At 37.5% G+C, this 72,089-nt stretch overlaps 5 protein-coding genes across 7 annotated transcripts in view; 3 read left to right on the plus strand and 2 right to left on the minus strand.

Annotated features, from left to right (window-relative positions):
• Positions 1-1,456: 1,456 nt before the first annotated feature.
• On the plus strand, positions 1,457-31,261 carry eya2 (EYA transcriptional coactivator and phosphatase 2). Its single transcript, XM_056750386.1, has 16 exons — positions 1,457-1,716; positions 13,521-13,574; positions 14,477-14,517; positions 14,643-14,758; positions 14,842-14,958; positions 17,321-17,397; positions 18,201-18,381; positions 19,066-19,205; positions 19,984-20,067; positions 22,372-22,461; positions 24,647-24,705; positions 25,779-25,939; positions 26,235-26,349; positions 28,318-28,439; positions 28,522-28,622; positions 29,717-31,261. Exons 4-16 carry the CDS (start codon positions 14,653-14,655, stop codon positions 29,795-29,797), a joined length of 1,434 nt encoding a protein of 477 aa, XP_056606364.1. The 5' UTR covers positions 1,457-1,716; positions 13,521-13,574; positions 14,477-14,517; positions 14,643-14,652; the 3' UTR covers positions 29,798-31,261.
• Positions 31,262-48,523: 17,262 nt separating this feature from the next.
• LOC130425264 (1,25-dihydroxyvitamin D(3) 24-hydroxylase, mitochondrial) lies at positions 48,524-53,989 on the plus strand. Its single transcript, XM_056751460.1, has 12 exons — positions 48,524-48,967; positions 49,352-49,542; positions 49,633-49,726; positions 49,813-49,906; positions 50,128-50,219; positions 50,477-50,588; positions 51,072-51,217; positions 51,363-51,529; positions 52,615-52,693; positions 53,023-53,220; positions 53,317-53,428; positions 53,561-53,989. The coding sequence occupies exons 1-11, from the start codon at positions 48,728-48,730 to the stop codon at positions 53,425-53,427; spliced, it is 1,524 nt and encodes a 507-aa protein (XP_056607438.1). The 5' UTR covers positions 48,524-48,727; the 3' UTR covers position 53,428; positions 53,561-53,989.
• Positions 53,990-58,572: 4,583 nt separating this feature from the next.
• On the minus strand, positions 58,573-61,351 carry nat8l2 (N-acetyltransferase 8-like 2). 2 transcript variants are annotated; one of them, XM_056750811.1, is made up of 2 exons: positions 61,267-61,299; positions 58,573-60,179 (listed from the first exon to the last, which is right to left on the minus strand). In XM_056750811.1, exons 1-2 carry the CDS (start codon positions 61,268-61,270, stop codon positions 59,500-59,502), a joined length of 684 nt encoding a protein of 227 aa, XP_056606789.1. In that variant the 5' UTR covers positions 61,271-61,299; the 3' UTR covers positions 58,573-59,499. The 2 variants fall into 2 exon arrangements, 1 of the variants encoding a protein (XP_056606789.1); XR_008906987.1 differs by lacking the exon at positions 61,267-61,299 and adding an exon at positions 61,316-61,351 and having other exon boundaries at positions 60,054-60,179.
• Positions 61,352-66,234: 4,883 nt separating this feature from the next.
• LOC130424911 (N-acetyltransferase family 8 member 3-like) lies at positions 66,235-69,622 on the minus strand. The gene is made up of 2 exons (XM_056750896.1): positions 69,385-69,622; positions 66,235-68,555 (listed from the first exon to the last, which is right to left on the minus strand). Coding segments are annotated over exons 1-2 (681 nt in total). The 5' UTR covers positions 69,386-69,622; the 3' UTR covers positions 66,235-67,875.
• A 1,897-nt stretch (positions 69,623-71,519) lies between these two features.
• slc12a5a (solute carrier family 12 member 5a) overlaps positions 71,520-72,089 on the plus strand; it is a 98,116-nt gene continuing 97,546 nt past the window's right edge. Inside the window, exon 1 of one of the 2 annotated variants that reach the window (XM_056750381.1) lies at positions 71,520-71,653. In XM_056750381.1, coding sequence (XP_056606359.1) covers positions 71,536-71,653 — 118 coding nt within the window. In that variant the 5' untranslated portion in view covers positions 71,520-71,535. The remainder of the gene's footprint in view (positions 71,654-72,089) is intronic. The other variant, XM_056750382.1, reaches the window with a different exon arrangement.

Raw genomic sequence — 72,089 nt, forward strand, 5'->3', positions numbered from 1 at the left:
ACACACATCTGAATCAGCTCTTATTGTATCCAGATGACCATCCCTGCTGTAATGTTTCTTTTAACATGAACAGAGACTGAACTTGATGTGACCTTCAGATATTGTAGCTCCTCGAGTTAAAGGTGCTGCCCCGTACCTCATTGTGAGGATGATTTCTGTGAATCTGTAGATCTGGTGTGGAGGCAGCGGGGCAAGTTGTCGCACTTTAACTTCTGTGCGTATTTCAACAAAACGGTTCTACTGCTGTTTCCCTGAAAAAAGAAGAAGTAGAGTTCATTCAACACACCTTGACCTTTGTGAGAATGTGGAAATAAACATTTAACATTGACAACATTACTGGATAGTTGACACAAAACTCTTATCAGATGATTTAGTTCACATTTCACACATGTACCGGAATAAAGGGAAGTATGATGAACATAACTTGTCGGACCTGAACATCTTGTTTTTCATCATAATGTGTATCAAACATAAAACCCACAGCATGAAATGTGTTTAAAGTGCATTTGTTTCCGAATTAAAATCACTTTGCAGAAAAATAGATGACATGTTTCCATATGCAAGAGTGCTAGACAATAATGTTTTAAATCAGTTTGCATGTCAGCTCTTCTGATTTTCTTTGTTATATCTCAAAACTGTTCATATTAAAGGAACTTCTTAAAACAGGAAGAGAATGTGTGTTTCGCACTTCATGTCAACATCATGTTGATTTGTATTTGATATGCCAGTTTGCTTGAGTCTGAGGTACAGTAACACAAGCATTTCAATCCATGCCTTGATATTAAGAAAACTAAATCATAATGATTCAACATCATTTGGAATGACGTTAAAAACAGTCACAGGGTCCAAAATTTCATTTAAACCACTGAAATGAACAACAGACAGACAGACAGACAGACTTCCAACAGGACTACTGACCATCATTTTTAGAATCCAAAAAAACATTATTGATGTGTAATTGAACCATTGAACTATAAGCATAAAGGAAAACATTTTTTATGTTTAGAAGTATTTCTTTTTAAATAAATTAAGCATTTTCACTTTTGGGAATGCATGTCCAAATCAGTTTTGTAAACAAACTATTACTGATGTAAATGATGATGTAGTTTTATATTTTATTATATATCATTTCATTTTCTTTTTATTAAAGTTTTACATTTTCGTTTTATATTTATTTCATTTATATATTTATTAGCCTATACTATTTTTATTCTTTCTTTGCATATTTTAAACGAGTTGTCCCTGAATGTCCCCGAAGGAAAGTTTTTTTAGATTTAGCTCACTCCTACACTGACACACACACACCTTTCTCTCTCTCTCTCTCTCTCTCTCTCTCTCTCTCTCTCTCTCCCACGCGCACAGAGAGTTGGACACGCGTGTGCACGAGGAGGCGGATCTTCAGCGCGCTCTTGTATTTCTCGTGTCTTCACATTAACGCGCACTGTAGTGGGCACACACCGCGCACGTATCTCCACAGCTGACAAGATATTCAAAATCTATTGTGATAACTCGTGATAACTATAAACATTATATGTAACCATTATACGTGAAGGTCGTGAAATCGGGATGCGTGATTTTACCCACTGATGAACACAGCTCCAGCTCGAGATAAAGACTTTTCACGGGTTTATTATCAGTTTATCAACATCACAGAGGATGGAGAGAAATCTTCTCTGAACTCCAGCCTGACTTCATCATTCTTTTGCTTCAGATATGGTAAGTGAACACTCGTTCAGTTTCTAGTTTTTATATTGTATTGATATTCGATACTGTAAAAGCTTAAATATCCGACATCTTTATGTTATTGTCTCTACTCTTTTCCATTCATTTTTAAATAACGTTTTCTATGCATAAAGAAGCACACAATTAAAATACTGACGTTTAACAATTCAAATAACAAAATAACGCAAGGCCTGAATTTAGTGTATTCTTATCTAATTTCAACGTTCCCAGCAATATCTAATCTTTATTTTGCATCACGTTTTAGAATTTGCTAGACACATTCAGCAAGCTTAAAAATAAGCAATTAAAATGACAAAACTACAGTTTAATTTGAACAGCCTATTTTTTTTAAGTGAAATATATTGTTAAGATTGTTAAGTTTGGCAGCACACACAGACGCTTGATCTGATTATCAAGTGACACCAGAATATAAAACATACTTTGCCTTTAATATTGAAGCTTCGTTTTTATAAGTTTGTGAGGACAATTCAATTAACAGAGACAATAATTGTCTTCTAATTTCTGTAAACAAAGAACAGCATTGCCAAATAGCCCTTATTTATATTTATGACATAAGGCAGAAGCCCTCTACAAATGAAAAGTAGTTCCATTTAATGAAAATTGTATTGAAACCAATTCATTTAAATTCAGATGTCAATGTAAAAGACTCAGCTTTTAGATTTTACCATTCATTTTTATTAATTTTATTTTTGTTTACATCTCTATGAATGATTTGAGTCATTAAAATTCAAATATTGTTTGGGTGGATTACCTGTTATTTATTGTCTAGAAAAGGCCTCAGAAAGTGTTTTATCTTAGTAAATATAATCGTTTTTAATTTTAATATTCAAGTGAAATCATTTTTGTTAAGTACTATGGCATTACACTATAAAAGCAGATCTTGTTAAATATTAGTAGTTTATATTAATAATTTGAAATTAGAAGCATACTGACCAAGAGATCCTTTATACGGAGTGCATGAAATTATTCCTTTTGTTTAACATTTTCCGCCCTACACTTTCACATCATATAGAAAAAAGCAACTTTCTACAAAAATGTTTCTGAAATCTGGAGCTCTTAAGAAGCATTGTCTCATTCCATTTTGTGCTCATATCATTTTAAGTAGTGTGAGTTTGTGTGAACACACATTCTCTTCTTTCAATCATGGTTGAAATTCTGGTTGTTTTGAGCCGATTGATGCAGTATTTGGTGAGGTGGATCATTACTCTGTGAAGTCGCTGAAGCAGGAAGCTAATGAGGTAATTTTAGGGTTCCTTGCTAAGCATTTTTCAAAGAGATGCATTCATCGACTAAGAGTTTCTCACACAACCCCAATCTCAACACAATCCCCGCTTCTTCACAACATCTCGGGACACTATTCAACAATTCCAGCGTTTTGCCAATCCACAGTGAAGAGATCTCCAACTAGACACTGACATCGAAAAAATAGTTGTTCAGAGCTTTCACTTCATATTTCAATATTTATGTATTGGAAACAAAAGCACCACACCAGTCCAAAGCTCAACAGACTCAATTGTAATGACATTGATTGAGCAAATTATTTCTATTTTCTGGGATTATTTTCTGGATTTATGTTGCTGTAGGGGACATTTGTGGAGTTTTGTGAAAGAAGCTACTATGTCTTTGCTAATTGAAAGTAGATGTGCACGTTTGTTCTAAAAATTAAATTGTGATTATTTTGGCAAATGTTGTGAAATGATACACAATGACATCTCTTTCGCTGTTGCTTAAAAATGAAGGATAAAAAATCTTAGCTCTCGTGAAAAAAAACTGGTACGTTTGAAACCGATGCCCGTCGTCTCCAAATGAGGTCGTCAAGAAAACTTAACGTCAAAAAAAAGTCAGTTCTTCGTTTTTTTAAGCAACAAGTAATTCACAACTTTTAAACTAAACTTCAAATGTTTTTCCTGCACATTTCTTTTCGCAAAAAATATGAAGGCCGTGTGCACATCTCACCCTCTCTATATATGTCTACATTAACATCATATTAAGCTCCTTCCATCACACTAAAGTCTCTGACCACCATGGCTTTCATTACTAACCCCATCAATTGTGAATAAGCTGAATGATTCCTGGTGGAGGCAGAGGACGGGTTGAGTTCAGCCCAGACACCCCCTCCTAAAAAAACACACATTAATTCCTAAAGTCCTCTGTAGCCAAAGGCTTGTGGAATGATAAATATTTTCGTAGGAAGCGCGGTTCTTCCTGAGCTTATCGTGGCGCGTTTCATTGCGGCCCGGCCGGCGTTAACCTCTCACATTTAGGGCGAGGCTGAAGGCCTTGAACCCCGCCTCTGCTTTGAATAGTCAAGCGATCCCGAGGTTCCAGGCCCCAGATGGAAGATAACCTTGCTCGTAATGAGCAAAATATTTAGCTAGCGCCCATAGAGGGATTCCCAAACCTCCAGAGGCTCACGTAACGTGATCGGTAGCGAGAAGCCCTCGTCTGACTTCAGATCCCTGCCACATCATCAGAGAGTCATCAGTCCAAACCACAAGATCCAGAAATTTACTCCGAGGAATTTAGGACTGATCAAGAAGAAAGAATAGACGAATAAACCGGGTTAAAGAAACTGGATATATTCTGCAAATAATTATATCAAAAACAAAATAATATTGCCACAAAAATGAGAGGTGAGTTTCTTTCTTCTTCGGAATACAAAAGAAGATATTTTGAAGATTGTTGGTCTAACAACACTGAAACCCATACACTTCCATGGTATGAACACAAAACCCCTGAGACATTTCTCAAAATATCTTCTTTTGTGTTCCAAAAGAATTGTTTTGTGTTTTACAACCACATTAGGTAGAATAAACGACTACTGAATGTTTTTTTTTATTTTTGATATACTCTTTAAGGAAAGCATTGCATAAGCTAAACTAAGTATTAAACACATAATACATTACTCATCATTTGTGCACAGGACACAAAACCAGTTTCACTGCGTCTAAATGTGACATTTGGTTGTAATGAAAGACGCGAGTGCTTCAGTGTTTGAGTTTGATCAAAGCGAGGGGTTTGTGGGGGGCTTCACTCATCACTTTGAGCCCCTTGACTGTAACTGTGTCCTTTGAATAAGTCATGAGAACCTTCAGAACAGCACTAGTCCAGATCTATAGACATAAGTTTGATCATGTAAATGTAACCCAGTGATGCTAAAACATTATGGCTGATTGCCAGGGGATTGCTGGGGGTTGCTAAGGTGTTGCGAGTTGCATAACAGCCAAAGAGAGCTCACCACAAAATGACATTCTGTTCTGTAGATGTTGTGTTTTCCATACACTTTTTATACAGTACAAACTGTATCCTGAAACCCCCACCATGCCCTTAAACTTCAACATGACACAAACCTCTCTGTATTTTTCATTTCCAAATAATGTCTGAAAAACGTCCTCAAAAGGTCCAAAATTATCATTTGAGGTACATTTTTGGGGATAACACAAACACGCACACAGAGTTGAGGACTCTCTGTCAACCCCTCTCCATAGTCGAATTCTTTCACCAAACAACAGCTGCTTCTTTAGCTGTGGACACACACGCACGCAATCACACACGCATGCGCAAACACACTTACGCATGCGCACACACACGCATGTATGTGCACACTTGCGCACACGGACATGTGATGGCAATTAAGGGTGGCTTCTATCACCGAAATTGTGTATTAACACCTCCTAATAATAATTTAATATCAAAGTAAAAGTATCACAACATTTATGGAAAAAAGGTAAAATTCCACTTAAATTTAATACTTTGCAAGTGCAGTGTACTCAAACTAATTCAATCATTTTTAAACTGTAATTTAAGTTTGATGTTTACATTCATGCATTGACAGATGCTTTAATCTAACAAGAGCATATTCAAGCTATATATATCATGTGTTTCTTTGGAAGCAAACACAGTACAAATATAAAAAGTATTAATTGAATAAACAGAAGACTGACAAGAGTAAAACTAGGATTATAAAACACGTCTACCCATCCTAAGGCGAAAGTTCAAATGCTCTCTAATTTGTAAACTCATTTGGGTGAATGCATCTGATAAACAAATACATGTGATGTAATGACAGTAAATATCATCCTACATTGCCACCCACACATTTTAAAAATGATTTTATAAGGATTTTCACAACTATATTTCTATGATCTGCTCTGGAAGCGATTGAAGAGTTGCTTTGATAAACTGAAGCGTCGGTCTCACACTAAACATCTCAACATCACTACATCAGAGAGAATAACCCCGTCATTATCACTTCATAATTATGAGATTTTTAAGAGATTAACTGCGTTCTCTCTCAAGATCATTTGATAAAGTTAACGTCTGAAAACTTGGATCTCAGACAATCTAAACAAATTGAAAAAGAACATAATTTGGTCTTTCTGCTGCGCGAGCAGGTTTTTACACGCAAACCAGCCGGAGGAAAGAGAAGCAGGACATTTTTTAACAGCTTTCCTTGATACAGAAATGTATTTCGTGATTTTTACAATGCAAGCCAGGAAGTCAATCGTGAGCAAAGGTTGTCTGAACACTGAAAAAATGTTTGAATAAAAAGGTTCTTCGATGCCGTAGAAGAACCTTTTGGTTCCATAAAGAATCTTTACCATCTAAAGAACCTTTCTGTTGGTTCTTTGTTGTGAAAAAGGGTTCTTCAGATTATAAGAAAGCGAGAAAGAGATGATTCTTCAAAGAACCTTTGGCTGAATGGTCCTTTGAGGAACCAAAAATGGTTCTTCTAGGCATTGCTGTGAACAACCTTGAGTACCTTTATTTTTAAGACTGAAGGTTGAAAGATCAGAACCAATAACAGATGATAAAATGAATTGTACCAACTACGAACCCAACTCAACATTTATTTAAACGTATATTTTATGTTTAAATATGTCAATGCAACACATGGCTTTAGTTCATATTTTTCGTTCGAACTCAAATAAAATGAGTGAAAACAAATGTGAAGGTGAGATTAAGTTCCGCGAAGATCAATGCAATGAACCCCCGTCGTGGAGCAGATGTGTTACCTGGGAACTGAGTTCTGTCTGACCGAACATCTCAAGTCTTTTCTCTCATACGATGACTTCTGGGAGGTCTGCCAGCTGTCCCCGCTCGTGACCCGCGTCTCGGGGCACCGCTCCAGGGGTGAAGGGTCCGGCGGACCTGGAGGGCGGCGATAGAAGCGCTGGGGGATGGGGAGGATGGAGAAGTTGGGAGCTGATGGGACAAATATCTGAATGAAGAGGGTGGATTACACATAAGTCTGGGGATCCTTCAGTACAAGCTGGCATGAAAAGGTGGCCTTCTCTTCTCAGAGGCCATCATGTGGAAAGTAGAGCCCACCATGTCAGGCGGTTTGTGTTACACACATACACGGTGGCCAAGAACACGCAGTCGAGCCTCTTTAATAACGTCGGCCAATAAATTAAAAGTCTATCTGGAGGATAGAAAACTGATAGCCCAGCGTTCGAGATGAGAGACTTTCCACGCGTGCACATTTCTTGTGTTTGTCTCATCCGAACAGAACTTGTAAACTCATACTATGTTTAGTTTCTTCTTGTATAAGAAATTAAAATCACAGATGTGTTTAATATCTCAATTCATTCGCTTGGACAGTAAGGAGATTAAATCGAAAGCTAATGGAAACATTTGTTGAAGTCTCATTTGGGTCTCAGATGTTTCTCCTGAGAAAAGGAAAGAAACATGTGTCTGACAGAGTTTGAGAAAAGATGTCAACATTGTGTTAAACTGAGCTCAGATCTCAATATCAACTCAAACATTTCTCATCAAATCTATCTGATTTGACCTCTACAATCTACATTCATTCACACCTCTAGACTCTTCAAGATGCACCGATAGGATGTTTTTTGGCCGAAACCAACTATCGTCAGATTCCGACATTTGTTAATTGCATAGTTCTTTACAATACTAGCTAGTTTTTTTTTCTGCATTCAATTAATTGGACGGAACATGAATTGGATCTATTTAACATTTTAAGAGAGGCGCAAGTTAAGATAGAAATACATAAGACAACATGACAATCTTCAAAGGTTATTTTTGCTATCCAATATTTAGGTAACACTTTACATTAAGGTTCCCTTTATGAAGCATTTATAAATGTGTTCATTAATGATTAGCAAGTCATTTACAAATTATAAAGCAGTTATAACTGCATGAATTAAAACAGAGATTCTAATGAAAAACCTGCCAAATAGAGAGCATGTATAAAAAAACAATAACACCCTACAGTGTCCAGTCTGATGACCTATATCGCAAACAACACAACATTCGAGTCAAGTAAATAATGAATAAAAAATTGTATTAAGCGTTTATAACATGTGAGTTAAAAATGGCTCTATTGGGCAGGTACTACATTTGAATCCCTCTTTTTATTCATACAGTACTGCTTTATAATGCATTTGTTATTAACTTATTAATCATCAATGAACACATTTATAAATGCTTTATAGAGGGAACCTTAATGTAAAGTGTTACCAATAACTCATATTTGACTTAACATTGAACGTTTCTTAAATTAACAAAAAACGTGGGAATATTCAGACATGCAGTTAATAAATAAACTATTAATAATAACTGTTAAGTTAATTAATAAATAATTAAACTGCCTTTTTCATGCTATTGCCGATTTGCCAATGCCGTTAAATTGATCCAATATCGGCCAATTAATATCGGTTGCGATATATCGTTGCGTCCCATTAAAGTCTTATTTGTCTTTATGTCTCATGATTTATTACAGGACAAAACATCTGAAACTAACTTGAAACACAAATGAGAAATGAGAACAACATCTGAGCGATAACCATTTGTAAATCAATGATAAGAGTTCTCCTGCTGTGCTTTTGCAGCGATGAAATCTCTGGACGGAGAGATCCGTTCAGTCTAATCTCATGGGGTCATTACTAGACTCTTATTACCCGCCATCTCTCCATTAGTGAACTAAAGAGCAGACGCGTGTGACCGGCCCTCTTTATTTATGACTCTACAGACCAGCACGTCCCCCAACGGCAAGCGGCCGCAGACAAGCTGTTCGTGCATGTGTGCGTTTGAAATGAAAATCAGTTTATCACATGAACTACCGAAATACTCCCATGACAAAAACAGCCCAGCCCGAGACACACGACCACAATGTGATACAAGCTAACAAGAGCAAAATTCATGTTCGAATGCTTTCCTACTGTGAAACACACCGCTAAACTACGACACAAACTAATAAAAGAGTTTAGCTTTCTACAGTTTGTGAAATGTCTTGACATTCTTATCATAAAACTCATCCGGAGAAAATTAAGAGATCATTACAAATGTTTAATCATTGACACATCAAAACTGTGATAAAAATCCAGATTATTAGATTTTGTTACTTTCCTAAATACATATACTATATAAATATGACTGTTACTTGAATATGAACTTGTTGGTAAGACTTTGCTTAAAGTATTTAGGCGTGATGTATTATTAATGGTTATTAAATGGTGTGATGCATTACAATGTTGTTGTAAAGAATTATAACCCAAATAAAAATGCAAATCGATAAGTGATAATGTATGAACCGTGTTTACAATTATTTACGAGACATTATAAAGTGCATTACAAGGCATAAATAACACATTAAAACAAAAATTTTAATGCATTATAAATATATACACATATAAAAAATACATTTTAGGTCTGAAAAATACAGAGTATGTTTTCTGTTATTTTCACCTGTTTCTACAGTTGGGATTTTCTGCAAACAGAAATGATATTTTTGTTTGGAATTTGGGAGAAATATTGTAAGCAATTCACAGAACGAAACAACAAAATGATAATTTTACCTAAACACATACTGTACATTTTAAAACCAGAAAAAAACGGAGTTTGAAATGGTCTCTTATATTTTTCCATGGCTACAGCTGATTTGAGACAAATGCTCCTCTTTCCACATCTCTAAAACATGTAACTTTATATATTTCTTTTGTGTACTGAAGGTGAAGTGTGTCACTTCTCAGCAGACAGATCAATAACAGCATCAGTCTGCTCAAACAACGTTTTGCTAACATGACCGTTTTTTACTCTTCGGAGGAGGAGGACAAAACTTACTCACTTCACTCGCATTTAAGTGTGAATTAATCTGAAAGAAGGAGATCTGTTAGAATGGTGAAACTGATATTCTTTCTCAGAAACGGAGTACCTGTCAGCGTGAGTTTAGAGAGAACTGAGGGCAGATGGCTGCGAGAGAGTTGAAATGTGATGGCTGGAGAAGTGCTGTATTGTTGTAGAGAGGTCACGCCGCCTCAACGTTTCCCTTCAGGCAGTGTGACGGTCACCAGCGAAGCCATCGCCCCACAGAAACAGCACCATATGGGAGATAGCCCTCAGCTACCGGTCACTGGTTTTGATTGAATGGTTTAGATCACAGCTCGCTGTAGATCACGCAGACATATGGCAAAAGCTACGGCTGGTGATTAGTTTCAAAGCTAGCCGACCTGCTCCTTTAACCCGGACCCTTTTGCTTCCCATAATACTCCTGTCAGGACACGCAGAGGTCTTCATTTTCATTCTCGACCGGCTACACAGAACCGTACATTTAGACATCAAGTGTCTACTACAAAACAATACAGACAAGATTGTAAATGCAACAACAGCAGACAACAGGAGTTTTCAGATGTATTTGATTTAAAGGGACACTTCACCCAAAAATGAAAATTCTGTCGTCATTTATTCGCGTTCGAGTTGTTCCAAAGCTTAATGTAAATCTTTGTTCTGATGAACAAAGAGTGAGATATTTGGAGGAATCCTTATAACCAGACAGATTTTGTCCCCATTGATTCCCATAGTAGGAAAAAATTCTTTTTTTGGTTCCATTGAACACAAAAGAAGATATTTTGAAGAATGTAGGACAGCAAACAGTTCTGGGGCCACATTGACTACCATTGTATTAATTCCTAATATGGGAGTCAACGGGGGTAAAATCTGCCCGATTGTAAGCCTTCTTCCAAATATCTTTCTCTGTGCTCATCTGAACAAAGACATTTATATAGGACTCAAAGGCTAGTCAAGGATGACAGAATTTAACTTTCTTGGGTGAAGTATCTCTTTAAGCCTCAACTCGGTCTCAGATGATTCTCCAAAAATTGCTCAGAAAAGATAAAAATGATATCAAATGTAATTGTGTTAACACATGAAGAGCATGAAGGTGTAAATGAATGTAGATTGTAAAGTTTAAACTATCTGATTTGATGAGAAAAGTTCATATTGAGATTTTTTATAATATTGACTCTTGATTGATGACTTGACAAACTGAGCTCAGTTTGACACATTGTCGATATCTCCACTCAAACTCTAATGACAGACACATTTGTCAGATTTCTGTCTTGTTTTCTCAAGAGACTTAAGCAAAATTTGTCCATTTGCTCTCTATTTAATCTCACCTGTGTCTAGGAGAAACGATTGAGATATTGAAGAGATCTTATCCGTGATTATAAATGTGTTACAACAAAACAAAAAAGGGTACATTTTTCGAAATTGAGAATTACACATCATCTTAGAGCTGAATAAATAGCTTTCCATTGATGTTCGGTTTGTTATGATAGGACGATATTTGGACTATTTGAAAATCTGGAAAATCCAAATATTGAGAAAATCACCTTTAAAGTTGTCCAAATGAAGTTCTTGGCATAGCATATCACTCACAGAAATAAAGTTTGATATATTAAAGATAGGACATTTACAAACTTTCTAAATGAAACATGATCTTAACATTCCAAAGATTTTTGGCAGAAAAGAAAAATCAATCATTTTGACCCGTACAATGTATTTTACTAAAAGTGTTCCACTGCTACTTAAGACTGGTTTTCTGGTTCCGGGTTGTCCGATCCTCTGTTGTCCTGTCTAAATTTCCTCTTGTTTAAAACAGTTGAGAATCTCATTGATTTATTCACGCTCAAGTTGTTGCGAAGAAATACATTCTGGGTAAAATGAAACTCGCATGCGTCAGCGCACACTGATGCAAGCGCAATACGATAGCCGTGAAAAAAGCAAATGCTAGCAGAACAGCGCTGAGGCCAGGTGAAGCGCCGAGGACGGGCCGTGCCTCGTCCGGGGTTTGTTTAAGCTCACTTTACCTCTGTGAGAGGGGGTAGAGCGTTCTTTCTCATGCCCTCTCGCTCCGGGACACGCTCGGCAGGAAACACGCGGAGCATCACAGGAAGTCAGCGCTCCGTGTTTGCTCACTCTGTTTTCCCTTGTTTCTCTGTATTTTCTGGAGAAACATTTTTGTTACCTGTGTGACTCTGTGGAGCGTCAGCGGGTGTTCCAAAATGATCACCGTGCCTTTCTGACCTGGAGATTCTGTTCTCTGAAAACATAAGAAAGTGTGTTTGTGTTTAGACACAATTCGAAGGATGAATCGTTTATCCTCCCCCTCATGTGAATAAAAGCGGGCTGTAGACTTTACAATTCAATGTCTTAAAACAGTTTTGTGTGAGTTTTTAAACAGTAGTTTCAATGCACAAAAAGACCTGTGCATACTTACGAATAATATGTTATTTAAATTTATACAAAAAATTGGGCAATCTTGATTAATCGCATCCAAAATAAAAGTTTGTGCTTACATCATATATTATAATAATAATATATAATATACAGTCTATTGTGCATATTAATTTTGTATTTATGAAAACATACACTTAAATGAATATATTTAAGAAAAATAGAAAATATTACAATTGATCAACTTTGATTTAGAATTTCAATTATTGGTAAATATAAATTAATACAATTAAAATTTCCTAAATATATAGAGAACAAGTATGTGTATGTTTTGTCTTTATAAATACAAAATGAATATGCTCAGTACACAGATATATATTATGTAAACACAAACCTTTATTCTGGATGCGATTAATCGTTTAACAGCCCTATGAATAATGCATGCGATTTTTATTTCATATATTTTTTCCATAGTTTTAATTTTTTATATATTTTTGGTGAACCAAGTGGCACAGAATAACACCTCATCACCGACATTCTGCACCTTTCCTGACACGTTTCCTCAATATTGAAATGATTCCAGCCGTGCTGTCGCAGTGATAGTCACACGATATGTTTTTCATCCGTAAGTGCGTCTGTACGGCAGTGTCATAACTGTTTGCTGAGAACACAGAAATGTTGTCTTTGCTTGTTTCAAACATTCGTAGAGTTCGTCCACACCGCAGACGCCGGGCATTATTCATCTAAACTGTCAGAATAAGTCAAATGAGATCTGAATTTGTGTTTCTTTTCAACTGTTGCATACATTCACATGCCTTCTCTCGTGAGGCTACGTGAGGCATCTAAGGGTCAAAGGTCATTATGAGTGCATGTGTTTCCTGTATATCATTCAGATCCGTTTCTATTTCATGCCCAAAAACGAACCCCTCTCTCACCCGTCTTCTGTTGTTACTGGTTGAAGCGTTGGCACGTCGCAGCGCCTGTGGTTTTCTGTGCCGAGCGACGGCAAGTCGAGAGAGCAGGTTCTACATTGTTGTGTTCCAGGAAAGCGTCCCACCGAGCAGGTTTCTACAAACAAGCGTTTCACTGTTGTCTGTATCTCAGAATTCTAATTATGTGTGCGTTTGGACCTGTCATGCAGAAATGCTGCTAGTTATTCAAGCACCATTAAACAGCGATTGTTCTTTGTGCATTTTCATGTTCACGTTCAGAACATTTCTTCATAGTGTACCTCACGGACACGAGCGTCGTGCTGCTGTGCCCGAGGTGATTTTCTAACAAACGTTTGTGTGATTTTTCAGGACAGCTGATGGTGTAAAAGAGGAAGTGTAACGCCAAACTGCCCTCATTCACAGGTCTGAATAAACTTCATACTTCATCATTTTTTCTGTTGATCATGCACTCTTAAAAATAAAAGTTGGGAAACTTAGTTTTGGATACTTATTTCTTCTCAAGTGTGGGGTAAGTTACTCTGAAAAAATAATCAATTACTAGTTACTTATTAAATATTCAACAGTGTAATTTGAATACAGTACAAGATACTCTCTCCAAAAAGTATTTAATAACCTGTTATCAATAATTATTTTCTATATCCTACATCAGTAGTGATTCACGGATAAACATGAAATGGCTCTTTTTATTCATTCAAATAAATAATATAAAGCTGCATAAAGTAGACTTATTAATTGACTAAAGTATAACAAGTGCGAGAATTATGCATTAAAGCACAAATTTTGATGTCAGTTCCTCTATCGCACACACATATATTACACACAGTATTAAGTTTAATGGAAAAGTAATTCATTACTAGTTTCTTATTACATATTCAATGTTCAGTATAATTAGATTACTGTGGACATGACTCTCTCCAAAACGTATTTAATTACTTATCATTAATTACTTTCTATATCTTATATCAATAGTGATTCAAGGATTGAAATGTAACGGCTCTTTTTATTCATTCGAATCAATAATATGAAACAACAAAGTATTATTATTAAGTGACTAAAGTATAACAAATGTGAGAATACTTCATTAAAGATCCTTTAGATGTCAATTCCACTATTGCACACACATATATAACACACAGTATTCAGTTTAATTACATCAGAAGTAACTGAAAATAAATTATTAAAAAATAAATATCTCTTACTGTACTTTTCGTTTTTAAGAACGTTTTTAACACCTTGAGCATATTTCATGTAGTGCATTCATGATTATTCAGAAAATGAATGATTTAAATATGTTGTGTTCACAGGGGCCACAAGACAAACACATCAGGCAACAATTTTAAAAGAAGTGAGTGACATTTTCCGTATTTTATTTATGCATTAAAACCATTCATTCTCAACTTCAACATATCAATTCAACATTGACATTATGTACAGTATAAAACTCAACCGCGACTTGTTACCTGTATACAGGTGAAGAGATATGGCTGCTTACGGACAGACGCAGTACAGCCCGGCTTTACCGACAGCAGGACCGTATGCAGCATACACACACCCTTCACAGAGTTACAGTATGACATCATCATATAGTGAGTACATGTGACTTCCCTTCCTCCCTAAACAGTGCATACTTCAGCTGCAGAACATGCTCACATGTCTCTCTCATCATCAGATATAAAGACAGAAGACGGTTTGAGTCATTCACCGGGTCAGAACAGTTTACTGGGCTACACGTCAAACTTCAGCGGAAGTCCTCAGAGTCAAGCGCTGTACAGTTACTCAACACACGGTCAGTCTCAACCATACCCCCAACACTAAATTCATTCGTCTTTATTATTTACAAGACAACAACTGAAAAAAACATTTCGATGTCACTTTTCACATTTCTGCATTGCAGCAAGACAGTTTTATAGAATAACACATTTCAGAACTAAAATCACAGACAAAGTATAGAAGTAAATAGAAATAATTGATAGAAAACAGGGTTTTATAGCTTAATTTTTTGGCATTTTTTGATAATTTTCTTACCTATGCTGTGAACACCAAGTGTCCCTTAATACCAAGTGTTACAAAAATGCCAGATTTCTTCTAAATTTCTCAATAAATAAGATAAATGAATTGATAAAACTTTCAAAACAAAGTACATGATTTTGTTCAAAGTTTGTCCACAAGTCTCTGATTGGTGGATGACTGGTGAGGATTATGGTTAGTAGAGAACTAAATGTGACCCTGGATCACAAAAACAGTCTTAAGAAGCAGAGGAACAGTTTTAGTAAAAGACAAAAATACATTGTATGGGTCAAAATTATAGATTTATTTTATTTTATGCCAAAATTCATTAGGATATGAAGTAAAGATCATGTTCCATGAAGATATTTTGTAAATTTTCTACTTTAAATATAAAAAAAACTTTATTTGTGTGAGTGGATGTCCTGTCACAGTGCCTTAGATTAACAACTTCAGAGCCGATTTTATCAATATTTAGATATCTCAGCTTCAAACGGTTGTATCTCAGACAGATATTGTCTTTTTCTAACAACTCATACATCAATAGAAATCTTATTTATTCAGCTTTCAGAGTGTGTAAAAATCGGAAAATAGTCGTATAATATTCGTTGTCCAAGTTCACAAATATCATAGATGTGACAAGTTTATACAATATTCGTAAAAGTTTGTTTCTCTAAAGTCGTTGTGATTTTTCCTCTTGGGATCCAATGGTCAATCATTTTCCGGCTGCGTTTGCATCTTTGCCTGATTTTTGCTACTCAAAGGGAAGCATTACAGACATACAGTACCACCTTGTTTTATGTAACAAAACCTTTAAAATATTTGTCCATTAGTACTGCTGGACACAATGAAATCTCCTCGCAACAAACCCTCACACACACACACACACAGATTTTCAGACGCCGTCTCCGGTCAATGCCCCCCAACACGCACACACACACACCTGTTCCCCATTATCCGCGGTCTGGGGTTCTGGCGTCAGGCGTCTCTCTCTCCACTCGCAGGGGGTCAGAACCTTTCTCCGCTCCCCTCCGGAACGCGCCGGCCATTGGAGGAGCTCGTCTGGGTGGGAGTGATTGAGCAGTCACGCGCCCCCCCTCCGTCCACCGCCGAGCACTTCTGCCCCACGCTCCTGATTTTACCACCGCAGTGTGAAATTGACCGTAACCCTGTCAAGGTCAAAGGTGAAGTGGTGTTAGGCACGCTTTCTTCTTTAAAGGGACAGTTCGCCGAAAAATACAAAATTGTTGACTCACCCTCACGACGTTCCAAAGCCTTCTGAGGCTGAAGACGTTTGACCCACTGATGTCCATAAAATGAGTCTGAATTTGATTCTTATTGTTTTTTATTAAAACTTATCAAACGGGCGACTTCTCAAGTTCTTTTAGAATTCTTTAAGAACGCACAGTGACATTTATTTTGGGTCTAACAGGCCTGATCATTCGGCAGCAGATGATATCATTTATTCTGTATTACAGTGATTTACTGTCATTTCTAGGCGTCTCCAGACATCATTCACTGTAAAGTTGTCTGCTCGTGAAACGGATGGATTTCTAATGGGTCTGGGAAAACGCGCCGACCACATCTCGCGCCATATCTCGCTGGTCTCCTTTGATTTATTGGCGAATTCCAACAGGAGACCTGCTGTAGCATGAAATAAATAACCCGTCTCCAGGTGCCAAAGGTCCTCGCGTTTCACCGCCGCCGAGAAAATCAGAAACACGGCCCCGGCGCTCTCCCCTCCTTCTCTCCGGCCGTTTCTTTGAAGATTTTGGGGTTCGTTTCCTGTGAGATTTCTTTACGTTTTGACAGAGTCATTTTTCTAGGGCAAAAACCAAACAGTCGGGAATTTGGAGGAAAAGAGACGGGGAAGGAGAGCCGGACCTCGGCGACGGCCTGAAAAACGACATTTCCAAAGAAATTTGGATTGACTGTGGACTTACCACCCTACCCTTTTTCACCTGAATTGTTTCCTCAGTAATAAATCAAGCGAGCTTTCTCCGAGCGCTTTAAACTGGTCTATATTTCACAAGGCCCTTCCACGTCTCCGTGTTTGTGTTGGAGCCGGTCTGCCAGCGAAGGCGTCAGGCCCAGACTTCACCGCGCTCACTTCTCCTCAAACTAGCTATCTGCTTCTTTTCCAGGCGGCAGCATTTCTTCTGGAATTTTCCAGGGAGCAAACGGCATCACAGGATCAACGCCATTCAGTCCCACACAGCAGGTAGGTCACATCAGGATAACCAACCTGCAGAACAGACGTCCTATCTGACATGCAAAACCGGACCGTATTACACTGTAAAACTTTGTTGTAGTTTAACTAACTTAGCCTAGATTTAATTTGCAATTTTGTTTGAAACATAAACTTGCCAAGTTCTTATATTTTCTTTCATAAAACAAGATTATATTAGGACACGTTTCTTGTTATGTAAATGTAAGAAGTTTTTAAAAAAATTACTGGAAAACAAGACAAAAATGCTTGGGAAGAACGTCAGGTTTTTTTTTGCAATGTTGCCTGTCTTTTCTTGATCATTTTGAATCTCAACAGCATTGAATTTCTATTAAAGTCATTGATAACAGTGCTAATAGGAAAACAATATTACATTGTAATGAAATCTACTGTAAGTTACTGGCAGACCTTTTAGTTTTAACAAAACATCACAGAGTCATTATTTTAAGAACTTCATGTGATGAAGATATCAAAGTGGTCTTTGTTTGTTTATTTCTATAGCACATTTCAAAACAACCACAGGTTGACCAAAGTGCTGTCCATATCAAATAAAACAAAACACAGAATAACAGATCCTTACAATATGATTACGGTATATAAAACTCTCTTAAAGGCTTTAGAAGGTTGTTCCATAACATTTGATGAACACTTAACATTAATAAAGCGTGGCCCCTTTAAGGGTGTTTGTGTTCATGTCCAAATTGTCAGAAGGTCCCTTTATTTGAAACACATTTGACAAATAAAACTGAGAGTTCATCTTTAGACCATTCATTCATGTATGTTTTTATGCCTATCAGGACTTCTCGGCATATTCAAGCTACAGTCAAAGCCAATATTCACCGTACTACAACACACACTACAACAGTCCGTACATCACAACCAGCAACATCACGCCGTCTGCCATCACCACGGCCATACCCTATCAACACACAGAGCATCCCGCTGTATCCACCAATCACAGCCCAGACTCACACACAGGTAACTCCTTCATGTTCAGGAGATTCTCATTCAAGTCTCAACATAGTCTCAGATGGTTCTCCTAAAATGGCTCACTGTAATTGTTGAAGCACATGAAGGGTCTGGAGGTGTAAAAATGAATGTCAATTGTCTGTATTATCTTCAAAAATATCGAATTTTGACTGCAGACGAGACAAATCTGACCTCAGTTTGACACACTGTTGACATGACACACATTTGTGAGATTTCTGACTCTGTTTCTCAAGAGAAATATCTGTGACTTACGCAAAAGTTCCCATTTGCTCTCCATTTCAACTCATTGATGTCTTGGAGAAATAACAGAGATATTTAAGAGATCTCACCTGTGATTGTCTTTGTCTGTATTGGAGATGCGCGTATTTAACCATTATTTTAATAAGGACCTCTTATTTCAAAGCTTACCTTGAATTCTGTAAAATGCGTGATGTTAAATGCACTTCAGATCAAAGAAGAATATTTAAATAGGCATCGAGATATTTGAGAGTCTATATATACACAACATGTCTGATGTATTTACATATATTTGAATAGCAAGGAGACGTTTGAAAACATTCAGACATATTTTATAACTGTGAAGCACTTTAAATAAGTATTTCACAACTGTTTGCTCTGGGATACAGACTGTACGTCTCTATATATCCACGTGTGTGTGTGTGCGTCTAACAGGAGAGTACCACGCTCCCACGAGTCCTCCGACTCCAGGAAAGGATCAGGACGGAGCTCCCGCTCGCCGCAGCTCAGATGTGAAGCTGAGAGGCCGGAAGCGGGCCAATGACCCCATACCCCCTCTGGACTCTGACATTGAGGTACAGATGCGGCTTTCATGGTGTTCCTTACACAATATCTTTCATTAACATTCCTCCGGCCCGTACCGCGGGGATTTACTTTCACCTCAAACAGACCCGTTCTGCAATAATGTCTGGCAACAACGCAACTTAAAACCGAGAGAACTGGACGAGGCATTTAAAGGAACAGCGCACAGGAGGGAACTAATGTTGTCGATGTCATCATTTGCATGTTGTTACAAACCTGTATGACCTGTATTTGTCCTGTACGTTTCCCACAAATTAGATTGTTGCAAATATATAAAATATATGTGGAACAATATGGTGGTTTTTATACACCACAAGTTTTGTGAAGCCATATGAACAGATTTACAAAAATATATATTGACGTGCCAATGGCTGCTTAAATATTACAGAAAATACAAAAGGGGTATTAAAACATATAAATGAGAGTGAACTATTATATGCACTTGATTTACGAATTGATTTATGAATTATTTCGTCTGTATGAGGTCATGCAACATAAAGTGCAGTGAAATAATAATACATATCATTACAGATTAAGGTAACCGTGGACAAATGTAAAGTCACTGCCTATAGTGTGATGTGAGATAAGGAAGCAAGCTCTGATTGGCTGTCTGCTGGTCATGTGAAATGAGGCTGAACAGACCAGCGTTTCTATCATAAACACAAGATTGAGATCATACACAGTGTTTTGGAGTAAATACAATACTTGACTAGTCAGGATTGTAAGATTTGCATCCATGCTCATGAAGTGTGTGTTTTTGTGTGTACGCAGAGAGTGTTTATTTGGGACCTGGATGAGACCATCATCATTTTCCACTCGCTCCTCACAGGGTCATTTTCCACACGCTTCGGCAAGGTACCAACCAGTTTTCCCACCCTCACACACGTGCTTCAGTTTGTGGATTTTTTTAAACACCACATAAAATGTTTACATTATGAGATTCATAATTCTTATGACAATCGTCTTTGTTTAAGAGAAAATTAAAAACTAGAAATATATTTATACAGACATTCTATATATATATACACTGTGTTCTCTATAAATATGTCTCCTCAAAAATCACTGACTTGACATTTTATTTGAATCTAAATAGGCCAAAAAAATCTGAGTGTTGTTTCCATGTGCTACTCTGTGACCAACGGGCTGGGCTGTTTGAATGGGTTGCCAGATCACAGCTCAAAAATCCTCCTGCAGTGAAGTTTGACAGTTTCCGGAGAACACATTTTTTTACCTTGTTATAGCAGTAAAATGCAATTTTTAAAACGGAAAACAGATTTTGTCGCTACAGTTTAATGGTAATGCACTCAGCAGACACTTTAACGTGGTGGAAGTAAAAAGCCATGAAGGACCTAATAAAGTTCTCGCTCCTCTACGGTCAAGCACATTTCTGTCATTCATACACCCGGTCTGATTGACAGCGCATGAACTTCTACGCAATCTCACAGCGGCTGATGGGAACAACTTCCATGTTTCTTTATCTTGGCCCGCAAACTGTTTGGAATTCCCACGATCCCTTGCGGATTCCACGTGACATATAGAAGACTCAAAGAAAAGCTCGAGTGTGCAGCACTTTAGATTTTCTTTTTGAAGACTGCAGAAATGTTAAGGTTTCAGATTCAGGACATGATAGAACGCTGCGATATAAGATTTTACTTCAGCAGAATTCCACTGCAGGGAGCAAATCTGCATATTGAAGTGAAATTGGTTTATTATTGGCTCGCAAGATAGATACGTACTGCATGTCAAGGCCATAAAGACATCACTGTAGACAACCAGTTTGGGTCGAGCAGGGCCTCAGGCAAACCCCGACTCAATAGAAAACCACTGCGGGTGTGGAAAGACACATGGTTTTTAAATGAGTTTAAAGCTGATCTCAACGCCACAGCGAGTCAGAGTTCTGCTCTCCCATTAGAAGTCTCATTTATCACTGAACCATATGTATAGACACATACCTCAGCGTGGGACTTTAGACTTCAGGCTACGTTTTCACAATCGGATTATTCCTACAAAAGAGAAAAACATACATCACTGTCACACAACACTCAGCTTTCTCATTTTTTCATTACTTAAGCATCTTTCCTCACATTCTGAAATAATCTGCATTTAATTGTCTACAAATAATATCAAATAGTAAACAATAAACCAAACCCCATGCAAAACAAATTAAATTGCATTATATTTGGACGATGTTATCATGAATTTTGAGAAAGTAAATGACGAGTTTCAACTTTTGTATCATATTATCATGAATCGTCAAAAGAGAGAAGACGTTTTGAATTGATTTAGTTTGATATTACAACAAATTCTGAAAAAATAATGCACCAATATTTGGATAGTATTATTTTGCTAAAAAGGAAGAAAAACGGAAACAAAAAAGGCAAAGCTCCAACCCTTTTGACTCTCTATCGCCATCTCTGTTTGAAACAGAAAATTGCAGGTGATTTTACAAACTTAACATCAAATGAAATTCCTATGAAATCATCATTATTATAAACTTACCATTTACTTTTTAGATCATAATAGTCTGGTAACATCTCACATTTTAAATAAATGTGCTACTCAACAGGCACCAACCATAACCGAAACAACTGAAACATTTACACGCAAGAAGTCAACAAAAAATCAAGTTGAGATGATTGAAATGTTTTGTTTATTTCTTCGTTTTTTGACGTCAAAAACACTAGGGATTACAACAGTAATGAATGCTTTCACAAGCATTCCTCTAGTTTAAGACGTTGTATGTTTTTTGTTCTGCATTCGAAGTGGTTCATTGATGTAGATTATGGGTTATTATCCTAATGAAAGCAGGAAAACCCCCTGCGTCAACTTTTGTGCCCACACCATTCACAAACAATGCTGGTTGTTAGAAGAGACGGATCAGAATTAATCTGATGTTAACCTCTCCCTGACACCTGCAGATTGACTGACGGCCAAGTGTTGCCATCAGAACACGCGCCAATGAGCAGAACAGAAAACAGTTTATAAATGCAGAGCTTCTGATTGAAGGCGCTGTGACTGATAATGAGGTGCAGAGTGATTCACATTCCTGCGGTACACAAACCTGTCGTACCACACGCTGACACTCAGAGAAAGATCATGAATTATCACCTGTCAATCATGTGAGCAGGTAACTGGACGTGTTTTTTCCTTCTGTTGCAGGACTCCGCCAAAGCCGTCTCTCTTGGCCTGTGGATGGAAGAGACGATCTTCAACTTGGCCGACTCGCGTCTGTTTTTCAATGACCTGGAGGTGAGAAATGAATTCATCCAACACCACGCTGTCAGGGCTACCATCCGACGATAACGGCAGGTCATTGTGTTGCGGGACCTAGGTTTGCCCTGCGTGGGAATAAAGCGAGGATTAGATTCTTTAAAAGCCCTGACAACGTTTGAGGCTTTAATTATGGGTGTGTGGCCGACGGCGAAAAGAAAATTTGTCCCGGGGTGGAACAGCAGCTCGCAGGGGTGGAGCGCACACACAACATTATTTGCCCAGCGGGTTTTTCTGTGTAAGCGCCACTCGGATTGTCCACGACGTCTCTTAGCATTCAACAGCTGCTTGTGTTTTCTATTTAAAGGCATAAGAAAACGCCGTAGGCAAATTTTCGCATGGGCGTTGAACTACTTCTGCAAGTGATTGATGGTTTAATTTTGCTCATTTTGTACTTTAATTAATCACTGATGCTACAGAGAAAAATTTATATCTGCAAGAGACGCTCTTCACAAAACAGTTTAGAATGTAAACATTTGAACATCTTCCAAACTCGCCTTGAGACGGCATTCACAACGCGAACACTGAACAAAAGCCATCGCAAAAAAAACACTCTCAAAAATAAAGGTGCTACATAAGGTTCTTTGATGCCGTGGAAGAACCGTTTTTGTCTAAATGGTTCCATAAAGAACCTTTTAACATCTGAAGAACCTTTTTGTCTAGCAAAAGGTTCTTTCTGGCGAAAATGGTTCTTCAGATTGTGAAAAGGTAAGAAAGAGATGGTTCTTTGACTGAATGGTTCTTTGTGGTACCAAAAACGCTTCTTTAATGGCATCGCTGTGAAAAACCTTAAAAGCACCTTAATTTTAAAGAGTGTAAGCTTTGTGATCAACACACGTTTATGATACATACACCTTTTCTCCATCAAGATAAAATTCACAAATAAACAAAAATTTTATACATTTTGAAGCTAAAATTCAATCGGCAGAAATAAAAGCTAACATCAGGTTACAAACAAGTTGCTCAACATCAACGTCACCACCGCCAAGCCTTTGACAACTGATGAATTTATGAACCTCCATCCACACTTTTTTGGAATCGTGTCCATTGGGTTGATCTTTAACACCTTCAATATCCTCAAATACGTCTGTAGTCCAATGTATCAAGCCACCACCTTTTCCAAGACATGTAAAAGTAATTAAAAAAACAAAAAAATTGTTTTGTAAAACAAAATATGAGAAATTTCTGAAGCTGACTGTATTATTACCTCATGAGCTCACCTTGTTTTAGGCATTTAAATGAAAAACCTACTGGGACGACGGAACCGAAAGTGCTAAATTGCAAACCTGTTCCCAAGTCTAGGCCTACAGAAAAAGAAAAAAGTAGGATCAGGTTGATATATTAATAACAATGTGAAAATTTTACATTATGTTCCAAAATGGAGCCTTGTGGTTGGAGGGAAGGGACTGATGACATCATCCAAACAGGAAAGTCATTCAGAGGTGAAGGAAGTTGTTGCATTTTGATGAAAGATAACACGGACAAACAGGAACATGTATGAGGAAAGTAAACATTGTTGAATTGGATTTCATGTTGACTTTGAGGCGGTTGATATGTATGTCTTCCTCCTAGCTGTGATCTAAAACACAGCTCGAGAGAACACGTGTAAAACACGCAGAGAAGAAGGACATCCTGTCAAAGAAAATCCTCCATGAGTAATTGTTTTCCATTGATTAGCGTAATTCAGTTTAAACGTCCGTACAAGCCAAATGTATTATCAAATTTGAACGTGTTTCTAAAAGCTTTGCTAAAACAACTTTTGGACAAGAGGACAAGATCATCATGTCAACTAAAGACCAGATGTCGTTCTCATAAATAGGACACATCAATTACTGTATTTTGGCAGCGTTAAGCTCTAACCCAGCCAAGATAAAAGCGGGCGTGAAGCTAATGTGTGGCGTTCATTAGCGTCCGGTATCAGGTTTAGATGTTGTGCCGTCTGCAGTCTCCCTATTTTTCTTTCCCTCCAGCTTAAAAGGCGCCAGGACGTCTTCGCAGTCTATTCTTGCCTTTTTGTTGTTAGACTTTTTTTGTAATATCTCTCTCTCTCCGCGCTGTTCCCTCGAGGCTGAGCGGAGGGTGGACCTGTCTCTACACAGTTCATCACTCTGCCCGGCTGTAACAGATCCATCTCAAACATATCTGCTTTCCTTTCATTTCCCAGGAATGTGACCAGGTTCACATCGATGATGTGGCCTCGGATGACAATGGGCAGGACTTGAGGTACAGTATGACTTTCCTACGTCTAGCAAACACCATCATAATAAAACTAACATCATGAGCTTTAAAAAGATCCTTTTTCTTAAATGAACGGCACGCTGCAAACATGGCGAGTATTAAATGTTGATCATAGTTTAAACTCCAGCACTTGCTCCGGTTTCAGACATTTTACCACGGATGTTAATCTCACATTTTTATGGGATAATAAAAGGTTCTTCTACGGCATCCTAGAACCTTTTTAAGCACCTTTAATTTTAAGAGTGTCCAGTTTAAAAAAAAAGGTTTTTGCAACTAACAACCTTTTGTAAAACATAAAGGTTCTTCGGATGTTAAATGTTCTTTATGGAACCAATTAGACAAAAAAGGGTTTTTCTACGGCATCTAAGAACCTTTTGAAGCACCTTTAATTTCAAGAGTTAGAAATAAAGATGCTCAAAAAGGTTCTTCACAGCGATGCCATAGAAGAACCATTTAGTCAAAAGTTCATTAAAGAACCATCTCTTTCTTACCTTTTGGTAATCTGAAAACCTTTTATCACCATACAAAACCTTTTGTGAAACATAGAGGTTCTTTAAATGTCAAAAGTTCTTTATAGAACCAATGGAACAAAAAGTTCTTCTACGGCTTCTAAGAACCTTTTGAAGTACCTTTAATTTTAAGAGAGTGCATTCTTAAAAATAAAGATGCTCAAAAGGTTCTTCACAGCGATGACATAGAAGAACCATTTTTGTTTCCACAGAGAACCAATGAGTCAAAACCTTTTTCACCACAGAGAACCTTTTAAGAAACATTAAGGTTTTTCAAAAGTGTAAAAATTTCTAGTGGAACCATTTAGACAAAAATTGGGATCACAGAACCTTTCGAAGCACCTTTATTTTTAAGAGTGTACGCTGGTGCTGTTTTTTTATAAGAGAAACATTTTTCGAGCTTCTTCTCACAGTGACAGCTCCGACTGGTTCCAGACCTTTATGATAGACATTAATCACGTTTTAAGAGCGCGTCAACAGAAATATGAATGGAGTTTTGTGTGGCCGTACAGCGGTTTTGAACACGACCGTATGTGTCTGTACTTGCAGTACTTATAACTTTGGCACAGATGGCTTCCAGAGCCCAGCAGGTGGTGGCACGCTCTGTTTGGGCTCCGGCGTTCACGGAGGGGTCGACTGGATGAGGAAACTCGCCTTCCGCTACCGCCGGGTGAAGGAGATCTACAACACCTACAAGAACAACGTAGGAGGTGAGAGCTGAAGTTCTCGGTTATATTTCATTTATATACTGTATCCACGTAGTCTCACACATTTCTCCTAAAACTTCTTAAGAGTGATAAGAAATGTTTGAGTTCATATTGCGATCTTCAGTAATATTGACTTTTGATTGCAGACGAGACAAATCTGAACTCGTTGAGAAATATATGAGACGCACTTGAGACTTAAGCAATCGTTTCCATTTGCTCTCCATTTAATCTCGTCGGTGTCTATGAGAAATAATTGAGATAAAAAAGAGATATCATCTGTGATTTTTGTGTACTGTAGGTTTGTTGGGCAGTCCGAAGCGAGAGGAATGGTTACAGTTAAGACGGGAAATGGAGGTTTTGACAGACCTGTGGCTCACACAGGCACTGAAGGCTCTTGCTCTCATCAACTCCAGGTGACACATCACCACCGCATCCTCATAAATTACCGCAATCTATCAAATAAATATTCCATGTCAGTAAAAAACAAGAATTGATGTTTGATTAACAAAATTTGGGAATCTTACCTGAAGCCATCTCTAAAGGATTAAAGGTCCCTCTACCTCCCCTGCTCCTCTCCCTGAACTCAATTCTCTAGCAGGACATTCAGCTGTTTTATTAATAATGAAACTGAACACTTCAAAACTGCAAAAAATCAAGGTCCACACCATAGCCTACGTCTATTATAAACACCTAAGTGTCGGTTAAGTTTAAGTGCTAATAAGTAAACCAATATCCTTCATATAAGGTATCTTCAAAATAACAGATAAATAAATAATGTTTAATGAAATTAAAAAGTCAAATCTTTTTTTGCACTGGAGATTCTGGTTTTCGCCTCGTTGCCTGCTGCACGTTTTCATGTCACATATAAACCACCAGCGATTGACAAATACCTGATAATGCACTCGCATTCAGAAGCCATGTTAACAAGTTTCAGTAAATACGGGCAAAATCCACAAGATGTAGTAGCTTCAATGAAGAGGTTTGTGAGGGACTGTTTTTTTAGTCCCACTCCCGCCCGCGACAGCCACATTTTATTCCTCACCCACCCGCTCACGCTGAAAATTCACCTGCTATATGCTTAGAATGGTTTTTGTCCTGACCCGACGGATGCCGTTTAATTTAGATCAAGTTTCCAGATCTCACATTTAAGATCTCAAATTTAAATTTCTCCCATAACAAATATAAAATACGTTATACAAAAACTTTTTTTATCGTCTTGTAAAATATAACATCTAACACAATAAGCAAAATATGAACAAACGAAACCCTTTGGCTTATAGCTGGCTCCTGAAAAATGAACCACATTTTTTAACCAAACTATTTATCATCCATGAAAGAAACGTCCTGATAACGTCTCCCCTTTAAAAAACAGGAACGCTCTCTCTCTCTTCTCTAGGGTGCACTCGGCGACCTGCCCGCTCTGTCTGGGGTCTGACGCGTGCAAATTATACATAAAACTGTGTAAGAACTGGTCCACGCGCGCAGCACATCCACAACACAGTCCTCAGATCAAGCTCTACGTGTGGTCAGATAGAAAGATGTCGGGAGTGGGTACCTGTCCAAAGACCCACTACGGTCCATAGTACCAGAGTTTTATCCCAAAACTGCAACCCGCGCCGTAAGAGTCCATATCAGGTCCTGCTAGTCCTGCGGGAGAGCTGCGGGAATCCAGACATCAAAATGCCCTTTAAATGGCAATATTCCTTCTTATGAGGCAGAAATAAACCGCTGCAAAAAAGTTAGGTGCCATGCAAAATTTGCCTACAATGCACAACAATGAAAAACATCTGTCAGTTGTGTTGACTGACATCATTGTCTACGTGACTAACAATTAAAAAGGTTGATGGAATGCAAGAACACATCATGTGTAGATGAAATAGTGACTCGGTTTATAATAATGCAATTAAAATGTCAGTCAAGCAGAGACGTCTTGCCAGACGCTTTAAAAATGACAAACGTTTATTTGTTTGTTTTTGTTCAACTGAGAGATGAGTTTAAATGATTTCTAAACTTCTCAAAATATTCCTTTACCAATAGATTTTTGATACAGCAAGTTACAACAGTTTTCAGTCAATCAGATGGAATGGATTTGGCAAACGTGACCTTTTTCATATAACAGATTGATGATCCTGTCGATTTGATTGTCTTGTCTTGATTGCCAAGATGTATCTGTCCTTCATCCTCAACCGTTTTACAGTTCCTGTCTTTATATCCTAACGGAAAAATGAGTCATGCTTTTTTCAAAGCTCTAAGACTTTCTTTCCTCAGCTAAATCAAATCTCAGAGCAGTTATTACAACATCACCTTTTATTATCTAACCCGGATGAAAAGATGAAAACGTGACCTAATCATTATGTGACATATTTATTTTTACTCCTCAGACCAAACTGCGTAAATGTGTTGGTCACCACCACGCAACTCATTCCAGCGCTCTCTAAAGTTCTTCTCTACGGTCTCGGAGGAGCGTTTCCAATCGAGAACATCTACAGTGCCACTAAAACAGGTCGGCTATCTCTACAGTCTCTGCGTTTCTCTTAAACAGGGTGAAAACTCAAGTGTAACGTGTTTTGTTTTCAATGTCACAGGTAAAGAAAGCTGCTTCGAGCGAGTGACTCAGAGGTTCGGCCGGAGAGCCGTGTATGTGGTGGTTGGAGATGGTGTAGAGGAGGAGACGGTCGCAAAGAAGGTAAAGTAAAATAACAAAAGCTATTAAAGATGTTGAGAGCAAAACACATTTTTGTCAACCCACAAAACAACAAAAAAAGTATATTAGGTGTTTCTAAGAATTTATCAGATCTTGTAAGATTGCTCCATTTTATACCTTTTATTTTATTCAACCTTTCTTCATAAACACAACACTTTTGCTTATTTTTTATTATAATAAAATGAATTGTTGAATAAATAAACAAAGAACAAAAGTTAATCCAAAATAACTCAAATAGAAAAAAAATCAAATCAAATGTAAAAAAGATCAATTTTCAGGAAGTTGGAGTAGATTATACTTGGGCTGTGAGATATTGATGAAAAATGCGATATCCATGGCATGCTAAATAATGCAATATAATGCGATATGTGATACAATAATGGTTTAAGTGTGTGAAATATATATTAAAAACTGAAAATTATATACCTATTTCACATTAATTCTGATTATAAATTATCTTCCACACATCAGACACAGTCTCTCTGCTATACATATGCAAACACTGATACAGAAGCACTAACGGTTTCAGGTTTTCACACACATAATTAAAACTTAAATATATTCGTTTAACATTTAAAAAAAAGGTTCTGTTAGTTGTATTTTGTTCAACCATAGTGCAGTGTTAAAAAACGTAAACAGGGGGTTCTTCAGGACCAGCGTAAGTTCAGCGTTGTTTACGTCATCCAGAGTGGTCTATACATTATGGGGTAATTTTTTTATTATTATTATTATTATCGCAAACTGTTGCTCATTTCGATATGTTGCTCAGGCCTAGATTATACCATTCTGGTACGTAAAATATGTGTCAACCATTGTCTTATTAAATGTATTATATAAATTTAAATCCAAGTCATGCACAAATAAATAACAAAACAAATAGTAGAAAACAAATAATGTTGAAAACTAGGATACTGTCATGCTTGCAGTGATAAAGAAGAGACCAGAACAGAATAAAACTTCATTTGAATAGTATTAAAAACCATGAAAAGAAATCCAGCACTCATGAACAATGTTAATAATTATAAAATGTTTTTTACTGTAAAGGATTAACAAGTTTACCTTCTTGTGATGTGCAGAAGAACATGCCCTTCTGGAGAGTGACGTGCAGGGCCGATCTGGAGGCGTTGAGTCATGCACTTGAGTTGGACTACCTCTAGAGAGCAGCATCTGCTCGCCCAAACTCCACACGCCCGCTGCGTCTCACACACAGAAATCACATGACCAAGCCAAGAACTGCAGGACCAATCAGCAGGGAGCGGCTATCTAACTTGAAACATTTGCTTCAAATCTATCCAAGAAAAACATTTTTGGTCTCTTCTCGCTTTCCACCTGAGACATCTTTGCTTTCTTAGATTTTTTCTCTTAACCACGGCACTGCACTGAAAACAGCGATGTGAGATTCCTCGTAAAGATAAGACCTCAAGGCAATGTTCGGTTCAGCATACTAACATACGACTAGTATGCCATTTGTGAGCAGGATGTGTACGTCTGCATGCACTGACGTGTCTGTTTCACCTAGACGTGCAGTGTACACTAGAGAATACTGTGTGTGATACGGTATCCCATGATGCAAAGCCCTTGACTTGACTTTCCATTTCTGTCCTTCTACTTGGTTTTTTGTTTAGACTGTTAGAAGTCACGTACAAAACTAGATGGAGCTAAAATGACATTATGTGGTCGTGTGATAACAGGGATGCATACTACTGTTTGACATGTTTATTAGCGTTTACGGTTTCACATACTTCTGTATAAAAATGAGCAGTATACAGTGTATACTTGCAGCGTCTAGTAATATTCCATTCTGAACATAGCTGTAGATCAAAATCATATGTGAAAGGTGTGCGTAGCCATTCAGTGTGACTATAGCAAAAGGAAAAACAGGGGTGTACAAAGAGTTTAGCATAGAAAACAAATTAATATGTTTTGTTGTTTTTTACCAAGAGCTATGGGAATCTTAACTAAATCCAAGAGTGAAGAAGAACGTTCATATGAGACTTTAGTGTAAATTAAAATCATTGTAACCGGTTGTTTATTACATATAAATAATATACTAAATTGAATGAATATTTCACTGTACTTCAAAGCAAACCAACGACTGAGTTAATGTTTAGAAATGAAGATATATGCTATTGTACTAAAACCATAGCAAAACTAACCCCACACATGTCTTTTGATGAATACAAAGTATTGTAAATGAAGATTCATCCAGAGAAACAGAAAACCAACCAAAAACAGCCAAAAGCTACTGACACAATTCCATCAATTTAAGCATCTCTCCCATCACACGTCTTTCTGTAATACTGTCTTTATAGACAGATGTCTCTCTCTCTCTCTCTCTCTGTGCCTGGAACACTACGTGGATTTTTACTGGATGTATATTTCTTTTATCCGCTGAGGTTTATATGTACTGTTTTATCTACTGCCCTGATCATGCGTCACCTGTGCGGTTGTTCTCTGACCTGCATGTGCTTGTTCACACAACCTGCTCTTTTACTATGATTTGTATATAAGGTTTTATTGTTGATTTGTTTCTGGGCTTACTATAATAGAATAAAGATAAATTAATTTCATCCTCAAGCTCTCTTTCTTAAAGTGATGTCTGGAATAAAGTGAAGTTTTTAGTGATAGGGATCTCATAAATAAATCATATTTCACACCAAAATCAAAATGGATTTTTTCTTTATTAGCATTATTATTAACTAATAAATCCATCCCTCCTTCAAAATATCATTTAAATTGTGTTAAAATTTCAAATATTAAGGAAAAAAGGTTTATATGTTCCTCAAAATATAATTCCCATTGATTTGGGCTGAAACATAACTTTTCATGTTTTTGACAGGCTATTGAAATTTACTCAGATTTAAAATTATTAGTTTGTTAATAAAACAAAATACAAGAAAAAATGATCAGACTATATCAAGTCTTTAGATACGGTGTTATATGGACAAGTCATAGCAATAAATACAAAATATTCAGAATATGTCTGGGCAATAATTATAAATAATCTTACATGATACAGACTCAAGGCATTAACATAAATGAATTTGCGCCATATGCTTTAAATTCTGAAGACTGAGAAGTCTGGATCCTCAAAAACACATAAACACTTACACAATATGCCTATTCTATCATCCTATCATTATTTACTATTCTTTTGAGTTATCCAGATGATTTACTATTAGAAAAAATAGTACTAAAATGCAGAAGAATCCGTTTAAAGTCACTGGTTGAAAAGTCTGAGATCATGTATAAAATGTAAGAATTAATATTAAGTCAAGTATATATTGTATTAAGATAAAACTGTCTGAATTGGGATACTAACAACGTCAAGTCCTTTGTTCAAAATTTCAGTCTAGTGGGAATAAGGTGGATCAAAAGCTGATCATTTAAAAAAATAAATATTTATAACATTACAAAAGTTAAACTAGAATTTCTACTTGAATACAATTGAATTAGAGAGGTGATCTACTACTTTTGATGAATGTCCAAGAAGGCTTCAAATAAATGTGCAAATGTAGTAGAATGTTTCCAATGTCAGTGCTGCCATCTGCAGGAATTTGAGCCTTGTTGCACCCGCTCGTCTTCATAACATCCCCATTATTTGTTTAAGAACCTCTTTCTATATGACCCTTGACCCTTTGGCTCTGTAATCAGCAGTCTGCACATATGGTCAATGAACTTTTTCACCTTGAGTTTGTGCCACATAGTACAGCACACGAGCCGCCAATAAACACAAGCTGCCCCAGATCACAGTCATTGTGTGCTCAACGCTTATTTGACCAGCTAATGTTGACAGATAATAGGCCGACGCTCCAACAGGAATGTTTGGATGAGCTACGTTCCCCCGCGACCCACCGCAACGCAACCTTTGATGCCCACACTCCTGTTGTGCCCTCCAGTGGGTTTTATCTCAAAGCAAATGTCAACGACTCACCTCGCGGGGTTTGTTTTTCAAGTGAAGGTGTAGCGGAGTTCACCAGGGCTATCCGGCAGCCATTTATACCCATCGGGTAATATCTGCCTTGTGTTATATCTGAATTTGTTTAATACGTCATATGAGACAATGGCCTACCTTAAATTTTATTTAAAAACAAAAACAAGCAGGCAGAGGGATTAGAGAACTTTCTCTGTAAAGGAAACTGGAATTTTGTCTCCTGAAAAACTTGCCGGCAGGATTTTGAAGTTTTTCCCCTCTGATGTATTCGCTCGAATTAAAATTATATTGAGTAGATGTTTTTCCCCAAATCTTATTTTATATTGGAGATTCATTTTTAAAGATTAATATGTGTTAAAACTTTGCTTTAAAAGTCTTAAAGATATGTTTTTTATTAAATCTTCATAATAGCCTACCTATAATCTATTTCTATTCAGATCAAAGTTAAATTTGATACTTAATTTCCTTTGTAGATGTTTACAAAAATCGTATCTTAAAGCAGTTAAAGTGTCTAAATAAAATGAAAAAGGGAAGAAAACAAAAAAATGGAAGCTGTGTTAAGAAATATTCAACTTTCTTAAATTTCATACATGAGAACTTAAATGACCAAAATTATTTTTAAAAGCCATATCGACTCTTGAATTTAAAACCTAGTCATTTATAAATCCATGACATATATTTTTGGACCATTAGTCTAATATTTTTAGCTTTGAGACTACACCAAACATAACAACAACATTTCAATTGCGCATCGGTTTAAACATGTTTATTTGTCTAAACGTGCACATATAACCAGGATCACACACGATCGACTCTGTTGACCCTTGACGTCTTTGTCATCTAGCGTTCAGCATAACAAGTTTATGGATACAAAGTCCGGTGTGTGTCCAGAGTCCAGGTCGAGCGAGACCTTGAGGAAACGTTTCACCGAGGGTTGAAGAAGAAACGCAGAAGCAGCGCTGCTCTTGTGAACTTGATCACCCATCGATTACACAGACACACGGCAGAGAAGACAGTTCACTCACTCACATGGACTTGATGCACTCGACGCTCAGATGACGGACATGTACAATCAATCAGCAGATTTCATCTCATGAATTCACAACACATGCACTCTCACACCACAGGTGTGGCTTGATGCTTAACAGGTTCCTCACAGTGATGCCAGAGAACAGGGCTTCTCAACGTTTTTGACTTCAAGGCCCACCGCTTTATGCAACAATATTCACACACAAAAACTCAAAACTTTTATTTCAGCTGGAAAAGTGCTTATTCCATGTAAATATTGACAAATTATAAACAAATCTTTTTTTGGTTGTTGTTTTAAAATATATTTCAACGCTCGTTTTGTCTCATTTTAAATAAGTAGTCATCCTGAGGCCCCCTTGGTGGTAGGCTGTGGTCCCCTTGTGTTTCACCAAAGGGGCAATCTTCCGGTCTCTCTCTGAAACCAACACGGATGACTGTTCATCGACTGGCCACTAGAGGCTGACTCCAAAACAGAGCAGAATCTCATTGAGCCCCATGTTAAAATGGCAAACTTTACAGCACAAAAATATATGTTTACAGTCTGGTACAAAAACATATGATGGTCTATATAGGTAATTTTGCACATCATGACAACTGTGAGGGGAGGTGAATTTTCTTTAGCAAATTAGGTACGTGGCCACTTGAGTGACAAGTGGTTTCAACATGGCGATGGCCGGCTCCGCCTACTTAAGGCTTCGTTTTTACTCTTCACCAGAGCCAGAGAGTTCTGCCAACGGTAGTCCAAATCGCTGGAGCGTCACGTGATTCATGGAGCCTTCAGATAGTTCCAGGAAGTTATGTTTTCTCTTTAAATGCTTTATTTCTTACATTTTTTTATTCATTAAATGGCTCTCATCTTCAAATGGGCTAGAAGTTTACCTCAGTTGGTCTGTTTAGTCGCAGCTGCATGCGTTAATTGTAACTTCCGGGAACAATTGGAACTGTTAAAAAACTGTTCCATTGGCGTCAATATAGAAGACGCGACTCTCTCTATCATTGGCTCTGCTCTTCACAAACCTTTGTGTTATGTTACGGACACTACGTCCATATTTTATACAGTCTATGCAAATACATCACTTCTAATATCCTCAATTTTTACGTGTACCTAGCTGCAGCGGCAGAGACGGATTATGACTTGACAGGTCCCGGGGCCAGTAACCTCCAATGCTCCCCTCACACAATTTTTCCGTTCTTTCCCTTAGCTGCGCATTCACAGAGTTATAGAAAGTGAAAGTTAGGATCATTTTTATAAGTTAAATTTAATTTAATAAGTTGAAGTAACAAAAAAGCATATGTTGCTATGATTTGTTGATCCTTTCATTTTTTATAGGGTACCCACAGAGGTCTTGTATAGGCTATAGAACCCATATATTAAACAAATATAAAGATTTGTTTTCATTGTTGTTGGGTTCTCTGTACCAAACTGGATGGGGCAACCTTGAAGCTCAGGGTCCCCTCAACTCATGGTAGTCAAGGGCCCCTGGGCACTGGCCCCATTCGTCCAGTCAGTAATCCATCCCGGTGCATAGGACACATTTAAACGACTTTACTTGGACCCATTGTGCGAGCTGTCTCTTCGATACCGCGTGGGTTATACACATGTTGCTACTGATTGGGCTGACATTCTTGACACAGCTACCAAGCAAGAGAAAACATATTACAAACCCTGTTGCAGTCTGTTGCAAACCGTTGAGTTTGAACATGCCACAGGTGCTTTGTTGTCGGAAAAACTCTAGAATCATGCTTACGTTTGTTTAAAGTTTTGAGAGAGTTGTAAATTATGTAAACTGAATTATTGGTCTTCATTTTTAAAAAAAAAACATTTTGTTAACAAAAAATATAAAAAAGTACTTTTCATACTTAAGAACAATTTTTAGCTGATACTCAAAGACTTTTACTCAAGTGACGTCTTACTCAAAAAGGTGATTTTAACTTCTACCAAAGTAGTTTTCTTGCAAGATATTTGTACTTTACTCAAGTATTGATTTGAGTAAAACACAACAAAAACAACAGGTTTACAATTATAACCTATGCTGTGATATAATACTCATTCGCACCAAAGCTTTCTAAAAGTAAATGAAACGCACAGACCTTTTAAAAAAGCGGAAGGTGCGACAAATCACCTGAAAACTGTGGGTTGTAAATTTACCTTTCCCAAAGCTAAACCAACTAATCCTTCCGTTTGTGAAGCATCAAGCGTCTGTAACTTTGCTAATTGCTAGCGGCTTCCCTCCACACGTATAGAAACATTAATACGCTGCGTAGTGACGCATCAAGACAACAACCGGACTAGGCTCATATTTTTATACAAAGTAAACACATAGGCTACCATTTGTCATTTCCACTCTGTTTATAAATCTTTAAACGTTTAAACATTTTATTAATTATTTTCAGGGGGGCACAACAACTCTGTGGGGGGCCCTGGATTTGAGGAACTTGACATATCACTGCAAAACAGTGAAAACAGAAAGGTTCTTTGGATGTTAAAGGTTCTTTATTGAACCATTTAAATAAGTTATTTTATGGCATTGTGAAGCTCCTTTATTTTTAAGAGTGTGAACTCTTAGCACGCATCCCAATAGCACGCATGCAGATTTTCAGCCAGACCAGAGACTCTCCACACATCGGACAAATATTTGATAAACTCCAACAGCTCATAAACCATCATTAATGGAACATTCACAACATTGCTTTCTTTTAATATTTAAAGACATATGTTAAAGGTTAAATGTTTACATTTACATGTAGTCAACTTACAGATGAGGTAAACAATGGACGCAATTGGCACAACATAAGGACAATAAAAAGCATAAGTGCAGTAAAACTTGTCTCATATTGGATACCACAGTTTACAAAGCTACGCTTTTTTTTAAAGATGAAAAATGTAGAAAAGAGATCCAAACTAATCGGTCAGGTGCTGACGTGAGAGATGTGTTTTCAGCCGATAATGATGGCTACAGAATCTGCTCGTAGCGTGTATATTCGAAAACTGCAATCTGTAACTTTTGGATCTCTATCACCATCTCTATTGGAAACATAAAAAAGCAGGTTAATTATGTTTCTTTGTGTTCAAGCCTGTAAAAAAATCTGACTCGACAGCTCAACGTATTTATTGTTTTTATGCACCAAGCTTACCTTTGTGAATCAGGTTAAAATTAGAAAAAAAAATATGTTCTTGCTCAATGACTGATTTTCTTTAGTTTCAATCCAATATTGAAAAGGAAGGAGTTTATTAATGAAATATTTATTTATTGACTTCTACCTATGAATTTACAAGCATGTTGTGCAAGCTTGAATTCTTCTGCATGATAAAAACCAATGTTTGTGTGCTACAGTCAAACAGCACATCTTGTTATAAATGCCTTTGTGAAGTACTCCTACAGTTCCTACAGTACTTAAACAATCATTAAAGCAATATTGACAAATATTGCCATATTTTAATGTTAAGACATATGTTAAAGGTTAAATGTATACTTTTGGATCTCTTTCAACATTTTTATTGGAAACATATAAGGATGCAGGTTAATTACGTTCCTTTTTGTGTTCAAGTCAGCAAAATCCGAACCGACAGTTCAACTTATTTGTTTTTTATAAAATAAGAAAACACTTTTTATGTACTTGCCCAATGACTGATTTTTGCTTAGTTTCAATCCAAAAGTCATAGACTGCAGCTTTGATCAAGTTAATTTTTTTATCTGTCCCCGGGACCATATTGAAAAGGAAGGAGTTTTTTGATAAAAGACTGTCAGAATTATATATTTATTGCCTTATATTCCCGGCAGACTGTCTGGGGTGGTTGTTAGATTGGTATCCAGGGCATTGCTATGCAGCTTAAACTATGCTATCTTTGGTTGCTAGGGTGAAGGCTAGCTATGATGAGTACCGTTTAAATAACAATGGAATTAAAGTGAAATGTTGGATGCATTTCAATGTACAATAGTATACATTTTCATTGTGCAAAACATCCCTTCTCTTTTCCTTTAGTTCTGGGATCACTAAACTAGAATGTGACCGTTTTGGTGACACTCACCCAACCATGATTCATTTTGACACAAGGAATGTTGAAATGGGGTAAACAGACCCATAAAAGAGTACGAGAGGCTGGTATAAGTCACAGGGTGCAGCCGGTGGTGATTCAGAGGTTGTATAGTAGTTGGAGTTTAGCCCTCAGAACACAGGCACTCATTTGAACCCAAACTCTGTTCTTCACCCAACAACAAACCAGCGCTGACTGCTCACACATACATAAAACATCCAGCGCTGATGAAATACAAACATTAATTCAACTAGATTTCAACTTTCTTTTGCTTGAGTGGCGTTCGCTCACTGCCATAGTGCTTTAGTTTGCAAGGGATGCTGTTGCCAAATACTTAGAAGACATCACAAACATGTGGAGACCGTACAACTAAATGATATGGTTAAAGGGATAACGCATCCCAAAATGAGAATTCCTTCATCATTTATTCATCTCATGTCATGTCCTGTGCGAGTTTCTTCAGCAGAAGACATTTCTCAAAATATCTTCTTGGAACAACATGAGGGTGAATAAATGAAAATGATATTTGGTGAACTATCCTTTTAAGTGTTTTTGTTCGAATTTCTAAGGAAAAGCATGAGCCAGAGTAACCGTCCCGCTTGCCGTAAATGACAATGACTCCGGTTAAAACTATGAAAATGACCAACAAAACAACGGGAACATTGACATACCAACGCTTGCCACAATGTCATGTGATTTTCTTGGGTTCCACACACTTGAGAAATATGGTTTAGCTCTGTCGACCTGGGTCACCATCACCATCTCGGTCGTAACTAAGTCATGTTTGAAACCACTGACCATCCCTCTCAAACCACCTTAGCTCTTGGCCAGACCAGCTTGACAAATGCTGTAATGCTTGCTCTTTGAGCGTTGACCACATGCCAGCGAGGCTACAAACCTCAAACCGCCTCTTTCCTGCGTGCATGCCTCTGGTGGAAGGGATTTAATCTCTATTTTTTTCCCGTGGCACGGAAGCAGTCGGGATAACCACACTCTCCATGACCTGTCCCAGTCTGTTTTTTAGGAGGGCTTGTTTTGCCTGTGTTTCCTCAAATGACGACAGAGTTCCCGAGCGTGTTGTGCAAGCGTGAATTCTTCCACATGATAAAAGACGAGGGGAAAGTGTTTGTACGCTACAGTTAAACAGCACATGTGTTGCCAGGGACACTTTGTAATGAATGCATTTGAGAAGTACTACAAGTCCTGTTCTACGTCGTAAAATTAAATATCAAAACACTGTGATGGGATGTTTGGGTTTGCCCGTGCTATAGTTGTACTGTATGTTGCCAGTCAGCTGCTTTGTAAACAGACAAGCAGCTGTCTGCTATGAAAACAACAATCTATTATTTCCCAGCATGCACCAGGTTGCCCTAGATTTGGATGTCTTAAAGCCGTTTAAAAGAATAAAGATTTTATGGCTTGGTAGTTTGGTTAGGACAAAAGTGTCATCTTGGAACTACTGTGTAAAGTTCTTCCGTCTCGACATTTTCGTCGACAATTGAGTTATTCCTATATGCGTGTTCTGTGACAACATATTTACATTTTTTAAGAAGACAACAAGGTTTTATCAAGGTTTTGTCAAATGGAATGCAAAAATTTTGAAGCTAAATATCTCAAAACCGCTCAGAATGCAGATAGAAGCTTATCATTTCGAGGTGGTCATTTGTAAAAAAAATCAGATAAATATAAGGGCTAAGGGATAGTTTTTGAGGTGAGACCAGATGAAAATTGTGGTTAGTATAGTTTTACTACAAAACATTTTTTTGGTAAATTCACAGCTCAATGTCTCATTAAATGATGATTCTTATTAAATTTCTTATAAATTTGATAGAAATGAGTCAATTGTTGACATACAGTAAGAGAAATACAATTCTTCAAAATGATTTGAATAGAATTGAATTAGAAAAATGTTCATATTGAAAACTCTTTTACTTGACCTTTGACTGCAGAATTTGTTGTCTAGCGCCAGACGTTGTTGAGAACTCATCTGAGATTATGAGATAACTGGGCTCTCTTTCTCAAAAATAATAAACGATTACATCCTCGAACCTACTGAACTGATCAAACCCTGCACAACTCTGATACGTCGCAACATATCACATCACAAGATGAAGCCACCAGCAAGTATTGACTACAGTAACAAGCCGGCCAAACAACACGAGATTACAGGTGTTTACGACTGTCGTGAATACAACAGCCCTCATGAGCTCATCATGATGACATCACCAACTGGTAGAAAGCGTTCTTCCTAAATATTTGGATTGCTTTCCCGAAAGGTTAATGATGCATGCGGAAGACATAGGGCTGACATTCATCACCTTTATCTGTTGGGTGCTGAAAGAATTATAAATAGAGCTGCTGGGGTCTCTGTGATGGTGGTCCCGAGTGAGATCACCACCAAATCTGGAGGGCCGAGTAACACTGTCAACACCCGTGTATCAGTGCTGTGAAACCTAATATATGTAAACAACAATAATATAGATTAAGGACTGATTATGCAATGGCATTGGGTACAATGAACAGCAATGTTTTCTTGTTAAACTACACGCAGAGATGTCATCATTCAAATGTTTATGATCACTTATTCGTCATTAATGGTTTCCACGTTTTACAATAATAGTAAACTCAATGCCGGCTCCAATTGGCTGGTTGACTTGGTCATCCGTTCCACTTGTTTTAGTCGTTTTCTTTTGGAATGAATGAAGTCAATGCGTTTCTATTAGTATGATCCTAGATTCAAACATTTAGAGATGCTTTTAGGCCAAATGATTTTTAAGATCACTAAACTTTGAACCTTTGAACAGAAGTGAAGCATAGATTGGACTCTTTTATCTTAGGTCAGTATTTTACCACCTGGCAACCGATCAGAACCAGTTATGGCTGAGCACAGATCCACATTATTAACGTTTTGCAACAGTAATCGAAAGAATTATAAAAATGTTGTACTATTCACCAATAGAATCCAACACATTACTAGTAGAAGACATCATTACAGTTTCCATTAAAACCAATACAATTCCCATTATAACATTACATCAATAAAGTAAGTCTGTAATGGTTTCTTTTTTCAGCTCTTTTGAATTATTAAAGTATTCATGTTCATAATATAAAGTAATTTTGTGGTCTATTTTATAGATTAAAATAGATTATAGATTAATTGTTTTGCAACTCTTGTTACCTTATGCAGGTGTTGAGTTCATCACTTAGGAAAGACGGGATTTACTTTCAGGTTCATAGGTCGATGATTGACTTCATAACGCATTAGTTTGCTTCAATTGAAAATATCTTATTGCTGTTTAACACTAAACTGCTACAAAAGAATGAATGAATGAATGAACTGAACTGTCGAGACTCGAAATGTCTGAAGGTTTGCTAACTGAATCTTTGCTAAGAAACAACTTTTTTTCAGAATTTTCGCGAATAGGACATTGCTTCTGCATCTCATCCGTCGCCAAACACATGACGCTGCAAATTTGGTGAATTATTGTCGCGGTAGCTGTTCAGGTCAGTATACTGAGATCCAACTACTCAAATAAGGACTGGTCGGTCAAACTGTAATGTGACAAGAAAATAAACTATGTACATATTTTACTAGATATATATATATATCTAGTAAAAGGCGAGCACAACCCTGCTCACAACACTTTAGAAACATGGAAAATGTCCTAAATGATGAAAGCTGGTCTCCCAGCCTGGTTTAAACTGGTTGCTGTGAGGGCTGGTGTTAAACTGGTTTTAGCTGGTGGATTCCAGTCTGACCAGCTTAAAAAGTGCCCCAAACCACTCTAAAACCAGGCTGGGAGATCATCTTAAACCAGCCAGCAATCCTAGGCTGGTTTTGGCTTTTTTTCAGTAGGGTTAAACCATCACATCATTTGTGTATTAGGTCTAATTTAATCATATTTATTTCAGTAGAATTTGATGGTTTTCTATTGTTTCCCAGCTGCCAAATTACATTCCACTAATAAAACCCAACACAATACCAGTAAGACCCAGAGGAACCATTGTGGTTTCCATTAAAACCCATACAATTCCTATTATAACATATCAATTAAATGTTTCAATTAAATCATTAAATGTTCTTTTTAGCAGATATGTTGACTTTCTCCTTGTAGACAATGAAACATCTGACCCGGTCCATTTCAAAGGCCTAAAACATCATATTTGACAGCTTATTTGACACCCATTCAAAAATATATAAACCTTGCAGAGTGCATTGAGTTAACTCCATCCAGGTGTCCTTAATTTCTGTGTGATTATGTGAAATGAAAAAAAAGGACAAGAATCCATTGACAAAGTAACTCTTGTTTGCAACGCTGTACGCGAAAGACCAATCACAGCAGCTAGACCAAGAACTAGACAATCTGACCAATCAGATCAGAGAAGCTGACAGAAAGGAAGGGATTAGATGGATGAATGGCCAAACGAATCATTTGCGAGTCAGTCAAGAAGCAAGGTTATAGCTGACTATTATTCGAAAATTCACGTGTTTTGACACTGTGCATGTACGTAAACTTGTTCTTGGACACTCCATAAACCAAAGTAGAATCTTAAAAAATATATATTGACTCTTTAATGGCTCCAGTTACGACAAAGCATTAGTCAAGACAACCTCAGATAGATGCACAGCACCAGTGAACTGCCTGACACAGAGGTTTCTGTGACCTCAATGGCTACTTAAATCCTCAGGTAAATTTGCTGAAGCTCTTGACCTTAGATATGTCGTCCCGTACAGCTCACTAACCCTATCTAGGAGGCAGGAGTTCGGAAACGAGCAGAACTCATGCGGCTCTTATCTTATTGGGTTATGACAGAGTCAACAGATGCAGAAGAGAATGTCAGAGCACATAATCATACAGAAATAATGGGCGTAATAAACTGCACTCTGTGAGGTCTATAGTTTTGAAATGGGTTTGGCCGCTTGAAAACTGTCCTTGTTTCACCATGTAGCGCAAGACTGGTTGCCCGCTGAAGCTAAGAAGAGCTTGGTAAGAATGTAAATCCTACAGAAATGTACAAATATTAGGAAAAAGCTAATATATAGCTCCACCCCTGAAGCTGACTGTCACTGGTGCACATGCAGATCATACCAAACCATAACAATGAGATAAAATTCCTTGGGCACATCATAGAATAGTTATTTATTTAGTTAGTTTTAATTGTAAATCTCATAGTTTATTTCTATTTTTGATTTATTTCATTGTAAACAGAATAGATTGTAGTTGAATTATTCACAATTCAATTTTCAGACCTTATACAATGCAAATGAAAAATGTAACCGAAATTTTTGTTTTTCATTTTTGGGAGTTACTTTGTCAATGGATTCTGGTCCTTTTTTTCATTTTACTTTTGCTAAATTGAGACTCAACAAATGATCATTTAAACGAATAAAAACTTTCCGAAACTGGCCGATTTTCATCTTTTCATCTTTTTATTTGCGATGTGGGCTTTACCTTTAGTACGGGGATGTGGACTTCCCTGGTGGTCATGAAGCGACAGTCCATCATCCTCCATTACAAGGTTAAGTTTATCATACCTTTTTTGGAGGTGTATTCATTTACACTATAAATCGCAATCTATATAAAATCCATGTCTATGCGCGTCTGTTTCCTTTTGCATCACCCTACAGCCGCTCATTAAACGCTTAGCTACAGAATAAAAAAAGTGAAATCTGCTCCAACAGCGGTAGACCTTGGAGTTGAGCTCGCGCGTCCGTTTGGAAAATCCACGGATTTCCAATGGCAGCTGCAATTACTTTAACCAAACCATGGTTCATTTTTACCAGGCCAGAGCTGAATGATGGGTTATAAAAGTTAAACTACCCGAAATGTGAAATCTACATTTAAAACATCCAGTAAGACACACACCCTGGATATCAAGGTGCCCAATTGCTCAAGGGCAGGTTAGTCCACCTCGGCTCGAGTGCAGAAATGTATTTATTTACGTACACATCAATGTCCATGTAAATGTTTGATCGTGTTTATATTATATAAAATGCATATTTAAGACCAAATGAAATGATCCAATGATTTGTGCACCATTGCTGACAAAACTTTTGACTTGAGGCTGCAAAACGGCAGTGCGCACCTAACGAGGAGAACATCGCGTCGCGTCAAGATGCAGGTTTTGCACACCGGACGCGTACATTGTGCTTGCGTAAGATCAACTTCAAAGTCTACTGCTGATACATGTGCCAGATTTCACTTTATTTTTATTCTATTTCAGTTATAACATGTGGCAGTTAAGCAAAAAAATTGTGCGGCTGAGTGCCGCAGACGCGCAAAGACATATGTATATAGATTGCGATATAATTGTTCAAACTTAAACTTGAGATTTACAAAAAAGCATAATAGTAAATCGGTTAGTTTTAATTTGTTTAAATGATGATTTCTTGAGTCATAATTTAGCTAATGTAAAACCATTGAAGAAGAATCCATTGAAAAAGTGTCACCCTAAAATGAAAAAACTTCGTTTCAATTTTAAAAAAATTTCAGTTGCATTGTATGGTCTGAAAATTGAATTGTGAATCGATGCACGGACCTAATTAAGTCCATCATCTAATTATCCATAAAGCCATCACGATTCATATCTTCTTTCTTATCTTTTTGTTTACTTGTTGTTTTTTATTTACTTGTAGAAGAGCCATTTGGGATAACACACTTGTTTTTTGAAGCAAACATTCTGGGACGGACTGTACTTGTGTCGCAGTATGAGTCCTGAAAGAGTCAATAGACGCTCTAAAAGTCAAGCATGCTTTGAACACGCAGGAACAAGATGAGCACGTTTACTCTCTTATATGCAAATATGACAATCTGATTTGGAAAACTGATATTGATTGCACCCGTTGATCTATTGGATCGATCGTAACCCGTTCCTCTCCTGGCTAAAGCAAATCAAGTGTGCATTAGAAAGAAAGAGATTAAGATATTGCATCGAATTGTGAATCGTTTTGAAAGATCTGTGTGATGTTGAGAAACCCATGATCAGACAGCAAAACATGCATAAAAGTATCAGCTAGATTTCATAAGGACCCACGTTTTTATTCACTTTGCCAGAATTGCATTTTTTATTCACTGTGCCAGAATTGCATGTCAGGTAATGCAAACAGACCTCACACGTTGATATTACAACATTTATGATACATCAACATGTCAGATAAAGACAGAATAATTGTCAGATCATTGCTAGTGATCAGTTCCTGCATTTATTATAACTAGTTTGGATTTCGAGTCGGAGGAAAAGACCCTTAACCCTCTCCCAGGCCGGTGACTTGTTTGTGAAGGAGAAACTTCAGTGAGGGTCAGTGAGTTCACTGAGGTATCAGGGTCTGATCTATAAATCGGTGCCAAAGGGTGTCAAAACTCACTGTACATTGACAGCAGAATGGTTGTATAGGACAAGATGAGTTACTCAAGTCAGCGCTGATGTGATTAGAGGAATGACTGACACGTTTTACGCTTCACACACAAACTATTTCAACAACACATTGATGCCTTGAGGAATGCGCGACCTCATTTTGTAGCGTCAGTCATCCCTCCGGCACGAGAAAAGGATGATGGTTCTGGGGCTGTCATCAATCTAGTGCAAGAGTTTGAGAATTTATTCATAAAGCAGAGTATGGTCTCAACCTGTTAACCTGTTTTAGTTAATCCTGTGTGCATGTGTGTGTAGTGTGTGAGTTTGTCACTGAACCCATTGACCTATCATGAGTCGGGGTCGTACAAACTTGAGTCATCAGCTTGGGTTCACTTCAAGGACCTCAGAGTTCAAAGAGTTTATGTGGCGCTTGGTGTAGGAAAACGTAATTAAATGTGAATTTTTTGTGTTTGTTAAGGTACTATCACTATTGTTAATACTAAATATGATTTATTTATATATATTTATATATTTATATATATTAATTGGATGCATAAACATCTCAAAACATTTGTGTTAGATATTCGTGAACCAGGTGGGGTACTTTGCTGGGTTGTGGAAAGTGTGTTTTGACATTTCTAAACTATAATGTAGCCTTCATGTGCTCTCGGAAATTTGATAATTACCTGAAATCCAGACGTTACTTCCGGGTTGAAGAAGGAATTAGCCAATTTCCGTCAGCACGTGAAGGCGCCATTAAAACACAAAATGACCTTAAAATGGTGCTATATAACACTAAAAGTGGTTCTTGGCTTGTAATCCAAGAGGAATCTTTTGAAGTGCTGCATAGAACATAGAACCGCTGAAATACCTCTGAAAAAACTGAAATACCTCTATGATTTTAAGCCAAGAAGAACAATTAGTGCTACATAGCATCGTTTTTGTGTGACTTGTGTCCTTCATGAAAGGAGCAGTTCACCCACAAATAAACATTCTGTCATCATTATCTCGTCATCATGTCTTTGCAAGTATGTCATTCCTTTCTTTTTATCTGCAAAAATAACATTTTTTAAATATCAACACTGAACCCCGTTTTTATTTTATGAACACAAAGCACAAAAACAGCCTTCTTCCACCTTAGAAATGTTGCGAAATTAGGAAATATTTTATGTGTTGCTGACGCAGAGAAGCTTATTCATGCATCTGTGACCTCAAGACTGTTCTGACCAGGTCCAGAAAATACGATCACTGGCTACCCATTAAGTATGGTATTGACTTTAAAGTTATTTTATTCACTTATAAAGCCTTAAACGGTTTAGCCCTCATACTTAACAGAGCTTCACATTACAACCCATCACGCTCTCTAAGATCTCAAAACTCGTTTATAACACCTAGAATAGAATCAAGCTTTCTCATACGTCACACCTAAACTCTGGAATAGCCTTCTGGATACTATTCGAGGGTCAGACACCCTCTCCACATTTAAATCTAGATTAAAGACACATCTTTTCAGCCAAGCATTCACTTAATGCATGATATCCTAAATAAACCAACAGGAGACTGCATTTATTAGATATTATGTATTAGAATGATCTTGCGTGTTCTGTATACACCATACACTGTGCTGTGTTTTACCATTTTTGTGTTTTTCCTTTTTTCTTATTTTCTCCTGTAAAGCTGCTTTGGAACAATGCACATTGTGAAAAGCACTATATACTGTAAATACAATTGAATAGAAAAGCCTGAATTGAGAAAAGCATTTCTCAAAATATCTTATTTTGTGTCGAAGAGGGTCACAGGGAGAATAAATGATTTCAGAATATTTGGGCAAACCATCCCTTTAGTGAAGGACACACGCCATTTTCAAGGTACCATGATATCCACGATACTCAATACACCAGAGGTTCACATTTTCAAAAATTTCTGAAGTTACAAATAGTAAATAGGTTTTCAATAATGAAAACAGGACAGAATTTTTTTCTGGAAGGTTTTTTTTTGCAGGTGCCAAAAAAATCTTGTTTTTCCCTTCCTTTTGATCTTTCTTGAGAAAAAAGCTGTGTTGAGCAGTTAACAATCCAAAAGCCGCCTAGCAAGAATGAAGGGGCTTAACCAAAATATACCAGAAGAAAAACTTTCGTATCAACCACAATATTCCACAGCCTAATACTGATTTATAAATTCTGCCAAATAACCAAACCCAAGTCAAAGGTTTAAAGTCCTTTTGTTCTGTCAATACCTCTAAAACCTTGTTTTTGCCAAAGTAACCACTCTTGACCTCAGGATTAACCTGACTCTGGGGTCAAAATGTGATATTTTGTAGCGTAATGGCCAGATTGCTCAACAACAAAAATGCTCTAGTTCAAATATTTATAAGGTTTTGTGGGGTAATAGAAGGGGTTCGATTTTAAATGACGGTCTTACATTGTTTACAGTCTTAACCCTTTCCAAAGGTTCAGAAGTGAAATAAAATGTGGAAAGAATGCTTTCAAATGTAAAAATCTTTCTATGAGATTCCCCCCACCAAACATTTATTAATGTTAAAAGACAGTTACTTTCTATGAGATGCCCTCTTTGATTTGGTGACATAAACCTAAGTGTTTGTTTGCTTTGTGGACACATACTTGTCGATTACTATGGTGGACACAGCTTGGTTACCAGCATTCAGAGAGTTCAAGGTTATTTAAACATGATCTATGTGTGCTATGAGTCAACATGTTTACTGTACCACATATCTCTAGTTTTGTAAAACCATATACTATGTCATGAGTGTGGCTCGATTACCAGAGGGGCTTGAGTTCATATGGGAGCTTACGTTTTTCTTCATACACTGAGAGTGTACCGTGGCTAATTTTATACGCAAACTTCATGGGTCATACAATACACACGTTAGCAACATGGTCTGAATTCTGGACCCTTACTTACATTTACCACGGTAACCTTATTTTCTGGTAAAATATGACACAGTTAATATACAATTTCAGGTAATCCGTCTAAAACTATTAGAGACCATTTTCTTTTCCATTCTTCATATTGACCTCATATTTGTGACTAATGGACGTAAAACCTTTAAAAAGACTGTAAATCTTAACTTTATCATGTCTATAGATTTGCAAACCACTTATATTGATGTTGGACAAACAAAGTTTATAGGCATTTTATCTGTGAACTATCATCATACAGTTTGTAAGGAGAGGAAAACAACGATGTGGTACATTCACAATGAGACATCATAAAGATATGGAGACATTATCAATGAAATTCCACAATTACCTGTTTTATGGCTCAAGCTCGCAAATGCAAACAATTGTGATTGCCGCGCGCCTTTGGCCACAAGCGCGCATAGCAGCTCTTGAGCAAATATTTACGCAAATTGGCGAAGCGTGGTCGTGGTGTTGACTCAGATAGATTGGGAGGGAGACAGAGAAGTTAAGGTTGTTCCCATTTCATGAGCCAGGACAGTTTAAAGCGAACCGCGTCACCTCCTTTTTGTTTATTTATAAAGCGCGTTTGAGGGCACTTCCCCGGTTTACGCGGGGTCATGCGATACTTACCAACGTGGATCCATAAATTAATGGTGGGCTCGACATCTACACACGAGTCCTGATTGGTCGCCGCGTCCGACCGAGATAAACATGGACCAGGGTATATATATATATATTGTGGCAAGATGTAAGTCATCTAAGAGAAACTTCAGGAACACTTTTACGCACGACATTTTACGCACGCATAAAGATGAGGACGCAGATCAAGAAGGCTCCACAGATTCTGGAGCTGCTGAAGAAGAAGCCTGTTGGGCTTCAGCAGTGTAAGACCACAACATCTGTATGTGTGCTGGACTCGAAGGATGCTGTGCCGAGCGCGCCCTGCCCTCACAGCCTCCAGTCCATTCCTGGACCAACTAACTGGCCGGTGTTCGGCAGCCTCATCGAGCTCTTGCGGAGAGGAGGTTTAAGGAGACAACACGAGGCGCTGGTATGAGACACATTAGTAATAATAATAATAATGCACTTAGTTTTCAATGTGCCTGTTTATGTCTTTGGAAAGCACTGTATATTATAATTTAATATGAAACTGTCTTCTCTCAAAAATAATGCATTTAATCATGTATATCATTATTGCACGTTCGTCGGATATTTCATACTTTTACTCTTTTTACGTCCCATTTCTGTGGAAACTGGAATGACATGTGTCCACTGCAAACATGTAATTTTTATAAAATGCGCTATAAGACTAAAACTACACTTAGAACGGATTTATGCATATGGCTATAATTACTTTATTATAATACCTGTATTAGTATGCATATTATTTCTTTTAATTCACTCTATGTGAACTTTTTCGTTTTTTTCCCCTCAGATCGATTACCATAAGAAGTTCGGAAAGATCTTCCGGATGAAACTCGGATCGTTTGAGTCGGTTCACATCGGCTCTCCGTGTTTATTAGAGGCGCTTTACCGCAAAGAGAGCAGCTATCCTCAGAGACTGGAGATCAAACCCTGGAAAGCTTACAGAGATATGAGAGACGAGGCGTATGGGCTGCTGATATTGTAAATATTCCCGTTTTGTCACAAGTGTATTCGAGTGTTTTCTTTTCTAGACCTCTATGTAATTTAAAATACAAACTTGTGCACGTGCAGGGAAGGGAAAGACTGGCAGCGCGTGCGCAGCGCATTTCAACAGAAGTTAATGAAGCCAAGTGAAGTCATGAAGCTGGACGGCAAGATCAATGAAGTGAGTTAAAGAGCAGTCATATAAAAGTCAATCTCAATATAATATACACTGAAGTAAACACAAATGATTGTTGCTTCTTTTTAAAGGTTTCGGCAGATTTGATAAAGAGGATTGGAAACGCTCATGTCAACGGACAGATCAATGATTTGTATTGTGAACTCAACAAGTGGTCTTTTGAAAGTGAGTGTTTTTCTACTATTCTGTGCCACAAAGATAGTTTTTAACTGTATTTATGTTTTAATGCAGCTCTAAAACATGATTTCACGTTGTATGTTCTTAAAATACGTTTCTGAATTTTGTGCAACACCAGTGCACTAAAAACATGCTATTTTAAGAGTATACGTATAATATATATGTGTGTAAAATGAATTAAAAGTGATTCTCTCTTTGTGTCATTTCAGCTATTTGCTATGTGCTCTATGACAAACGCTTTGGTCTCCTGCAAGAAAGCATCAGCGAGGAAGCCATGAATTTTATCGCGGCAATAAAGACGGTAAATTGATCACCTCTTCGACCCCATGAATTGTTTGATCTGTAAATTTGCTGAGATAAGCTTTATCTGTGGCGTCCTCTGATACAGCTGTGTTTGTCAATGCAAAGATGAAAAGCCACAAACAATTTGTAGTTCAGTGGGTTCACCGAAATCAGGACACGCACCAAGCTCCGCCGGCTGTCCCAGCTGCCAGAAACATTCCGAAATTGCCCCATTAACAGTTTTTCTGAGCGTGTTTTCCGTCCTCTCCCTTTCAGATGATGAGCACCTTTGGAACCATGATGGTGACGCCTGTGGAGCTCCACAAAAGCCTGAACACGAAAACATGGCAGGACCACACGGCGGCCTGGGACTGTATTTTTAGCACAGGTACTGATGGGTTCCTTAATCAGATGAGTTGTGACACTCAAAAGCTTTCAAAGCACAGGAACGGCATATCGGTCCCACCCCCTCTTTCGAACCCCACGATAGATCCATGTGTGCAGAGCGAGCAAACGGGTGAGAGAGAGTAAACCTTTGTAGTAAACGCAGTGACCTGAGTGCAATAGAATCCAGCCAAATATTTGTAGTAGAGGAGAGGGAGGGTTGGGGAGGAATGTTGACGCAGGGGTGAATTACTCACGGATTGTTGTGCGGCTGTTGACTCCATTTCTGTCAGCTGTCACACATACCCAGCGTACACTTCACTTTCCGGTCCAAAACACACACAGAAAACACACCAAAAGTACTAACAGGGATAAGTACCGTGGTATCACAGTGGTGCATCAGGGAACTTTGGGAGTGTTATGGAACTTAATGTGTTTTTGTAGTAATAACTTAATAAAAAATATGCACCTTTCTTTTTGTTAACAGCAAAACTTTACATTGACAAGAAGTTGAATGGACAGTCAGATGGAAAAGGCGAAGATTTCCTCTGTGACATCTACCATCAGAATCACCTCACAAAGAAAGAGCTGGTTGCTGCCACAACAGAGCTCCAGGTCGGAGGAGTGGAGACGGTACGTGTTAACACGAATCACAGATGAGCGAAGGAATGAATCAGTCTGAAGAATGAACAACACAGAGCTTAGCTTGATCAAGCAGATACATTAAGTCCGTAGAATGAGAAAACTGACCTTGCCAATCCTTATCTTCCTGTTACAGACAGCCAATAGCATGTTGTGGGCTATTTTCAACCTCTCGCGCAATCCCTGCGAACAAGGAAAACTTCTGAAGGAGATCCGAGACGTGGTTCCCGCCGGAGAGACGCCGTGTGCTGAACACATCAAGAATATGCCTTACCTCAAAGCCTGTCTGAAGGAGTCTATGAGGTGAGCAGACGTGACATCGCCAAAGAAAGACAAATCACAGATGAGATATCTTTAATGTCTCAATTATTTCTCCTAAGCATCAATAAGATGAAGGGGAGAGCAAATGGAAATGTTTTCTTAAGTGGTCATATGGTGCGAACACATGTTGTTCTGAGTCTTTGGTGTGTTATAAGTTGCCCATGCATGTATTAGACACGTAAAATTGCAGAAATTAGATCGCCCAAATGTATACGCAAGTAAGGTGGAGTACCTGTCAATACTATTGAAGAGGAACCTGATGTTCCAAATATGGTAAGAGGCGTTACATTTCCCTCACTTGCTTGCAATATTCCACCAATTACTACGTACTGGTTAACTGGCCAATCAGAGCACACCTAGCTTTTCAGAGCCATGAGTTTGTTAAAAATCTGAGTGTTTCAGAGAGGCAGAGCAAAGTGGAGACCATAAATCGTGTTAACATTTAAAACAAACCATAATATTCATTTTAGCCAATGTCATATGACCACTTTAACTCTCATGTGTGTCTGAGATATTTCTCCTGAGAAATAGAATGACAGGTACACCACCTTAATTGCGTATACATTTAGTCAAATCAGACCACCAGCTGACGTAGATTTGTGGGGGTGTGCTTACATGAGGCGTTTCAGGCAGGTCTGGGTGATCATTCGCTTTTAGACAGAATGCATCTTTTGTTCACACACTTTACTTTCTGCAATTTAATGTCTAATACATGCATGGGCAAGTTATAGCTCACCAAAGACTCAGAAGAACACGTGTTCGCGCCATATGACCCCTTTAAAAACACAGCAGAACATTTTTCTATACTCTAACCTCATCTGAACCAAGTAGATTATACGGGTCATTCAAGTTCAGTCAGCTGAGTTTAAAAGCCACTGAAAAACATGAGCTCAGAGGTGTTTTTACCATCGCGCTTTTCTTCGATTCAGGCGACGGTCATGCTTTACAGAAAGTTGTGCTGGAATGTTGAAAGTGTTTTTGTGGGATTATTTCTACTTGACTTGCTTTAGCCTCATACCTCGCCGATTACAGCAGAGCTTCAACGTTGTTTTCTCTCTTTCTTACAGACTTACACCCTCCATCCCCTTCACCAGCCGAACTTTAGACAAAGACACCGTGCTGGGCGATTATACTTTACCCAAGGGCGTAAGTGTTTATTGAGTTTTCTCTTATACTGCCCCTAGTGTTGTCATTCCACCAGGACAAACCCATTCTTTGAAGATGAAGATGTGGCTTTAAGTTCATGTCTGTTAGTTTTAAGGCCTCTCTAAAAGAAAAATGAACGTTAAGCAGATACAATAAAAAAAGCAAAAATCTTCTATAGACCTTCTAGAGCCCACCGACATCACATTCGCTTCTGGATACATAAAAACACGTTAATTTTGCTATTTCACACTTTAACTAACTAAAAAAAAGGTTTGTAAAGTTTTTTCATTGGATTGGAATCTGTTTAACTCTCATCTTCATGTTCTCAGACGGTTCTGATGATCAACAGTCAGGCCTTGGGTTCCAACGAGGAATATTTTGACAATGGAAAGCAGTTCAGACCCGAACGCTGGCTTCAGGAGAAGAACTCCATCAACCCGTTCACTCACGTGCCCTTCGGCATCGGAAAGAGAATGTGCATCGGCCGGCGTCTTGCCGAACTGCAGATACAGTTGGGTTTGTGTTGGGTACGTTCACTTTTCAATGCAGTCAGATATTAATATTATGTGTTAAATGTGGCTCAAAATGACATTACTGTATGTTCGTTGTGTATTTTATCACAGATTCTGCGTGACTATGAGATTGTGGCCACAGATCAAGAGCCAGTTGAAGCGTTGCATTCTGGGACACTGGTTCCCAGTCGAGAACTTCCAGTTGCTTTTATTCCCCGATGAGGTAATTAAATAACATTTACTTTACAATGAAATGTTTTATTGAATTTCTACATAGCATTCCCATTTGTTCTTCCGCTGTTTATATCAGACTAAGTTTCTTCTTGATTTTCAAACTTGATTTTTGTTTTTACAGATTACCGATATTACCTCAACGGATGACGGATCTACACCGCCTTTATGCTGCAGTCCAATAGAATGTATCAGACCTTTTACATATACCTCATACCATAAAATATATAGTTTTTACCATAGTAAAAATATTTTAATGTAGTTAATATGATTCTTATATTTATTAGCGTTTAAGTAAAATATTTAAAGTTGTATTTTAAAAATCGCTGCTAAACTTTAAATTATCGTTCCATGTACAGTCTGTAACATTTTGTATAACTTTTTTTTAATAGAAAACATTCAGTAGAAATGTTGTACATAAACAATTTTATTTAAATGAGCGGGAGAAAAAAGTGTTTATTGTATTGTTTGAGAAGTAAAGTTTGTTTATAAAAGAGTCTGAGGATTAAACCTCAAACCACAGTTTGGTTTCTGAATAAAACATGTTCTGATACTCATGTGCATGAGTTATTTTATAAAAATGAACCCTTGTACAAAATATCAGACTCCAATCCCATAATCGAGGAAAAGCAGAGATGAGTTTTCTCCTGGACACCAATGAGAAATAGCGAGCTTAGAATTCTGAAGATCTCAACACGAACTCAAACATTTCTTAGCAAATTCACTTAAATCCAGATGCAAGTCTTTTTTTCTTCTGATGTCAATGGAAGTCAGTTTCTCTGTTTAACAGCTTTTCAGCAAATAAACAATTTATGAAGCAACAACATTTAAAGCACAATCTAAACAAATACTGACCCACTTGTTTGGGAAACAATAACTATAATCAATAGTATATATTGACAACATATCAAACCTGACAAATTCTAAAAAAAATATGGGTTACAAAATATGACATAGGTATAGTTTGGAATAATAATAATACAGCAAAGAATATAAGAAAAAAACATTTAAAATATTATCTAAAAGCAAATCGTGCTTTGGGCTGACAGGATCTGAATTTCTTAAAAGTGACCTGTTTGTGCGTGTATTTCCTAAAAATGATGAAATCTGTCTTGAGGGTACAGACATACATTTTGGGTTGTGTTTAATTTCTTTTCCTTTTTTATTCGTTATTATTATTCTTTATTTAGCTAAATCTTCATGTCAGTATCTATAGATTATATTAATTTCTAGTTATTATATTCTATATTTTATTCTACATTCTGTCGGATAGTCTTCACAATTGAGATGAGTTTGCGGTGGTCTCGTTCTCAAGGTTCATAATAACGTCACGAGACAACACTGTGAAGCAGTAATTTTCCACTCTCTACCTTTGTACAAAATCGGCTGCTCAATGTGTTTATGTTCAGACGAAGTCGGACAACGTTAAACGGAGAGAGAGTGAACTCTAGACCAGTGTTGTGTAAAATACTTCCAAACTGTAATACATTACAGATTACGTTCCTGTAGCTCAGTGGTAAGAGCATTGCGTTGACAACGCGGTTCGATCCCAGGGGATTGCAAATACCTATGTAAAATGTATAGGATAAAGCAATGTAAGTCGCTTTTAAAGCGTCTGCGAAATGCCTAAATGTAAGTGTATTTGTTACTGTTATTAGAAAGTAATCCCTTACCTTGCAATATTTCTGTCTCAGAATGACTCCTGTATTACTTTTGAGTTACTTTCACCAAAATAACTACAGAAGAAGAACTTAACATTCTAATGTGACCAAATGTCTTTGTATTTTTGTATTTTCAAAATACATTTTTTTTTTTTGCCAAGCAACCTCTTTATGTGACATCTGATTTCTTGAATTAACTAGCCTATACAAAAATAAATACTAAAAATACTAAGATTAAACGCATTTAAGTACAATTACAAAATAATTGTATTTTGTATTTCAAAAATCCATCCAGGCAGTCTAATAAGGAGGTTGACTTTCCTATAGCTCAGTGGTAAGAGCATTGCGTTGTTCGATTCCAGGGGATTGCAAATACCTATGTATAAATGTATAGGATAAAGCAATGTAAGTCGCTATGTCTGCCAAATGTCTAAATGTAAATGTAAAAAAAGGATTTTAGTTTGAAAATACAGAAATACTAAGGTTGTGGTTAGAGTTACATTTACATTTAGTCATTTAGCAGACGCTTTTATCCAAAGCGACTTACATGTGGGGTAGGCAATGGAAGCAATTGGGACAGCATAAGTACAACAAAAAGCATAAGTACAATCAAAAAAAGAAGACTAGTCTCATATAACCTAACACAGTATACAGAACCATTCATTCATTCATTCATTCATTTTTTTTTCTTTTTTTTTCTTTTAAAGAGTATAGAAGAAAATAGAGTCAGAACAGATCAGTCAGGTGTTGACGGAAGAGATGCGTTTTCAGACGATTCTTAAAGATGGCTACAGAATCTGCAGATCTTGTAGCAGCAGGTAAATCATTCCACATAGGTGGAACAGATCCGGAGCAGGTGCGCGAGAGAGATTTTTTACCTTTTGGGGATGCCTCTGGAGTTATATTTATTGCTATATTTACTTATCCGAATAGTTCCCTATGTATTGTATATATGTTTTGTTCTGTTGAACTCAAAAGATTTTTGGGGAGAATAAGGAAACCAAACAATACTGGGTAACCTTTGACTACATATAATTTTTCTGCTATGGCAGACAATGATGCCAAAGAATTTTCAGTTGCTAACATTCTACCAAATATATTTGTGTTCAACCAAACAAAGACATTTATACAGGTTTGGAACAACTAGAGGGTGAGTAATCCATAATAGAATTAAAAATTTTGGGTGGAGTGTCCCTTTATAAATATCTCATGTGTGCTCGAGGCTACACACGGGAATGGACGAGAAACGTGTTTTCTCTTCGTAAGACATGCAAAAACTTGCTTAAGAAATAAGCATGGTTAAATGAATTACATAGGTATAATGTGTGCAAGCACGTCAATGTTTTAGATGTTCTTGACTGTATATAGCGCTGCTCAAACGTGACATTTTGCAGCCGGAAGTACACTCACGACTGATTTCTTTCCTTGTGCAACGTGACATGCAATTTAGTAAAAACATAATTCAGATGCATTGTCTAATACCACCACTATATTTCCTCTTTGGTTGAGCTGAGCTCCCGCGGCCCTGCTTGTTAGACGCTCGTTCACTCTCTGAGAACGGGGCCGGTAATGGAGTTGCCAAGTATTCGTCGGAGTATGAATACTTTTACATTTACGCATTTATCCAAAGTGCATTTATTCAAACCGACTTACATTGCATTACCCTATGCATTTATACTTAGGTTTGTGCAATCCCCTGGGAACCTACAACATTGCGTTGTTATCACAATGCTATTAACACTGAGCTACAGGACTACACATTGAGAATCTCATCAAATAGCATTCCTCCTTAGAGTAGAAATAAACATTTTGTCACCCGCACTACATTAAAGTAGCCCAAAAACTTGTGTAAGACTTTATTTGAGTGTTTTTTTTTTCATTTGTAATACTGATTGCATCCGCATTGTAGTAAGTGTGTGTGTGCGTGCGTGCGTGCGTGCCTACGCGCAATACCGTTTTCCCCTCGGGGCGCGCCGTAGTTGGCGGGGCGGGCATGCGCACTACGAACTAGCAAGTTTAGGCGAACCTACACAAACGCTCGGTTACACTCGCAAACGCGCATTTTCAAATTGACCGATTGTACGGGAAAACCGCGGCCCGCGGCCCTGGCAACACTGGCGCTAGGGATTGCAGCGAACCAAGGGGCTCGAACCTCGAGCTCAGAGACTGAAATCATGCCGCGTTACAATACAAAATACAAAGTTCCACCGGCCAGAGGGAGATGAATGACACCACACGCATCTCTTCACGAACGGGAAATAGAACTTACGTGCGGGATTTTTGTTAATGTCACACGGGCGAAAAGTTTGTTGTAACGCAAGCGTGACTGAACATGTAGCGAGTAAAAATTACTGAATATTGATTAGTCATGTCATACTCTACTGCGTTACATCAAAATGTAATGCGTTACTGTAATGCATTACTTTTGCTACGCATTTCTCCCAACACTGCTCTAGACAGAGTTAGAAAGGGCATCCGAACGCAACTGTGTTTAAACTTTGTTAATTTAATTATTGAGAAAAGTGTAAAGTAAACGCACACCTTCGGAGGTATTCAAGGAAGATTTTTCTTTTACATGAACATTTAAGTTTTATAACATCACTTCTCTTGCCCGATGTTCTGTCCCTCTGACATCCATTTCTGCAGACCAGTTAGATCTTTCAGTTTTGCCTGAACAAGATAACAAGAACGGTTTACATTTTGGATCAATAAAAAATACAATCTATCAGATCTATCGGTGTCCCTTCTCTTGTGATTTTCCGTCAACCTTCTGGAAAATTCCCCGTCTCCTCTCCGCAATCTTCTGCATGGGGCTTATGGAGTGGGCGGGACTCCGCGTTAATTGGATGATCTGCGCTTGTGGGCGGGGTTATGAATTAATTGTTACTCTGAGCTCGTCAGCTGACATTAGATTGACACAGATTCAATAATGTCATGATGTTCAGCTCTTTCACAAGCGATGAACCTGATGTTTTGACCGTAAAGCACACAAAAACATTGCCAAGTGATATAACAGCGACTACTGTAACTTTAACCCTGCTTTCACAACATCTCTTTACTTTGGCTCGTGACTGGTGTCATTCACCTCCGAGTCGCAAAACACACTTCAATACAGAGAACGCCAAATGTTTATATTACTATTAGAAAACTCCGCTTTAAAAAATGGCTGTGACTTTAATAAAAGTGTCAAGTATTTGTGTATTGTTCATAGAAATTTTGCATAATTTAAATGCTTATTGTGTTGTCATACCACCTTTGCCACACCCAGTGTCTTACCCAACCAGACTCTGTCTTAGTATGCGTAGCAGGTAAAGTTGTGTAATATATAATCACAATAAATTGTACAACTTTCTAAAGTGTGTGACTTGGACGAGGTCATGCCTGAATAGATGGCAGATCATGTTAGTAGTATATTATCGAATAAACAAAACATCAGTCATATCAGACTTTTTATTAAATGTTATACTGTGGCCAGTGTCTGCTTGTCATTGCATTAGATACTAAAACGAAACCCAATGGCATTTATAGAAAGAAAAAAAATCACAAAACAAAGTTTAGGCTTTAAGTTAGATGACCCAAATTAAAACGAATATTTTTTCCAAGAGTTAATGTAATAAACCACACCTCTATAGGACACTTGAGGTGATGTGACTCCTGTAAAAATCTCAAGCTGAAGACATTCTTAAAAAAACTATTTTCAGCAATTCGTTATTATTTTCCACAAAATAACATTTTTAGCCAATAAAATGTTTTACATAGCATAACTATAAAATGGAAACTGTTAAAGATTTACATGTATCGACATTACACGTTTGAACTTTATCATACAAAACAGACATGAACAGACATGAAGGACACTGCATATTGCATGAAGGTGAGATGCAAAATTCAGAAATCATACACTGCCGTGTGTCCCGATTTATGTCTGATTTGTTTCGGTTTCTATGTACCAGTGATTGTTATAATAACATCCTTAAATCAATGTCTCCCCCTTCTGTCTACATGGAAGTACAGCAGAAGAGTTCTTTAAAGACTGGCATTATCGCTTTGACATACTGGACAGAATCTTGATCTTGTTTAAGGACATTTCTTATGTAAAGAAAAAGAAGATTTTGAGAAACTTCAATCAATAAAAAACTGTAAACAATTTCCCATTACGATGCGGAAAAAATTCAATTGCTACTCATGTTTCATGCCGTCTTTAAATGTTCTAATTTAACCGAAGCCCAGTTCTGTTTTAAGTAATCCCTGTCTGGGAAACTGCCGCTAAATCTATTAAAATTATTTTTTGTGGTCAGATCATGTAAAAAGAGTAACAGGAATTCATTTGGCTGATGAGGTTTGACAGTAAGCCACCAAGACACAAAGTTCAGGTGTGTTTTAACCTGCAGCCAGTCAATGATCACATGACCTTCTCCATGTACAGAATCTTTGCTCGTGTCATCCAGACCATCCACTGTGGGCACTCAGATTGAGTATTAACCAGGGTAAGTTTAAAGCCCATCTTGTAGTACAGTGCCTCAGCTGCTCTTTGAGTAGAAGAGGTGGACAGTATGATCTTCCAGAAGCCACGTTCCCTGCAGAAGTCTTCCACAGTTTTAGCCAACCGTTTAGCGAGACCAATGCGGCGACAGCTGGACGACACATTCATTCGTAAAAGCTCTCCATACTTCTTTCCGTCGCTGTCATTTTTGCTTTCCACAGCCACCATACCCAAAATCTGAGGTCTGCCGTCCATCTCGGCTTCAGCAACCCAGAAGCAGTTGTCTGGATGGCTGAGAAAGTGACCCGAGATGTCTTTCATGTCCGTTTGTAGTCTCTCTCGGACATATCCAGAGTAGAACTCATAGCAACAGAAGTAAATCAGGCCAACCCAAGCACCTCCTGATATGAGGGCCAGAATAACAGACTGTCCGCTCATCACATAAGAACCAATGTAAATGAACAGACTTATAGTGATGTACAGAGGCTGGGTCATGGCAAACATGAATGTAGGATTGATGTGCTCCTCAATTGCATCTCTGTAAATCGTTAAAACAGCTTCTTTGTCAGAAGGCTCGTATCGGCGGATCAAGATCTGCACTAGTGGGAGAGAAAGATGTAACATAGAATTTATTAAGATACATCAGGATCCTTATGTATGTGTGTTTGTGTTGCGTGTCTACAAAATACAAAGAGAAACAAGCGAGCAGATCATTTGATTTTTGTAATGACACAACAAAGCAAAAAAGCTGTTTAGCGCAGATATGTTGTAGGCCTATCTATTTTGATGTACTTTTGATATTTTCAAAGCTCATACTTTAAAATAAAGTCACACTTAAATACACAAAAGTACATCATTTTTTATCATATCTTTAATTATTCATACTGTTCTTAGGTCTTTTTTGTGCAACGATGAAATTACGAAACAAAAAACCTGAAGAAATTATCATTTCACTCTATAATTAAATATTAACAATTTAGGCTATTTAGTAAAAAAAACAAATCTTACAAGAAGGGGTGAGCAGATCCTTAACGTAAAATGTACTCATTCTTGTGTATAAAAACATACACATATTTGGATATAACATAGGAGGCTTACCGGAAGTAACGTAGCATCAAATAAGGAAAATGCGGAGGACGCGTGATTATTATTGAATAAACAGTATGAAGGCAAGACTTCAGCTGTAACACACTTCAATTTCATTCTTTTCCTCAAACAAATGCTACAATATGACTTTTGAATAGTGTGTGCAAGTCTTATCAACTTTTTGTTTCTGTGTGGAGATCGACGGCAACTTGTTTACAAAGTTTTAGTGTAAGGGAATAAGTGATAGTGATGTGAGCCCAAGTATAGTGTTATGGTGTTGTATGGTCTCAGCTCAGCAGTTGTTTTTGAAGGTGGAGCAAAGTCACCTGCCTTTTGCTAAAACAGATGGTATATAGATATAGATAGATAGCTGGACAGACAGACAGACAGACAGACGGTAGATAGATAGACAGACTGACAGACAGACAAAAAGATAGATAGATAGATATAGATAGACAGACAGACAGACAGAAAAATAGACGGTAGATAGATAGATAGACAGACAGACAGACAGACAGACAGACAGAAATAAAGAAAGACAGACAGATAGATAGACAGACAGACAGACAGATAGATAGATTATATATAGATGGTTATTACTCATTGTTTGATATTCTGTCCTTAATCTGAATCGATAATCCTCTCTCACCTTCGTTTCCTGTGCAAGTGACGTCACTTGCGTTCCACACCCGAATTCTTGTGAGTGACGCTACTTAATATGGAAAGCCAACGGGGACAAAACATGTGAAACTTACGGTTAACACGTATCATTCATATGGATCGATATTCACCCAGAGCAGTTGCTGCAGCAGTTGGGGGGAACGGTGCATTGCTCATGGGTCTCTGCTCAGCCGTGGTTGATAGATAGATGATAGATAGATAGATAGATAGATAGATAGATAGATAGATAGATAGATAGATAGATAGATAGATAGATAGATAGATAGATAGATAGAAAGAAAGAAAGAAAGAACGAATGAAAAAAGATGATAGATAGATAGATAGATAGATAGATAGATAGATAGATAGATAGATAGATAGATAGATAGATAGATAGATAGATAGATAGATAGATAGATAGATAGAAAGAGAGAGAGAGAGAGAGAGAGAGAGAGAGAGAGAGAAAGAAAGAAAGAAAAAAAGATAGATAGATAGATAAATAGATAGATAGATAGATAGATAGATAGATAGATAGATAGATAGATAGATAGATAGATAGATAAGATAGACAGACAAATGGTTTATAGATAGATAGACAGACAGACAGACTTATCGACTTTTTGTTTCTGTGTGGAGCTCGACGGCAAGTTTTAGTGTAAGGGAATAAGTTAAAGTGATGTGAGCCCAAGAATGGTGTTATGGTGTGAGTAACACACACCGTGAAGACACACCCAGAGCAGTGAGCAGCCAATGCTGCTCAGCAGTTGTTTTTGAAGGTGGAGCAAAGTCACCTGCCTTTTGCTAAAACAGATGGTATATAGGGGATGGATGGATGATATTTAGATGTTTATTACTCACTTTTTGATATTATGTCATTAATCTGAATCGAGTATCCTTTCTCACCTTCGTTTCCTGTCCAAGTGACCAAGTCACTTGCGTTCCACACCTGCATTCTTGTGAGCGACGCTATTTTCTATGCAAGGCCAATGGGGACAAAACATATGAAACTTACGGTTAACACGTATTATTCTTACGGATCAATATTTGTTAGTGATTTCCATTGATAACATTTATAAACCTTAGATACCTTTGTGTATTTTTCTGCTACTTTTTTCACGGTTTAGTGCATTCAGTAATATAATTCAATATAATGCCTTATCATCAGAAACACATACGATTTGTGAAACCTCTTTTAAAATTTAATCACAATAAATAAAGGTAAATTATTTCAGTATATGTGTTTGATTCAGGTTAAGAGGTGAAAACTGGTGGGGAATAATGTGATGTTTAAGGCCACCTTTATTGCTTGAAGTATGAAAAGTACAGAGTGTACACTCTCAAGTAAGCTCAGTTTTATTGTCACTCTGTTATATATGGGACATCCATCCATCCATTTTCTTCCGCGTATCTGGGGCCGGGTCGCAGGGGCAGCAGTCTAAGCAGGGATGCCCAGACTTCCCTCTCCATAGACACTTCCTCCAGCTCTTCCGGGGGGACACCGAGGCGTTCCCAGGCCAGCCGGGAGACAAAGTCCCTCCAGCGTGTCCTAGGTCTTCCCCGGGGTCTCCTCCCGGTGGGACATGCCCGGAACACCTTCCCGGGAAGGCGTCCAGGGGGCATCCGGAAAAGATGCCCGAGCCACCTCAGCTGGCCCCTCTCGATGTGGAGGAGCAGCGGATCTACTCTAAGCTCCTCCCAAGTGACCGAGCTTCTCACCCTATCTCTAAGGGATCGCCCAGCCATCCTGCGGAGAAAGCTCATTTCGGCCGCCTGTATTCGGGATCTTGTCCTTACGGTCATGACCCACAGCTCATGACCATAGGTGAGAGTAGGAATGTAGATTGACCGGTAAATCGGTAAATATATGGGACATACGTAGGAATTAAATGCCTCACATGACCACAATGTTGCATATCGAACATATAATTTATACCAGTGGTCTCCAACCCGTGAAGAGCTACTGTCCAGAAGATAACAGTTCCGACCCCAATCAAACACACCTGAACCGTCTTATCAAGGTGTTCAGGGTTGTTTGATAATTACAGACAGGTGAAGCGGGTTGGATTTGAAGTCTGCAGGACCGTAGCTCTCCAGGAGCAGGGTTGGAGATCCCCGATTTACAAATTTAGCAAATAAAATTACACATATCTATACATGGTATTAAGATACATGAGATTATTGCAAGTTTTTCTCTTTGCAATGTACACTGATTGAACTTTAATGAAATAAATGCTATGATTTTCAGAAACTGTCATTAATTCATTTGAAGTATTTAATCTAGGTATATTTTAACTCTAGATATTGTTATCAGGACTGAGAACCTAAAATTACAACAAACCAGAACAACTTGCAACAATACCAAAACATGCAGAAAGAATATTTTTGTGAAAGTATGTTAACATGCATAATTGATCCGGATTTAGTAATCCTTTTTTTGCGATCCGTGATCACGTTATCCATCTTACTTTTGGAGCCAGTTTTTTAAAGCAACATCAGATTGGATCAATCTGATCCGGATAGGAACTTTTCAGGATCACCAAATCTGGATAACCAGTGCTGGATAACCAGTGCTCAAACAGGATAGGAAATCAAAATGTAGAACTATAGATATGTAAAGAGCAACAAGTAGAATAGCCAGTGTGGGGTCAATATAAGTTTATTTTTATTTGAAATGAAAACACACAAAACAAGAAAAACCCCACCCCATCCTCTTCCAGCAGTCCGCTCATCTGAGACCTACAACACAAACAATTGAGCAATTGAGCATTTAAATGGAGTTCTGAGAGTGGAACCACAGAAAGCATGCAACATAACCCTTGCCTGTATTGTCCTGCACAACATCGTTACTAAGCTCAATGTCCCTCTCTCTGCTGACAATGATGGACCTGAGCCCCTTGGAGACCCTAACCAACCTCCTGTATTCTGCCAGAACAAGCAAACAGGACGTGCAACAAGGGACGAAATAGTTAGACACTATTTCTGAATTGGATTTGTTTTGGATTTCAAAAATCAGTGATTGCCATTCTTTGCATTTTTTTGGTTATTCTGTAATCATTGCATGCATCACTAATACATTTTCTAAAAACAAAAATAATTTCGATTGTGATGAATATATATATCAATTAGTGACAGAATAAAATTTATTGTTTTTGGTCAATTTTGACAGCTGTTTGGAGGATTATTTTATGAGGCCAAACTCTTTCCACTTTGCTGTAAGTTTTTACTGAAAAACCCTGTAAAAAATGCTGGAAAAAAATGCAAAAAACGTCCATAAAATACGGTAACACTGTCAAATTCTCTGGGAAATGAACAATGAAATTCCAAAGTTTTCACAAGGAGTTTTTTTCAACTCCACAAACACTTTTATCACCTTCACTTACAGACACCACTGTCACTTTATTTCTGTTGCACGTCTACAAAAGTTCTTATTGAAAATGAACACAAGTTTACATGTTGATGGTTTTGTTGAGTCACCATTATGGTGATGAGTGTTTGCTTTAGTTGTGGTCTTGACCCTTTGCTTTACATGTGAAGAAGTCTTTCCACAGTATTGACATCTATGAGTTGAAGCACACTGACTCAGGTGGTTGGAAAGCTCAGATAAAGCTAACGCATTACATTATTTGTGTTGGTGAGTAAGTACATGTTCAAGAGTTTAGATAGTGCTTTAAAGTTAATAGTTGTCCTCATTCATGATATTGAATGAAATTAATTAATAAACTGAATGTCTTTAACAGCACATCTAACACATGATAAATGTTCTAGCAGATATCTAGAATATAACAGTTTGTCTCAAAGATGGTGACAACAGAAAAAACCCTCTAAAGATAAACGCAATGCATTCTGGGTATCATCAAAGCAAAAAACTCATCAATGACTCCCAGCATGCATTGCGGCTGTAAGCTTTTCATTTGTTAGTCACCACTGTTGAGATTCATACACTGATTCTTGATGTCTGAGTCGAAGACAAAATGCAAGCTTTTTAACGGTTCAAATACTTTTTAGATTGATTGTTGCATGAAATAGAATTTTAAAACTAAATTCATTGAGGCATTTGTAACAAGAAATACAATAAGTAATTAAACAACATCCCAGATAAAGAGTAAATACCTAATCACACTTTCATTTGATGTGATTTGCTACAAGACCATGTTTTATATAAAACAATGTCATAGCAGCACAAAGATAACTGGAAACTTATTTATGACGGCTGAAAGAGGCCAACTAAAGCAAACCCTGATCACAAAAACGGTGACTTTGAATATACCAATAAAGCATCAAGTCATGGCTGTTATGCTGCAGTCCCTGTGAAGCAGAAGTGATGATCGTCTTCAGTATTCTGACATATTTACAAGATGAATAGTGGGTGTGGCTGATGTTTTCCACTGTGAATTGATTGGATGAATAAAAACAGGATGTTCCCGTAATTTTACGGTAGTTTGCTGGTAACCACAGCTGCCGGTATTTTTCCGTAAAAACTACGGAATTTGTATTTTCTCTTTTCTTTTCTGATATTAAATGTTATGTGGGTCACCACTATGCTGAAGAGTGGAGTCTGTGTTTAACTCATGGTCAGGCAAAGATATTCTGATGTCATGCTTGCATGTTGCTTTGTTTAAAAGTGACTAATAATGAATTACAAAGAAATAAATTAAGTAAATGTAATGTTATCACTTTTATGCATTTGGACCAAGTTTTCATTTTCTATAAAGAAAGCCTATAATGAAAGGGTGAATACGTTAAAGTTTACCTTATCAATGTAGCCTGACGGATGAACAAATCAAATTAAAACCTTATGAATAAATATGATATCTTGTATGATACTGCATAATCCAAATATAGTATTATTTTATACATTTTTAAAGTTATCATTACATTTTGGTCATTGATTCCACGCTGAATCCACCCTTCTGATGGGATCAGTTTAATCCAGATTTTTTGGATCAAAGTGATCCAGATCCTACAAAAAAGTTCTGAAAAACCCAAACTAAAGGTTTGATCCAGATCAAAACCAAGATTGGATTACGTGATCTGATCCGATTATGTAATCCGTTTTTTCTTTTGAAAAACACATTTTCAAGATTTGATCCAATCCGTTATCCAAAATCCTAGTGGATTACTTTTGAAAAACCGGGCCCTGACTGTGGATGTCATACAGTAATTCAAAGATGAATAGGTTAAATGGGCATCGATTGGGGTTTGTCCTGTAAAGGTAAGAATAAATAACACATTATACGTTGCTCAACAAGCAAGTAGTTACTAAGAAAACAGATCTTAATTCAAACTTGTAATATCTTTAATCGAATTGTGTTTATGTCATTTAGCATGTGCTAAAAAAGTACAATGATGTAACCAGGATTGTGAAACAGCTAAATAAAATTGTTCGTCGTGTATATAAAACGTCAATCTTATTACATTAAGGGGCTGTTTCCCCGGACAAGGCTTAAGATTAGTCCTTCACCAAATGACTGTCAAAACTGAAAATAGCTATCAGTGACATATTTAAAATACATAACTGCCTTGTTTTGTCTCAAAATGCACACCAGTAAAGCTTTTTGGCAAGGCATGATTGCAAAAACGGCTTATAGTCGACATGAAATTAAAAATGATCATTTTTAATGTTTTACACAGTGGAGAAGTATTTATCATAAATTATTTATCTGTGCACATCGTTTTTTTATTATTTTGCACTTATTATCTTTAATCAAACACGTTAAGCTCCTCCCCGTCTGGAAACTACCTCTCTTCACTTCTGATCAGGAGGAATAGCGTGAGGGCGGGGCTTCAATGACTGACAGACTGCAAACTGCCATTCAAATCTTTTATCTTTTAACAATCCAATCAGTTGGCGGTGGATGAAATCAAGGCCTGCCCTAAAAAAATTATCATTTCAGAAATCATGTCACTCGGGTGCATCACACGATGGAGGAAAAAAAATTCTAGATATGTTTCATGCTGATTTTAAAGTCCCCTTGAACCGGATGTTGCGATCGTTTTTACTTCCGTACTCTTTCACACATTTCCGAGTGAAAAGGAATTTCTAAGGAGAAAATAAGTGAGCGTGCCTTGCGTTTTTCATTGCGAATTAATAGGATGTGTAAAAACAGCTGTTGCAATTTGAAATGAAACTGGCAGCAGACTGACAGTTGAAGGGGAGGAGTTAAAAGAAGCTCCGCCCAAGCAGTCTAATTTACATAATTTGAGCTGGATTGTCATTTCAAGTGAATTCATAAAGATGATGAGGGTACATAAATTTTAAAAAGAAAATGACCCACATTGATAAGCTATTTACTATAAACGCTGCAATTTTTCATAAAAAATAAGAATTGTAATTTTTTATTTCACTGGGACTGTAAATGTTCTAATTTAACAAAATCTTGTTTTAAATTAATCCCTGTCTGGGAAACTGCCCCTTAATCAATTAAAATTATTTTTTGTGGTCAGATCATGTAAAAAGAGTAACAGGGAATTCATTTGGCTGATGAGGTTTGACAGTAAACCACCAAGACACAAAGTTCTGGTGTGTTTTAACCTGCAGCCAGTCAATGATCACATGACCTTCTCCATGTACAGAATCTTTGCTCGTGTCATCCAGACCATCCACTGTGGGCACTCAGATTGAGTATTAACCAGGGTAAGTTTAAAGCCCATCTTGTAGTACAGTGCCTCAGCTGCTCTTTGAGTAGAAGAGGTGGACAGTATGATCTTCCAGAAGCCACGTTCCCTGCAGAAGTCTTCCACAGTTTTAGCCAACCGTTTAGCGAGACCAATGCGGCGACAGCTGGACGACACATTCATTCGTAAAAGCTCTCCATACTTCTTTCCGTCGCCGTCATTTTTGCTTTCCACTGCCACCATACCCAAAATCTGAGGTCTGCCGTCCATCTCGGCTTCAGCAACCCAGAAGCAGTTGTCTGGATGGCTGAGAAAGTGACCCGAGATGTCTTTCATGTCCGTTTGTAGTCTCTCTCGGACATATCCAGAGTAGAACTCATAGCAACAGAAGTAAATCAGGCCAACCCAAGCACCTCCTGATATGAGGGCCAGAATAACAGACTGTCCGCTCATCACATAAGAACCAATGTAAATGAACAGACTTATAGTGATGTACAGAGGCTGGGTCATGGCAAACATGAATGTAGGATTGATGTGCTCCTCAATTGCATCTCTGTAAATCGTTAAAACAGCTTCTTTGTCAGAAGGCTCGTATCGGCGGATCAAGATCTGCACTAGTGGGAGAGAAAGATGTAACATAGAATTTATTAAGATACATCAGGATCCTTATGTATGTGTGTTTGTGTTGTGTGTCTACAAAATACAAAGAGAAACAATCGAGCAGATCATTTGATTTTTGTAATGACACAACAAAGCAAAAAAAGATGTTCAGCACTGCATATGCTGTATTTATTTATTTAGATCGTGAAATTCATACTTTTTTTAAATAAAGTTACGCTTAAATCTACATAAGAACATCATTTTCTATCATATCTTTACATATATCTATACTGTTCTTACGTCTCTTATCAAATATGTTGTTGTTTTTTGGGTAACGATGAAATTATGAAAAGAAAAAATCTGAAGAAATTATAATTTCAATTTAATTAAATATTAACAATTTATTTCATCAACAAATGATTTTTTATCTTACAAGAAGGCGTGAGCAGATCCTTAACGTACAATGTACACTTTCTCGTATCTAAAATAAAGAAATGCACATATTTTGATTTGATATAAGAGGCTTTCCGAACGTAACGTAGCACCAACTAAAGAAAACGCGGAGGACGCGGGACACCGTGAGTACGACTGAATAAAAAGTACGAAGGAAAGACTTCAGCTATAACAGACTATTTTTCAAACAAATGCTACCATATGACTTTGAAATAGTGTGAAGCCTCATTGACTGTCAGTTTCTGTCTTGTTTCGTCTGCTTTTTGTTAAAAACGGCAGAATGTGATGAAGACCGAACTCTTATAGAAATAACATGAACTTTTTAAAACAGTGCAGTTAAAATAATAGATAGTCAGACAGACAGTTTATGTTTAGATGTTTATTACTCACTGTTTGATATGATGTCCTTTTTCTGAAACAATGCTCCTCTGGCGTCTGTTTGAACTTTACGGCTATTTTTAATCACACGACACGTGCTGCTGCGTCAGCGTCATAAAACATCAGTTTAAAGTTCACAAAAGTGTAGGATCTGTACATCAGGGTCATTCATTAGCCCGTGAGCTTTTAAACATTTAAAGTCAGTTTCAACTACATGAAACTATTCCACTCACAGATCTGAATCATGTGACTGAAGAGTCTCCCTACTTGAATGACGTCATCTGGTGACGTCGCTGATAGCTGCCGTAGTACCGTTATTAAAATATGTGGTAATGCTGTGCTCTTGTGACCATATAACACTCTCACATACAGTGTTAAAATGCCGTAAATTAGCCTCCCAACACTCGCTGATCGGAAATCTAATATGGCGGCTTCATGCGACGAACCCATTTAACCCAACGGGTTGAGTTCGTCCCTGTTCGACCTGCCGCTGGGTCAGTGACGTCTGCAGCCGTACGCCTGAACGCACTCTGCGTGCCATGAGAGGGCGCAAGTTATACTTTTATTTTCATGTTTAAATATTTAAATAGTATTTAAAATTGATTATTTATCTGTTTACACATATTGAGAAAGCAGGAGAGGATGAGAGTAAATACAACTTAAAATAGTGTGTATGTTGTAAAATCAAATGTGTGTATTGTTAGCCGTTCTCATGATCTCTTATAGTAACACGTTGCCAGATCTTCATAGAGAAAAACCAAACAAAGATTAACCGAAAATAAACCTAAAAATCCAAATAGGTTGTATTTTATAAGAACACAAAAACTCAAATATAACTGAGCATTTTTAACGAAGAAAGTGCCGAGCTTTTTGAGCTTATAAGACCAAATATCAAGCATAAAAAGCGCTTTAAAATGAAATGCATGGCAACACTTCAAATGAGCGCTCCGCGATGCGGCCGTCCGAGCATAAACACAACAAATCACGCCTGTCAGCGGTAGTTTACTTTAAATTAAAGTAAAGTCTTTTTAATGGCAAACTTATATGATTATTTACAGCTGCAAAATGCTAGAAGAGCGTTACCACTGTGACAATCAATACTTATTGCGAGAGTGACTATATCCATACACACATGGAATGATAATTTAGTGAGATCTATATATAGTATCAGTGTTGGGTGTAACTAGTTACTAAGTAATTAGTTACTTCAATTTACTTTCCCCTAGAAAATAACTAAAGTAAGTGAGTTTTTATCTGTTTTATTTTTTAATTTAATTACATTTTATTAAAGTTACTTATTATGTAATTGAACAAAATAATGTGTAATAAATTCGATAGTGGAAATGGCATAAAAATTAAATGTCTAATTTTAAAATATATGCTTTAATGTATCCTTCTCACATTTGTATACTTTGTCAGTTAATAAGAATATTATTATTTATTTGAATTAATTATATAAGCCGTTTCATGTCTATTCTTGAATCATGGTTGATGTAAGATATTGAAAGTCATTAGTAAGTAAAAACTTTATTGAGAGTGATTTGTAAAGTAATCTAAGTACACTATTGAATATAAGTAACTAGTAGGCCTAATTATTAATTACTTTTTCAGAGTAACTTACCAAACACTGTATAGTATTTCCATGTATAAGATCCAGCAGCACCAGAGGTGGCATGAAAACGTGATCCGGAACACCATTAAGTCCTACTGGAATAAGAACCGAAACACATAATATAAAGGAGTTCTGTGATGGTTTTAATGGTTAACAGGTGATCGTTCATAATGGTATTTGCAATTGAAATAGTATTTATTTTTCATTTTCATTTATTTTGGCACGAGGGAATTAAGTCTCTAAATGGCTTGACAGGGAGCTTCAGGCTTTAGGACCCGGATGCGGAGTGACTCTCAGACACTGGTTGATGCTCCGCCGGCTTCGCGTTCAATGCTTACAACATAGAACAATAAACGCGTGTCTCGAGCGGAGACGTTCAGCTTTTCTCCTTGTGCTTTGACACTCATCTCAACGCTCCAATCGTATCTCTACATTTTCGTGCGCACCGGTGCGTAGCGCGCATCTGCATCACCGGTGAATTCCTCCGGTACACGAAACCGAACGCGCGTTCATTCATTCCCCGTCTGACGCGTCAGGCCACCGGCGTCAACATGAGCAAGAGGTTTACTGTGACCGCCGGTGACATCCAGGGGGAAGTGAACCAGCTGTTCGAAGGGGATGAGCCGACACCGGGCGCATCCGCGCAGACACCGGGCGCAGACGCTAAAGGTACAATCTTCAGCGTTATGATGTTCTGACACCTGTAAAAGAGGAAAGTAACTCAACTGATGCGAATGTGTGACTGGAATATTAATATCACATAAGTGAGCAATCTGATTATAATGCGCGATCAATTGTCCACTTTCATATTTTTATATTATCAATTATAGCCTACTTAATGCATTCCATGTTTTATTTAGATATATTCTTTCTTACGTTTTTATGAAATGCATTAATAAATATATGTATAATTATATAGCTAATATATTACATAGACCAAATGGATTATTTAATATATATTTATAGAACTGTTCTCTATTTTAACTGTGGTACGTGATCAGATTATAATTTATTTGACATGTTTGACCCCAGATTATTTGTAATAGGGGGAAAGAGATTTCTTATGTATATATATATATATATATATATATTATTTTTCACAAAT

This window comes from Triplophysa dalaica, chromosome 6, assembly GCF_015846415.1.
Source record: "Triplophysa dalaica isolate WHDGS20190420 chromosome 6, ASM1584641v1, whole genome shotgun sequence".
Classification (NCBI taxonomy): Eukaryota; Metazoa; Chordata; class Actinopteri; order Cypriniformes; family Nemacheilidae; genus Triplophysa; species Triplophysa dalaica.

What these genes read in the sequence shown, in the direction of transcription:
- eya2 (XM_056750386.1), top strand. Translation starts at nt 14,653, where the DNA reads ATGGCTGCTTACGGACAGACGCAGTACAGCCCGGCTTTACCGACAGCA. An exon ending in CTACAGTGCCACTAAAACAG is followed by an intron (nt 28,440 to 28,521) that starts GTCGGCTATCTC and finishes TCAATGTCACAG; the next exon opens with GTAAAGAAAGCTGCTTCGAG. An exon ending in AGGAGACGGTCGCAAAGAAG is followed by an intron (nt 28,623 to 29,716) that starts GTAAAGTAAAAT and finishes TGTGATGTGCAG; the next exon opens with AAGAACATGCCCTTCTGGAG.
- LOC130425264 (XM_056751460.1), top strand. Translation starts at nt 48,728, where the DNA reads ATGAGGACGCAGATCAAGAAGGCTCCACAGATTCTGGAGCTGCTGAAG. An exon ending in GGACTGTATTTTTAGCACAG is followed by an intron (nt 50,589 to 51,071) that starts GTACTGATGGGT and finishes TTTTGTTAACAG; the next exon opens with CAAAACTTTACATTGACAAG. An exon ending in TGTCTGAAGGAGTCTATGAG is followed by an intron (nt 51,530 to 52,614) that starts GTGAGCAGACGT and finishes TCTTTCTTACAG; the next exon opens with ACTTACACCCTCCATCCCCT.